Below are 60,948 nucleotides of genomic sequence, written 5' to 3' on the forward strand. Positions count from 1 at the left end.
TTGTAATTCTGTCAAAAAACGAGATCAGGTTAGTCTGACATGACTTATTTTTCAGAAATCCATGCTGACTATTGGTGATCACAGCATTCCTTTCTAGGTGCTCACAGACTGTTTGCTTAATGATCTGCTCCAGAATCTTCCCTGGTATTGATGTCAGACTGACTGGGCGGTAATTATTTGGGTCCTCTCTTTTCCCCTTTTTGAAAATAGGGACAACATTTGCCCTCCTCCAGTCTGCCGGGACTTCGCCTGTTCTCCAGGAATTCTCAAAGATGACTGCCAGTGGTTCTGAGATCACATCTGCCAGTTCTTTTAATACTCTTGGATGCAGTTCATCTGGCCCTGGAGACTTGAATACATCTAAACTAGCCAAATATTCTTGTACTATCTCCTTAGTTATTCTGGGCTGTGTTTCCTTTGCTGAATCATTTGCTCCAAATTCTTCAGGTCGGGCATTGTTTTCTTTATCGGAGAAGACTGAGGCAAAGAAGGCATTGAGGAGTTCAGCCCTTTCTGTGTCCCCTGTTTGCATTTCACCATCTTCTCCTCTGAGTGACCCCATTGTTTCTTTGTTCTTCCTTTTGCTACGAACATACCCATAAAAGCCTTTTTTGTTGCTTTTAACCTCTCTAGCAAGCCTGAGTTCATTCTGTGCTTTAGCTTTTCTGACTTTGTGTCTACACGTGCTGGCTATTTGTTTGAATTCCTCTTTGGTGGTTTCCCCCCTTTTCCATTTTTTGTACACATCCTTTTTTAATCTTAATTCAGTTAAAAGTTCTTTAGATAGCCACCCTGGCTTCTTTAGGCACCTTCCATGTTTCCGTCTCATTGGTATTGCCTGACGTTGTGCTTTTAGTATCTCCCTCTTAACAAACTCCCAGCCATCATGAACTCCCTTTCCTTTTAGTATTGTTGTCCATGGGATCTCACCCAGCACTTCCCTAAGTTTTATGAAGTCGGCTTTCTTAAAGTCAAGAAATTGAGTCCTAGTATGCTTGGCTACTCCTTTCTGCTGTATAGTAAACTTCAGAAGAGCATGATCACTCGCGCCTAATGATCCTTCCACTTCTACCCCACTAACCAGGTCATCAACATTGGTTAGGACCAGATCTAAAATGGCTGTTCCTCTTGTTGCTTCTCCCACTTTCTGGACAATGAAGTTGTCTGCAAGGCCAGTGAGGAATCTGTTTGACCTTATGCTCTTGGCTGAGTTTGACGTCCAACAAATATCTGGGTAATTGAAGTCCCCCATTACTACTATCTCCCTTCCTTTTGCATGCTTGGCCATCTGTTCCAGGAAGGCATCATCTATGTCCTCCGTTTGGCTTGGGGGTCTATAGTAAACTCCCACAATGAGGTCTCTGTTATTCTTCTCTCCCTTAATTTTGACCCAAATGCTCTCACTTTGGCTTTGAGGATCTAAATCTTGGATCTCTTCACAGGTATACACATCCCTGACATATAACGCCACTCCTCCTCCTTTCTTGTCTGGTCTGTTTCTCTGAAATAGATTGTATCCCCCCATTATTACATTCCAATCGTGGGACTTATCCCACCAGGTTTCAGTGATGCCTATTATGTCATATTTAGTTTGCTGTACCAAGAGCTCAAGCTCATCTTGTTTATTTCCCATGCTTTGCGCATTAGTGTACAGACATTGAAGTCCATTAATCATTCCCCCGTGTCTCTTATTTAAGGATTTTTTCCTCCCACCACTAGGTCCGCATGCTGTTTGCTCCATTTGGTCTATGACATTTGGATGATCATCTTCATTAATTGAGAGACTCCTACCTTCAGGAGCACTGTCTCCCTCCCCCACATTAGTCAGTTTAAAGCCCTCCTGATGAGGTTTCTGAGATTTTTTGCAAAAACATTTCTCCCAACCGTTGTGAGATGCAGCCCATCACTTGCCAGAAGTCCATCTTCAAAAAACTGCAGTCCATGATCTAAGAATCCAAACCGTTCCTGTTTACACCATTTGCGAAGCCAGCTGTTCACTTCCACTATTTTCCCCTCTCTCCCTGGGCCACGTCGTTCAACTGGGAGGACAGATGAGATGACAATTTGTGCATTTAGTTGCTTCAATTTCCTGCCGAGAGCCTCGTAGTCTCTTTTGATCTTCTGGAGGCTATTGCTTGCAGTGTCGTTGGTTCCCACATGAACCAAGAGGAAGGGGTATTTGTCAGTGGGTTTTATGATTCCTTGCAGTCGTTCAGTTACATCTTGGATCTTAGCCCCGGGGAGACAGCACACTTCCCGAGACGTCTTGTCAGGCCCACAGATCACTGCTTCTGTTCCCCTCAGTAGGGAATCCCCTATCACCACTACACGCCTCCTCTTGGGTTTGGTCGGGGTTCTTCCGTGAGCTGTCCGTTCCAAGGTCGTCTGCACATTCCCTGAGGACTGACTTTGCTGCTCGTCTTCATATACCTGATCGACTGTAATGAGGGAGAGATCCTCAAATGGAGTCTGCTCTTCGTCTTCCATGCTAGGGGAGAGGACCTCAAAGCGATTGTGTATTTCTAAGCAATCAGAGTGAACGCTGGGCCTCCTACTTCTTTGAGTCACGTTTCTCCATATATCTGGCTCCTGTGTTGGTGAACTAGACTCCTTCTCAGGGGAGTCCCCTGTCTCCTCCTTGGTGGAGACGGTGTGCTCTGTTGCTTCCAAGAAGAGCTCCAGCTCTCTAATTCTTCGGAGCGTAGCTACACGTTCCTCCAGTTGCTGGACTTTGTCTTTTAAGAGGGCAATCAACATGCAATTGCTGCAGGTAAAGCTGCCTGCAACCTTTGGCAAGATGGCAAACATTGCGCAGGAATCGCAGGCGACTGCAGCTGTTCCCTCCCCTTCCATCTTGAGATCGTGTCGTTGGGGTTGGCTACAGAGGTCCTCCATCATAAAAAGCTTGAAGACAGGACAAATCAAATCCAAACTCTTCTTCTTCTTCTGTATACAGGTTTGTCACTGTATAAATTGCTTAACAAGGCTTGATAGAGGACTAAAATGATGAAGTAGGATAATTTTGGACGTTACCTGCATTTTAATGTGGAAAAAATCCTGGGAGTAATCAGTAACCATGTCCCAAAGCTGCTGTACTATTCCAGCCAAAGATGAACGTATGAACCAAACTATGCCTCTTCCAAACTATACTGACTATAATTGGTCATTCTGGGTGCTCTTTCTGTTTCAAATGCATTTTTAAAGCTCGTTAATGTTGCCAACTTTCTCCAACTCTAACAGAAGTCCTTTGCAGATTCTTCTGAGCATCTGTCCTAGAACAATATGCCAGATTCATATATATCTGAATTTTGAAAAACCTCTTTACTCTGATCACATAAGAATGTTTTTAACACATTTACTACTACTTGAAACAGCTCAACAGGCAGATTGTGGAGCTGCATGAAGCTAGAAGGTGATGCCAAGGAGCTACTTATGCAAATATTTAAAAATAACTTGTATTTTGTCCAACATTCAGTGATGGGGCACTTGTGGCCTTGCAGATGTTGTTGATACAATGTCCATCATCCCTGACGATTGGGATGGGACTGATGTTGTTGAGTCCAACAACATCTGCCCCATCTTTGATGCATGGCATAAGCAGTGTACCACTAGAGGTTCAATGACACATCCAAAAGCTATAGTACTAGACACACTAATCTGGGAGTAAGTCCCATTGAATGTAATGGAATGCACATCCAAGTAGAAATACGTGAGAGTGCACTGTATGTCTCAGGTGTGAAAATGCCTTGCGAAACAAATGCTTGCAGGTTGCATTTAAATCCAGGTCTTACAGTGTACACATTATCAACTACATTAGTGGCTTTTCTCCAGCGTCTATAAGATGCAGGAACCACATTTAACAAATATATTTAAAATATTAGGAATTTAGATTTCTTGAGTGAATATGATCTGCAAAAATCCAAATCATATAAACAGGATGAGGTAGGGCTATATATAAATTGCTTAGGTTAAGAAGCTCGCTGAAGAATTAATGCTTTGTCATTTGAGCTACATAAACTATAACCAGTTGCAATTTATACCCTCACCTATTCTGTGTTAGTGACCTAAAATGGTAGAGAATGTGAAATGCATGATTTCATCATGTCAGCATACACATTTTACCATGGTGGGAGAATCCTCAACATATAAGAATGCCATTTTTGCTTTCAGCCCCATGTTTCTTGCAATGTAGTATTTGCTCATATAAACCAATACAGTATATAGCTATGCTACATCCCTGTAGCTTGATCCTATGCATGTAAGGATTATAGACTCAGACTGGTGCCTGTTCAGGTGAAAAATTATTGAAATTAGGCCATAGGAGGGGGAAGCAGTTGGCAATTACTAAACCTGTAAAAGAGTGAAGAAATACTCAGAGGAAATTAAAATCACCAGGGGGAAATCTGCAGATATTTCCAAGGCCTACATATATGACCTGCAAAACGAATGAGACAATTAATTGTGGAATAGATGCATCCCGAAGGATGCACGGTAATTCTCAAGAGTAATAGAAATTTCATGAAAACTAATTTTCCTGGCTCTAAGGGTAGTAAGCAAAAATAAGTCAGGATGAAATGCCACTAGCAATTACAGAAGCTGTTCATCCTGAAGAAGAAAGTGGAAGTGTGTGTCAGTAAACATTTTGGGATACAAATTGGCAACAGGAGAACATAATTAATACTTCCACATAAAGAGGAAGTCCTGACAGGGGGAGGTGCTTGAGGACACTTGATAGAATTGGTTTTCCTGGCTTCCTTTTAAAACCTATTTTAATCTACAGTATGGAAAAAATACTTTGTTTAAAATGCGTTGCATATAGCTTGAAGCCCTATTTGTCAGTTTTCATTTGCAGTGAAACGTAATAAAGGCATTTTACCTTTTGGTCATTGGTGAGACATTTAGTTGTGAAATTTGGAAGTTGAGAAGTGTGATTGCAGATGGGAGCAGAAACACAGAATGTCTGCCTCCTTTTGAGATTAGATGTCCCCGAGCTCTGGGGTACGCAGCAGCTCAGCAGCTCCCTCCACTGAATCCTCACTAGTTAGTCAAGCAAGCAATCTCCTTTCTGAGGTTCACTGCTGTACCCTCAATCCCTGGCTTTCCTAAGTAACTCACTCCAATGAGAGCAAAAGTGCTAGTGGGAAAGGGGGCGGGGAATGTTAAGTGGAAAAAATGCTTCCTGGTCCCAAAGAGCCAGGGCTTTTTTCAGCCAGAACTCACAGGAACTGAGTTCCAGCACCCCTTAGGTGGACACCACTGCCATTATAAGAGAACAAGGAAGGCATTCATGGTGAGTTCCGGCACCTCTTTTTCTGGAAGCATCCAATTCCAAATCACAGCATATTTATCATAAGTCTATCTGTTTCTAGGCCTTCTCGTGTAGTACATTATTAAAGCCTTTGCTCTCCTCTTTTTTCTCTCTTTAAGGTGCAAAGATATATAACAAACCAGTTATATATTTAGCTCCAAGAGGACTACACTAAAAGTCTACCACACTGACACCATGTTTCATTAAGAGAAAGCATCTGCAGCCTTTAGATTAGAGTTAAGGCCTTTACTGGGTTGTGAATGAGATCACCCACCATTTTGATCAAATCAAGCCACAGGGAGAAAATGGGTGGGGCCTTCTCCCTGACTTCCTGTCACAGAGCTTTCTGTTTCCTTTCTAAGCCCCAAGTCTATCCACCTTTGGGGAGAGAGGAAGTAAGGCTTATTTCCTGTTCCCCTCCCCTCCTCTTTGAACTATGTAACTAACCTAGACACATGAGGTTGGGGCTCCATGTCGAGACTCCATGTTTGAAGATACTTTTTTTGTACTCAATAATACCTTACCTGCTGCAGTACTGAACAATGCATGAGTGAGACCTCTGATTACTGTAAGTAAAGCATTTAAACTTACTTAAGGTTGTAGTCTATTCACTCTGAGAGGGGTGGAGCACATTGTGAGCACTTAATACTGGGCTACTTAAAGGTCTAACAACCTATATTTCCCATGCTTTGCAAATGCTGAATAGGTTTCCGTTGCTGGGGGCTCTTTTGGCTAGAGAGTGAGTCAAGCCACTTGTTTTTGAATTCAGGCAGCCAACCATTTTTCTTTTGTGGTTTCCCAAGCACATGGGACTTCAGGATTAATTGGTATTCACCAGTTATTTCCCAACATATCTGGAGCCACAGCCTAACAGGCACCACCACCTTTGCAGAGGTGCAGTAGTTTACAACTAAAGACACCCCACCCTTCACAGTATGCTAAAAGCACATTTTAACCTCTCTCACATGCTGCTTGTGACATATATAAATGTTCATGTGGGATGAATTTTAAAATTAAATATCCATTTCTAGCCGGTTTTAGCTTCTGCATTGCAGGCTGATTTAAGCTAATGTGTGAAAATGTTCTAATGCTCACTTCCCCTTCCTAGCCTCTCCAGATCTGGCTTGAAAGCAAAAACATCACTGTCTTTTCTATTTCCTATTCCAGTTTGATAGAGGACTCAAGTTTCCTCTTTGGTTTAACTACCAGGCAGCTGGCACCAGAACATCCGTACATAAATTACCTTCGTAATGGTTTTCAATTGACGTGAACTTGTACAAAAATGGAGCAAAGCACATGTTCTTCAGTTTCAAGGCTTTCTTAAGTGGGTGCCAAATAAAATGCAGCTTTTCATCTTGTCTGGATTGTCTTTGCTTTTACAATAGAAAAACGATAATTTATAACTATAGTTGTGCGCATTCTGCATTTTAAAAAGGCCCCCAACTCACAAGATCCATCTGACTTCTTGCAGCATGCATTTTTTGAGCCACCAGGAATGAAGCCACCAACTCACTGTCTTCAAATTGGTTCAGTTCATCTTCCTTTGAGGCGGAGGTCAGTTGGACAACCTTTTATGTCCTCCAGGTTTTTAATGCCATAGGATGCCTTCTTCAAGGGGCAGTAAAGGATGTTGTAGAACACACCCACAGGAGGAATAAGATTTCCCCAGAAACTAAGTACAGTCAAACCTTGGTTCCTGAATGGTTTAGTTGATGAACAAATCGGCTCCCGATTGCTGCAACCCCGGAAGTGTTCTGGTTTGCAAACATTTTCCGGAAGCTGAAGTCCAACACGGCTTCTGCTTGAGTGCAGGAATCTCCTGCGACCAATCAGAAATCGTGCCTTGGTTTTCGAACGGTTTCGGGAGTCGAACAAACTCCCAGGACAAATTAAGTTTGAGAACCAAGGTACCACTGTATTTACAGCGTATTTTGGTGTACTGGGAAAATGGTATATCTCAGCAATGAAAATGTTGTCTTGGATAAAGTAGCCTGGATCCCCTATTAAAATCAAGAGCAAGTGTGCATTTCATGTGCTAAAAGCCAAACAACAAAACTTAAAATCCATTGCCTTTGGAAATGTGTTCTGTTTAAAAAACAACCAAACGGAAAAGGGAAAATACTCAGGCCCAAACTAAATACTGTGGCATCAGATCTGTCCCAATGAAATACAAAGTGGAGGCGCAGTGGATGTCTCCCAAGTTTCATAGCTCAGTTTTACAGCCATGAAAGTGAGAAGTCACTTTTGGCCAATTCTAAGGACAGGCTGGCAAAGTGAATATAATTTTCAAGTGGGGGAATTAACCTTTCAAATACAACTTATTTCACTTTTTTGTTGTTGTTTAAATTTTTGCCAATGTGACAAGCAGTGGCAGTGTTCCTAGATGGCTCTGGGGCCATTTCTCTCCACAATGTTTCATTGCAAACAGCAATCTGCCGCCTTCCCCAACAATGCCAACTTGAAGGATATGACATTGTAGCATCCTTCTGTAAAGCTATTGTGGAAAGTGGGAGGTGTTGTCCTGGATTGGGCTGGGAGTGCTACTGGGGCTTGTTACGGTATCAAAAGGATAAGGAAAGAAACCAACTTTTTTTCTCTGAAAATAAAGTTGATTTCCACCAGCTAAATGAAGGCTGTTGCTATTTTATTTCCCCTGCTTTTCATTCCCCCATCCAATTCAGCAGAAATGTTTAAAAAGCTAATGGCAGTGGCAAGCCAAGGCACTTGGCTGCTAGAGACAAAGGACCAGTTCCTGGCTCTAACCTCTATACAGGCAAGATGACAGTGCCCTCTGACGCACTTGGAGAGCAGGCTATATGTCTGTCCACCTCTCCCTCCTCACACATTCTGCTGCCTGAGGCAGCTGTATCATTCTGCCAAATGGTGGGGCCAACCCTGACAAAATGTTTGCTCCAGTGCCACAGGCAGATGGGAGCTGACCCTCCTATAAATAGAGTGGTACCTCAGGTTACAGATGCTTCAGGTTACAGACTCTGCTAAGCCACAAATAGTACCTTGGTTTAAGAACTTTGCTTCAGGATGAGAACAGAAATCGCTGGGCAGCGGTGGGAGGCCCCATTACCTAAAGTGGTGCCTCAGGTTAAGAACAGTTTCAAGTTAAGAACGGACCTCCAGAACGAATTACCGTATTTTTCGCTCTATAAGACGCACCAGACCACAAGATGCACCTAGTTTTTGGAGGAGGAAAACAAGAAAAAAATATTCTGAATCTCAGAAGCCAGAACAGCAAGAGGGATCGCTGCGCAGTGAAAGCAACAATCCCTCTTGCTGTTCTGGCTTCTGGGATAGCTGCACAGCCTGCATTCGCTCCATAAGTCGCACACACATTTCCTCTTACTTTCCAGGAGGGAAAAAGTGAGTCTTATAGAGCAAAAAATACGGTAAGTTATTAACCAGAGGTACCACTGTAAACCTATAGAAGTGGTGGGACCTTGCCCAAAGCAGCATAGCTCCCCTCCCCTTTCAGTCTTTACTCAAGAGTTATTAAAGGAACAGAGGCCTTGTATCAGATGGAATATGACAATCTTAGTGGTCTCATTTTATTTATGGACAAGTTATTTGAACCTGTGCTGGCTTCTCCACAGTGATGAACTGCAGAGCCTTCTCCTCAACTAAGAACATCCATTTCTCGAAGGGCAAAACAGAAGTCCCTAATTTTAGTTTCTCTCCAGGGCAACTACATTTGTTACTCACAGCTGATGCTGTAATGGCTATGTTACTATATATAAGATTGCCTTGCTCCCATGTGAACAGAAATAATTAACTTACTGCAGTAAAAGCAATCTAAAGTTATGGAAATTAGATCATTCATGTAAACAAAGACTGAAAAATACTAGCAATGGGGTGACTCTGATATGCAAACGAAGGTGGGATATTATGGGATATGTAGCCCCCTAAGGGTTGGTCAGCAAATATGCCACTTACTGCCCCCCCTTAATAGCATTCCTAATTTGTTATGTGCTGTATTTTGGTCTATTTTGGTCTTTCTCAACTATGTAAGTCTGCCTTGGAAAGAATTAAAGATCTTTGTATGATACGTATGCCTTAAGAGGGCTTGCCCTTTTTACACTCTAGTTGCGCAATGCAGTTGTTGCTATTTTGATTTGTATCTAGCACTCCCTACATTCCTGAGCAATAAGAAATTCAGAAGGATTTCTAGTGATTAGTTTCCTTGAGAAAGCTGAGAACTGAATACTTATAGGATGGTGTTCAACTACTGTATCCCATCAGTGCAAGGATTTCCACTTGCACAATGAGACTGTACCCCCTACTCACCCCTGCATGGACCCCCATGTCTTCCCCAAATCAATTCTAGAGGGCTGGGGGAACCCCTAGAACAGATTGGGGGGGGCTGTCATTGCACAAGGAGAAATCCTTGCACTGATGAAAGGAGACACTTAGCCTTATGTTGGATTCCACCCATGGAACCTTTAGCATGCAACCAGAGGTTATTAGGAACAAATGAGCTCCTAAAAAGCAGGCAGATGAGATTTTAATTCTGCATCAAGTTCCCAAAAAGAGTACTTGCATCCCATAGATGCCTGTTTTAGCCTGCTCCAACTAAAAATTATCTGCCTCTTATCCCTGCTCTCAACTGAAGATGTAAACCGCCATCTTTTCTAGCAGAAGTAATTTCAGACTTAACCCTACAGGTAAGTTGCCCATTCCTAGAAAACAGCTTGACAAATTATCTCGTATTGAGGGAATGCTGACCAGTTTGCAAGCAACTGGCTTAACAAAGGATGGCTGCTTACCTTGTGCCTTTAACAAAAAGGAAGGCACTTCAATTCTTAGATTTGGATTAGCTGTTATTTGCATTTCCTTGCAGCTCTTATTTTGGGAAATGCTTTTACCTTAAGCTTTGCATTTAATGAATGTAATTTATCTTTGCATTTGGTTTGCTTGCAGTTTAAAATCATATCTGTGCAGCAAGCAGTCTTGCTTTGGTTTGGTGCTGTGATAACTGCAGTGATAACAAAAGACATTTAGTTGCAATGTTCAGTTTCTATCATCTTTCTAGGTTTCCTTCTTCCTGTAAATCACTAGGGGCCATATACTTACCATTTCTCAGATACTAGAGGTCAGCACCTTACCTCCTGTGCCATCAAGGCAGAATTTACAAGGTGAACCAAATTACTGTGTGGGTAACATAATATTGGGACGCGGGTGGCGCTGTGGGTAAAAGCCTCAGCGCCTAGGGCTTGCCGATGGAAAGGTCGGCGGTTCGAATCCCCGCGGCGGGGTGCGCTCCCGCTGCTCGGTCCCAGCGCCTGCCAACCTAGCAGTTCGAAAGCACCCCCGGGTGCAAGTAGATAAATAGGTACCGCTTACCAGCGGGAAGGTAAACGGCGTTCCGTGTGCTGCGCTGGCTCGCCAGATGCAGCTTTGTCACGCTGGCCACGTGACCCGGAAGTGTCTCCGGACAGCGCTGGCCCCCGGGCCTCTTGAGTGAGATGGGCGCACAAACCCCAGAGTCTGTCAAGACTGGCCCGTTCGGGCAGGGGTACCTTTACCTTTACCTTAACATAATATTGCAAGCCGAAACAGCTTACTCAGTATGTGATCAGATCTTCTGGGGAACCAGTGCAGCTTCACTAGGCTCTGCCAAGTCTCATCTTATTGCTATCTCGTCTTCCTTCATGATGTTGCCACTCTCATACCTAGAGAAACCTAGAGTTCTCTTGAAGCCTAGAAAACTCTAACATCTCTTGAATTATAATGAAAATAAAGCCAGTTGCAAGACAAACCAAAGCCTTTACTATACTGACACACACTCCTGAGACCTAAGATTTGTTAATGGCCTAAGCCCTATTGAACACAGTTGAGTTTACGTTTGAATAAACATGCCCAGGATTGCACAGCACATGTGACAATTATATGAGCCTGGATCGGGCTAGTTTATTAAAAGGCAGGGAGCTCTATAGTAATACAATATGATTTATTAACATAGCCAATAATATGGAATTCCAGCTGTCATTTACTTCTGGGGTGGACAAGATTTAATTTAATAAAAATTAAAAGGTGGCTCTCTAGATAATTTGCAGGTGACTGGCAAGGCTTTCTGACTCCCTTTTGTTTAAAAATGACAACAAAAGGCTTCATTCAACCCCTCTAAATTGGTCTGCTGAAATGAAAAAAGCAAGGGTTAGGATGGGACCAGGAGTAGATTTTGGAACAAAATAATTGTAAATCCAGTTTATGATACTGAAAACCAATTCCTGAGCATATGCTCAGAGACAATATATATCTTCAATTAATATACCACAGGATTCTATTAAAAAAAACCCAAAGGAGATCCCAGAATCCTAAAGTCTGCCTAGGCCTGTTTTACTTTCTACATATTGAAAATGCAACCGACCATTTTGAATGGACTTTTAAAAATAGCATGTCCTAATGGATTATCTCATTATATAAATTTCAATCTGCTGGAATATTAATAAGCAGTTCATTGTCAGAAGCATTTAGACTGCCTTAAGGCTTATGGGGTCCAGGAGCCTATACATTTTAGTCACTATTATTTGTTGTCGTGATTGAACCCTTGGCAATTGTGATAAAAACACTTTTCTTCTGTCATGGCAGGTTCAGGAAGGGACAGAAGAAGTCAAATTTAATGGTGCTTATGGATTACATCACAGTTTCCACCCAGAATCCTCTAATTTCAAAACTAATTCCATATCATTCAACTGTTCAGACACATTTCAACTACAAATCAGAACTGTTCAGAGGGGAAGTCCATTTTTATAAATGCATGCTCTGATATAGAGAAAAATCTAGTTCCATATGTATTTTTATGTATTTATTTTACAAAATAAGTAATACTGCTTACTTGATAGAAGATAGAAGATAGAGGAGGTTGCTGGCCAAAGATGGCGGATGGGGTGTTAAGCGCCGGGGTCAACCTGGAGGCTTTTGCCCAGGCTATCTCGGCTATCCAGGCGCTGCGCTCCAGCGTCACGCGCGTCTTCGATTGCCTCAAGGACGGCAGGCGCAACAAGGAGGCTTTGGAGGGCCGTGAGAAGAGCTTCGTCTCCAGCTTCCAAGAGAGCCTCCACTCCGTCAGCCGAGACTTGGGTGAACTGGAACGTCTAAGTAATCTTGTAGGCAAGCCATCGGAGAACCATCCTCTCCACAATAGTGGATTGTTGAGTTTAGATCCTGTTCAGGACAAAACACCCCTCTACAGCCAGCTGCTTCAGGCTTATAAATGGTCAAATAAGTTGCAGTACCATGCAGGGCTGGCGTCTGGTCTTCTGAATCAGCAGTCTTTGAAACGGTCAGCCAACCAAATGGGAGTGTCTGCCAAGCGGAGACCAAAAGCCCAGCCTACCACCCTAGTCCTTCCACCTCAGTACGCTGATGATGTGATCAGCCGCATTGATAGAATGTTTCCTGAAATGTCCATCCACTTATCAAGGCCAAATGGGACCTCTGCAATGTTACTGGTTACATTAGGAAAAGTGTTAAAAGTCATAGTGGTGATGCGGAGCCTCTTCATTGACCGAACAATTGTCAAGGGGTATCATGAAAATGTATACACAGACGATGGCAAGCTTGACATATGGTCCAAGTCCAACTATCAAGTGTTTCAAAAGGTAACTGACCATGCTACTACTGCCTTACTGCATTACCAGTTGCCTCAAATGCCGGATGTGGTGGTCAGGTCATTTATGACCTGGTTAAGAAGTTACATAAAGCTGTTCCAGGCTCCATGCCAGCGCTGCAGAAGGTTTCTGCAAGATGGTCTACCACCCACATGGCGGGACTTTCGGACACTGGAGGCGTTCCATGACACCTGTAGGCAGTAGCACAACCTGGAGGCTGACAGAAGTCTGTGGAGGAAACAGACTCAGAAGTGGGGTCCCAAGAAACACCTCTTTATTGTTTTTCCAAATATCTGTATGGACAACTCACAACTTAATTTGTATAAATTCAGCTTTATGCACTTGGCTGGGGGGCGGAGATGTAAAAATAAACACAGGGTAGGTGTTGGGGGCTGGAAGAGTCGGCAGTCTCACCCATCATTACACTCAGAGGAGCATTTGGAGGTGCAGAGAGAGAGAGAATAATGGCCTTTGTAGTGGCCTAAATTATTGGCAAATAATTTAGAATTTTGATTTCCTTTCTCATATTTATTTTTGTTTCAGATACAGCAGACTTTTTGTTATTTGTTGAATTTCTATAGTTTCCGATTTGTGACATGTAACTTTGATTTGTTTCCTAATTTTTATAGAACCAGTTGGTTTATGGTGCTGTTCTAATTTTTTCAATGCAATATGTAAAGATGTTGCTGTTTGTTTATATTGTTTACATATCTTATTCTTTCCTGCCATACTGCTGCTTTCATAGAACCACGCATCATTTATTCTGGTAAATCTATATCTGCAATAGGTTCAAAATGTTCTGAGATGGTTGTGGAGATGGCTTTGACAGCTAATTGGCTGGTTAGTAATGTAGTGTCAAAATGCCATGATTGTGCGGTTTCATGCATGTTTAAGATAGGAATAGTAGACTAGACTGGAGAAGGCTCAGGTCACCAGGAAGGTGCCGATTTTTGCTTCTTGAATTTAAGTGAAGTGGAGATAAGTATATAATCTGTTCCAACCTCCTGCCCCCCATGCCTTTGTGAGTAGGAACTAGAATCCTTTTCTTTATCCTTCCACTGTTCTTGTGAGAAGCGCAGGCTTTGAACAGAGCCTCCCCTCCTGCCTCAGTAGAGCCTCCGACCCCAGTCCCAGAAAGCTCTGCTTCTCCTTTGCTCTGGTCCAGCCAGCCGCTTTTAATGACTGATGTTTTAATGTATTTTTAATCTTTTATTGGAAGCCGCCCAGAGTGGCTGGGGAAACCCAGCCAGATGGGTGGGCTAGAAATAATTTATTATTATTATTATTATTATTATTATTATTATTATTATTATTAAGACCTCTAACCAGCTGATAAAAAACCCAAAAATAAATTAGTCGCAAGGCTTGGCTGAATTACACATTAATTATAAACTAGTTCTCTAAAAATTCAATTCTAATTCAAGCTAAGACATGATTAGCCATTTTTCAGTCTAATTTATTTCAGTGAGAGACTTAAATATGCACTCTCCCTTCAATCAATGGGACCTAAAATGGGTTAATTTTGGATGGATCAAAGTCTGCTATGGTTTGATAGCACATCTGCAATTCTGTCACCAAGTCTTTCAAAAAATATTCACAATGTTGCTATTTACAGTTTTTAAGCCAATATTTTAACAGCTGTAAGAATATGATTATAAAATGTAATCAGAGCAGGAAAAGGGATATTTATGTGGGGGGTGCTAATATATCTAATTTGACCCTGAATATCAGGGCTTACCCTGTGAATGCACATTCAGACAAAATGTGCACCACAGACACTGTTTAGAGTTGGTTCACACACTGGCTGGAATGAAGAAGCTAGACATGGTGAGGGACAGAAGCAGGACTCAGTCTTGTGTATGCCTCATGCAGTAAGGACATGTTGTGAGACTGGGCATAAAGGCGAATGATATAGCTAATATAGCTTTAATTTATTTATAAGATTTATATACCATCGTTTGTTTGAATGACCCTCAAAGTGGCTTACAATAAATTGTAATAACACAGACACACACACACACACGCAAAACTCAGCAGTGAAGTGATGAACCCAGTGTGTACCGTATTTTTCGCTCTATAAGACGCACCAGACCACAAGACGCACCTAGTTTTTGGAGGAGGAAAACAAGAAAAAAAAATATTCTGACTCTCAGAAGCCAGAACAGCAAGAGGGATCGCTGCGCAGTGAAAGCAGCAATCCCTCTTGCTGTTCTGGCTTCTGGGATAGCTGCGCAGCCTGCATTCGCTCCGTAAGACGCACACACATTTCCCCTTACTTTTTAGGAGGGAAAAAGGGAGTCTTATAGAGCAAAAAATACGGTACTTCCCTTCAGCTCTACAGTCCCGGGGCAACCAGCAGTTGGAGGTAAGTGTCCTTTATGGTTAGGGCAGGAGAAGAAAGCTCCCATCTGCCTTGCCCTGCCAGCATGGCCAAAGGTCAGGGTTGATGAGAGTCAGTCCAACAACAACTGGAGGGTGCAATTTTGGCTATCCCCAGGCCAGAGTATGTTTCACTTTTGCTCCGCATTTGTAGAGCAATAATCTATTATCTGTATACTCTTCCCATCCTAGAAGAAATGGATGGAAGGGTTGCCTGGACAGAGTTTAGGTTGACATGGATATACTCAAACATATGCCTGCTGGCTAGAATAACACTCTGTACTGCCATGTGGTAGCAAGGCGGGCACAGTCGTTAGGCAGGGTGAGGCCGCTGACTCAAGCAGTGCCCCTATGGGCACCCCAGCACCACTGTTGTTGGTGGAGAAGCAATGCCAGCATCAACACCTATTTCTGGTGAGATCGCACCAATTTCCAGCAAGATCTCACTGAAATTGATGTGATATTGGGGAGGGCATGAGAAATTGACATAATCTCACACCAAATCAGCACTTCTCCCGCGGTGGTGAAGGCACATGGCAGGGCAGGGCGAAGAAAGATGTGCAGCTACTGTGTGATAGGAAAGACAGACACAAGCCTAAGACTTGTTCCTGCACCGCATGGCATGTAGATTGTGTACAGTGTTAACAAAATCCCTGTGACTTTACCATATCAAAAATTAACTTGAGCACAAAGCCTCTAATTTCTGTAAAATTGTTCCCATCATCACACTCTTTCGTAAATTAATCTTTTAAATTGGTTAAATGGATTCACAGCAGATGATTTAAGTCAAAACTGCCTTGAGTTGAATGGAGGGCCTGAATTCATTTTGCACTGTTTGCTACCAGAGAGGTTCAAAATTTGTGTCATGTCTACACAATTATTCATGTTTGTGATTAATGCTTGTAATAATTCCTTTGATTTTTGTTTTAGAAGTTCAGCCACATCTTCTGCGACCAACATTGTCACCATTTCAAATAATATACACTTTTGTCTTCTATTAACATTCTAGACAGCAGGCAGTGTAGTGAATTATAATTATCCATCAAGTGGGAGGATTCATTTTATATCTCATGATACCAATAGGTGTGCCTAGTGTCCATAGATGTTGGGGAAAGCAGCAAAAGCACATTTGGTAAGCTGAAGGGGAGTGCTTCATCAGGTTTAAGTCCATACATCAAAGCCTCTATTCCCAAAGAGGGGCTGCTTTCATGCATTGCAATCACTTTTCACATACAAAAACAATGAAATCACATAAAATACCTTCCTATATTTTCCTGCTTCTTCTCCCCAAGTGTAAACTTTGCATAAGACATTATTCAGTGTCTTAAAAGTGTCACTATTATAATGTACTCACTTATTGCAATGGCAATAAACAATTTAATGAGGAATTCCGTACTCAATAATGTTCCTGTGGCCAGACACACAAGGAGTGGGGAGGGGAGAGGGATTGGGAGAAACAATTTAATTATTGTTTCTTTGTATACACAGTACTCTTGAAAATTAACCAACAAATACATTAAAATCAAGGGAATTCATAGTCCTGCTCTATTCTGCCTTGGTGAGACCACACCTGGAGTTACTGTGTCCAGCTCTGAGAACCTGGAAATGGAGCCTTATGATGAATGGTTGAGGGAGCTGGGTATGTTTTGCCTGGATGAGAGGAAACTGAGAGGAGATATGATAGCCGTCTTCACATATCTAAAGGGTTGTCACATGGAAGATGGAACAAGCTTATTTTCTCCTGCTCTGGAGGGTAGGACTCAAAGCAATAGATTCAATTTACAGGAAAGGAGATTCAGACTAAACATCAGAAAGTACTTTCTGACAGTAAAAGCTGTTTGACAGTGGAACAGACTCCCTAGGACTTCATTGGAGGTTTTTAAGCAGAGGTTGGATGGCCAACAGCTTTTGTTGAGATTCTTGCATCGCATGGGGTAGGACTAGATGACCCTCAGAGTCCCTTCCAAATCTACAATTCTATGATTCTAAGCATCCTCTGTTTGAAGAGCTGTTAGCTCCAAGTCCAGTTTAACCATAAAAATTTTTAAGAAGTGCGAACAGAGGCGTTAAAATTGCTCATCAGCTGTTGGAAACACAACAACAGACTGAGCAGGCACAAAGATCACCTGGTCACAGTCTTCCTTACTGTGATGAGAGCTATTGTTTTTCTATTTACATTACAGTAATTATTTCTGAATCTGCACCTATAGATATACCTTTAGCACATACACAGTTCATGCAAATCTGTGTCCTCTTTATTGCATTTCCTTTCTTTTTCTACAGTGTTTAAATGGCCACCTTACCACTCCGGAAAGCCACCAGTGCCTCTGCTAAACCTGATACGGACTCTTCTATGAAGCTAGAGTGAGGTGCAAAGGACTGCATAATTTGTGCCTACTCTTAAGGTTGGAAAAGATGCGTTTTCAACAATCTGTGAAGAGCTCTCTCTTTTTGTAACAGGGAGCCAAAGGTTACAGTTGCATGGAAAGAGCTCTGTGTGTACAGTGGTACCTTGGGTTACATATGCTTCAGGTTAAAGATGCTTCAGGTTACAGACTCCGCTAACCCAGAAATAGTACCTCAGGTTAAGAACTTTGCCCCAGGATGAGAACAGAAATCATGCTCCAGCAGCGCAGCAGCAGCAGCAGCAGGAGGCTCCATTAGCTAAAGTGGTGCTTCAGGTTAAGAACAGTTTCAGGTTAAGAACGGACCTCCGGAAAGAATTAAGTACTTAACCCGAGGTACCACTGTATACAGTTGCATGCATGCAAGCTCTGCTTCAGACCAACACCTTAAAATTGAGGTCTGAGGCTGTCAAGTTTAGACTCTTTATTGTTTTAAGATACAGTGGTACCTCGGGTTAAGAACTTAATTTGTTCTGGAGGTCTGTTCTTAACCTGAAACTGTTCTTAACCTGAGGTACCACTTTAGCTAATGGGGCCTCCTGCTGCTGCTGCTGCTGTGCGATTTCTGTTCTCATCCTGAAGCAAAGTTCTTAACCCGAGGTATTATTTCTGGGTTAGCGGAGTCTGTAACCTGTGATGGCAACAAACATTATCCTATGTTGCTATATGGAACACAACATTGCTCTGTGACTGAAAAGCTGCCTACAACACTATAATGACAAAGACACCTCTAAGGTGCTTGCATATCCAGGCTCAAATTCTTTCTCTCCACCCTAGTAACCTGAAGCATATGTAACCCAAGGTACCACTGTATTAGCAAAAACTTGGTTTTAAAAGACCTTTGGCTGAACATTTCCTGCATTATAAAATCGTAGAACTGTAGAGTTGGAAGGGACCCCAAAGATCGTCTAGTAGTCCAACCCCCTGCAATGCAGGGATATGCAGCTGTCCCCATACGAGGATCAAACCTGCAAACCTCAGTGTTATCAGCACCATGCTCTAACCAGCTGTTAATTTCAAAGCTTTTGGTGTGTGTTTTTACACTGCTGTCTCCCGGGATCCCCTCTTTGAAAGCAAGGTGAAGTATATATTTTAAAAAGATGAACATATGAAGGTTTGGCGTGTGTACAGTGCATGTGATCCCATTCCACCCACATGCACATATACAATATCTGAAAATGGCTCATACTGCTTAGCTAGCCCCTGCTCTGAGTATGGGCGCAAGGATGTGCTTTCCAAACAGCCCTTTCCCCAAAAAGCATGTTCTGTTGAGCCTAAATAGAGGAATCAAATTTTGTTTACACATGCCTCCATGTCAGAAAACATCTTGCATTACAGCATTGGTGCCTCGGGACCAGTGGAAAGCCAGTTTTGCAGCGGGTTCCTGTAGGAAGCATGTGCTCACAGTGAATTAGACATATGTGCACTCATCACACATGGCTGCACACATATGAGGTAGGAATGATTTTTATGCAAATATGAGATTTATATAGGGAACTCACCTTGTGTGAAACAGCCTTGAGAGAGCCTTTGTGGGTGTATATGTGCATTGAGATGAATGGCTGTGTGGGAGAAAACCAAGAAAATTCATGTGCAAAAGTGTAGGTGGGCCACGCTTGTGTTCTAATATGTGCCAGGGAAAAAAGCATGTGCGCGACACCAGAGCAAATAGTTATATTCTGGGACATCTTAGCTAACATATTAAATCCTTTTATGAACTTCAGTTCCTCTTTACTCAACCCATGCAATGTGATGGCAACAAACATTATCCTATGTTGCTATAAGGAACACAACATTGCTCTGTGACTAAAAAGCTGCCTACAACACTATAATGACAAAGACACCTCTAAGGTGCTTGCATATCCAGGCTCAAATTCTTTCTCTCCACCCTAGTCCAGAATACATGCACATGCTGACCCATTACCACCTTCCAAAGGACCGCTACTTTCAGTAATTTGCAGCACAATCAAAAGCTTGTTTACTCAGATGTCAATCCTATCCCTAGGATATCTGTTTTACTATGGCAATTTTGATAGCTGTCCACACTTTGCTGCACCTTAAGGTGTGTTCCCATTTGTTGCTTCAGACTGCAGCTTTTGTTTACCTTGTGGCATGGCCATACCCTACTTTTTATTTTGCACATTGCCATACTAGCAATGGGACGGTGTCTTCCAGCACACCCAAGGGAAGCAGTCTAGCTTAGGAGGTACAGAAAAGGCTGTGTGGCACACATAGCTCTGTCCTCCAACAGTGAGTGGCGGGTGGCAGTTTGAATCCGCATGGTGGGGTGAGCTCCCATTGCTCTGTCCCAGCTTCTGCCAACCTAGCAGTTTGAAAGCACACCAGTGCGAGTAGATAAATAGGTACAGCTGTGGCAGGAAGGTAAACGACATTTCCATGCACTCTTGCTTCCGTCATGCTGTGCCAGAAGCAGTTTAGTCCTGTTGGCCACATGACATGGAAGGCCAGCTCCCTCAGCATGAAGCAAGATGAGTGTCACACCCCATTGTCACCTTTGACTGGATTTAACCGTCCAGGGGTCCTTTACCTCTGCTTGAGGCAGTCACCTTACTCTGGTCAATGGTTGAGCCAGCCCTGTTACTACTGTCCTGCTTTGCTCCAACAAACCCATGCAAAGAAGTAGAAGCTGCTTAAAATACCTGCTGCCACATGGAGACTGCCATGCAGCAAGCTCTATGTTTCCTCTATGGCACTACTGCAAAGTTCGTCACTTTATCTACATGTGCATTTAGCTATAAATACCTATACAAATTTTGTGTATATCTGAGTCGTCCTCCTGGTGATGGATTGCCTCTCTCTTTCGGCAATGCTTAGGTGGCTATGGCGGGAAATGTATTAAAGCTGCCTTTATGAAATCCATAAACCCTCCCCTGACTTTTTATAAACAACTCATGGCTCCCCTGTGGCTTTTTAAAAAAAGGTAGCGGGTGGGTATCTCAAGATATTTTCTATCATTTGAGCGCTGGATTGAAGGAAGGGGGGGAGAGCGCGCGCGCGCTGGAGAGTTTCTGTGAGGTGAGGCGCCTGAGGACTTGGCGGGAGGGAACGGACGGGCGAGGCCGGCACCGCGCGCTTTTCGCCGGGAAGGCCGAGCGCGTGCGCGGTGGCGCCGGCCAGACCCCCCCGGCGTGCTCGAGGCGGCGTGTGTGAGAAGCGGGAGCGCAAAGTGCGTGAGCGAGGGAGACGGGGAGCGCGCTCGCTCGCGCTGTCTCTTTAAGCCGCTCACTCGGGAGCCTGGGCGCGTGTTGAGCGCGGCGCCTCGCCTGGCGCGCCGCTCCGCTCTCCCTTCACTCGCGCAGGGGAGCTTCCTCAGGCAGCTCCGGCTCCTTGCTCCCGGGCAGAGACCCTTCGCGGGGCGCGGCCCGCCAGCCTCTCCCTGCCCCCTCCCTCCCTCCCTCGCTTCAACAGGCGTCATGGACCACGGCCCCAAAGAAGGGGACTCGGCCGGGGCAGCTGCCGGCGACGCCGCTCGAGGGGCTGCCGCCGCCTCCTCCGGCGGCGTGGTGGTGCAAGTGCGGGAGAAGAAAGGACCCCTTCGCGCCGCCATCCCTTACATGCCCTTCCCGGTGGCCGTCATCTGCTTGTTCCTCAACACCTTCGTGCCAGGGCTAGGTAAGCAGCCCCGGCTCGTGGCGCCTCAGCCTGGGGGGGGGGCGCCCTGGGCGGGAAATGGGACGCGCCCAGGCGTGGGAGGGTTCCTGTGGCTCGGGGGAGATCCCTCTCCGGGCGGGCGGGCATCTGGGCGAGCGCCATGTGCCAAGGGGCTGCCCTTGAAGGCCGTCGGGGCGGCTGCTTGCCTCACAGCGCCTGGGGAGAGCGGAGCCTGGGAGCAGACACCCGCCTTCGCGCCCTCGCGGCTACTTTTATTGACGAGCAGCGGCAAATTAATTCCCTGCAACCTGCTGCTCTCGGTTACTTGGGAGATGTGAAAGTGGGTCGCGGATGTGAGATGGCAAACAAGTTGTTCGAGCGGCGGGCAGAGGGAGATGCAAGTAAGCTGGCGGGAAGAAAAGTACTTAATATGGGCAAATGAACCCCCATAGGTTCCTTGGACAACGTTGCTTTTTCGCAGCTTGGGATGGGGGACAGGGTGGGCTTCTTTCCCCCCTCTTCAACCTAAGATGAACCCTGCTGGATCAAACCCAAAATCCATCTAAGTCTAGCATCCTGTTTTCCCAAAGTGACCCACCGGGTGCCTTCTGGAAACCCACAAGCAGGCTCTGAGTGCAATCTCATTTTGTTGCTCTTTGCCACCTTTTACACGCACGCACACTCACTCGGAGGTACATTGTCTCTGGACATGGAAGCTTTCCTATAGCCGTCCTGACTACTAGCCACGGATAGCGCTTGCCCTCCATATTAGGAACAGGTCTTAAAATTCTGTCCAAGGCATCGAAACTGGTGGCCGTCGCTACAACCTGTGGCGCTGAATTCCACAAGTTAATGATGCCAGCGCGTGTGAAGTGCTTTCTTTTGTCTAGCCTGAAGCTGCCGCCGATCGGTTTTGTTCTTATGCCTGCAGCCATGGTAATGATCATCAATACAGTATTGGTGTTTTGAGTGTGAAGCTCAGGGCTGCAGTCTGCATTCCAGGACGTAATCCAGAAACCGCAAGGATAACATTGCTGATTCTGCACCCCCCCCCCCCATGTCTGCCAATCTTGTTGGGACATTTACAGATAAAGGGAGGCGGAAGCAACTTTGGGTTAGCATATCCCGTACCTGCAGGACAGACTGCTCACTGTCGGCTTCCCCGCTTGTTTTGTTCGCTGAATTCTCATGCAGGAAGGGGCCGCTCTTCCAGTGATAGCCTGCAAGGTTTTATGTATGCAAGGAGGAAGAGGTAGAACTTTTTCAAGGGGTGAAACATACCGGTATTCCTCTTGAGTGGGAAAAGGAGCCGTATAGCTTCTTTGATCAGCTCTGAACAGAAAAAGGAGGGCTGAGGGAAGAGCTAAACTGAAGAATCTTCAGTATGTCTCATGGGTGAGGCTATTGAAAGGAGCTACAAGCTTTTATAGCTGCGCAGGAGCAAATATTCGGTGAAAACTAGCTTTCCTGATATGGAGCTGCAGAAAGGGGATTTCTATCCATGCAGGAAACTGCATTTCTACCTGTGGTTGGAACAAAAGTGACCATCTGACAACAGGATGAACTGTTTTCTTCCCCCAAACACCTGTAGGCATACAGGTGAAACTCGGAAAATTAGAATATCGTGAAAAAGTTCATTTATTTCAGTAATTCAACTTAAAAGGTGAAACTAATATATGAGATAGACTCATGACATGCAAAGCGAGATATGTCAAGCCTTTATTTGTAATAATTGTGATGATCATGGCGTAAATGAACGTTTTGATGATATTCTAATTTTCCAAGTTTCACCTATATGTACTTTCTCTCAGCTGGGATGCCTTGAATTGTAAACCCACTTGTATATACTTTTGGGGAGAATATATGGTGGGGATTAAACAGTACACTGAAAAGGATGCTGCGTAGTGGGGCAGGGGCATGGTGGCTCAGCGGCAGAGCACATGCTTGGCATGTAGAAGATTCTAGGTTCAAGCCCCAGCATCTCCAGGTAGAGCTGGGGGAGACCCTGGTCTGAAACCCTGGAGAGCTGCTTCCAGTCAGTGTAGACAATGCTGATCTAGATTGACTCCAAATAAGTGAGAAATAAATTATAGTGATAGTCAAAAAGATGACTGAATGCATAAATGATAAATAACCCCTTCTAAACTGAGAGCTGGCAGAGCCACTTCTGATTGCGAGGTGACCAGCTGTCATTCAGTTGTACAGTGTTGAGCGAAACGAGGTGTTAACAGATGTTGGTGTTGTTAAAATTACTATATATATATATATATATATATATATATATATATATATATATATGCAGGTTTTGGTGTCTTCGGGTGTCTTCCTGTGTAAGAGTCGGGGTGTCTGTGCGACGTTTCGACGAGGTCTCACTCGTCATCTTCAGGCTGGTGCTTTCGGCTTCTTGTTACAAGAAGCCGAAAGCACCAGCCTGAAGATGACGAGTGAGACCTCGTCGAAACGTCGCACAGACACCCCGACTCTTACACGGGAAGACACCCGAAGACACCAAAACCTGCATTCCTGTACCCGTGAAAATCTACGAAAGCATATATATATATATATATATATATATATATATATATATATTGTGTGTGTGTGTGGTGTGTTGCCACCTTGTAAATTGCTTTGTAGCCGGAGGACGTTGCTGCAGAATAGCTCTGTGGGTTCTCTTGAGCTGTGGGTGGATTTCGGAGGACTCTGGACCTACTGAGATATCAAATACGTTCTCCTGGCTAACTTTACTGGACTCTGAATGGTGAACTGAGAGGAAAAAAGAAACTCTCACTTATCCAATTTGTATTCTACAGAAGCAATACATGTAGCAGTAATTGGTTCTCCACAGCACACTATCAGCAATAATATTAGCAGCCCTTTATCGGGAAGCTTTGAATGTGCGATGTTGTGTAGTGTTTTGTATATTCTGTTGGATGTCATCTGTCATCCAGAGTGGCTGGGGCAACACAGACAGATGGGTGGGGTACTTATTATTATTATTATTATTATTATTATTATTATTATTATTATATTATTATTATTATTATTATTATTATTATTATTATTATTATTATTATTTTATTATTAATTGCTGGTAGTAGCAGTATTAAAGGATTTCTACCACTAGGTCTTTAGCTTGGGATGCACCTATCAATGCAAGTGGCTAAGACCCTATATGGGTCTTAGTTTGTTTCTCTTTAATCCATTGTGCACTAGCACCCATTATCCTTTTTATCCCACACCACCCCCTTTATTCTCACAATGACCCTGTGATGTAGACTAAGCTTGAGACAAAGTCCATTATCACGAACTGGAGATAAGCCGTAGAGAGCCAGTGTGGTGTAGTGGTTAAGAGCGGTGTACACTTCTTTGAAGTCTCTCAGCCCCACTCACCTCACAGAGTGTTTGTTGTGGGGGAGGAAGGGAAAGGGGAATGTTAGCCGCTTTGAGACTCCTTCCTGTAATGATAAAGTGGGATATCAAATCCAAACTCTTCTTCTATTTATTTGTTTGTCCTACTTGAAGGGTCAAAACAGTTTCATTCTTCCATCATAGTCTAAAATCTGTTTCTGTATGCTTTTTTTAAAGGTTAATTTTCAGGGATATATAAAGGTTTATATTCTTGTGAGGGGGCATGCAGCCCCATCCTGTGCATGGTGGTTTAGAAGTAATCTCCATTGTGTTCATTGAAAACTCACTCCTAAGATTGCCACCTTAAAGTAGTGTTAGATACTCAGATATATAAGCTAAGCACAAAATGGTTCCTGAAAGCAAGGTTACAGTCGCCAAAACGGAATGTCTAGTTGCCGTTTGGGGGTAAGACAGCTCTAAAATCTTATTTTTTAAATGATGGACTGACTGTGACTGATTATCGATTAAACATCTGGCTAGTTCCAAGGACAGTCCATATATATACTGTGAGCAAGGGAGTGGGTTGGGGTAAGCGAAGACAAGCTGTAACAATTACCGTATTTTTCGCTCTATAACACGCACCCGACCATAACACGCACGTAGTTTTTAGAAGAGGAAAATCCATAGGCATGCCACCCGTAGGCATTTCCTCCATAACACGCACAGACATTTGCCCTTACTTTCTAGGAGGAAAAAAGTGAGTATTATGGTGCAAAAAATACGGGTAACTATAACATTGTTCACTGCTCCTACTCAGGCTGCACAGAAAAAGCATTTAGGTTCCTGAAATTCATTCCAATTGTGCAGATAAAATCTAACTGATAGAATTCTCCAGGATGTGGTATTAGAGTGTGAAAACCGCCAAGATCCAGTGACCCCCAGGCGTGCACCTCCAGATGGTGGAGATATCAGGCACAATCCTGGCACCGAGGCATCTTCACTTGGTCGCAAATGGTTGATAGCCTGGTGCAAAATGCACCTGACACCTGGCTGATTTCAAGCACTGCCTTAAAGCCTTACCATCTTCAACATGACTCACCTTTTGTTTGATCTGGCTTTTTTCTTAATTCTGTTACAAAATGAATTTTGTATGTTTACAAAGGTGTCCTTAAAACACACACACACACACACACTGCACCATACAGACTGAATCAGCAATACTTGTTTGCTTTTCTGTCATTTTTCACCTCTGAGCACAGTCACAGGGAAGGAAGCAACAGAATGTCACTTTAGTTGCATCAAAATTTTCCGCCTCTTCGAGTAAAAGCACATTTATTCTCCATACGCTGAAACAGGAATTAATAGCTTGTACTTTACTCAATGTCTTTCACTTGTTTTTAAAAGTAATGATGGAAATGCCACAATGTGAATATTTAAAGCGTCTGGGAAATGAAGCCAAAGCTCTTGTCATATCTAGCTACTTCTCTTGTGCATTTTTACCAATACAAGAACCCAGTTATGGAAGCTGTAGTCATTTAAAACAACCTTTGTGTACTAGCAATATGTTTTTGTACTATTTTAGCTGCTTTTATCATATATTTGTAAATCACCTCCAGATGCATGTTAGAGGTGATTCAATAATAATAATAATAATGTTGTTGTTTAGTCGTGTCCGACTCTTCGTGACCCCATGGACCAGAGCACGCCAGGCACTCCTGTCTTCCACTGCCTCCCACAGTTTGGTCAAACTCATGTTGGTAGCTTCGAGAACACTGTCCAACCATCTCTTCCTCTGTTGACAATAATAATAATAATAATAATAATAATAATAATAATAATAATAATAATACCAGTAATAATAATTTAGAAAGTATATAGGAATTCTCAAATTTTCTTTTCAGTGCACCCTAGCATCAAACCTGTACTAGAGGTTTGGCTAGAACAGAATCATAGAACTGTAAAGTTGGTAGGGATCTCAAGGGTCATCTAGTCCAACCCACTACAATACAGGAATCATTTGCCCAATGTGGGACTTGAACTCACAACCCTGACATTAAGAGTCTCATGCTGCACCAACTGAACTATCCCGAGGAATGGAATGTTCGTTTCAATTATTCATTTGTGGTATCTCTGCTAAGCCACTGAAGCCAACCTTTTACAAAATGGTAATCTGTTAAAGTATGGTGCGTTTTTTAAAATATGCAATAAACTGAACCCATTGTGTTCTCTGCATCTTGAAACAGGAAATCTATGAGAATCTGATCACACATACTTTGGATATTAAAATTGAGGCGACAAGTCATTTCTGAGAAAGTTAGCTATTGGGAGGGTTTGCACATTCGCAAAGAATGGCTGATAGAGGAAGTGACTTTTCTTCTTGTGCTTCTTGTATAATGGACAAAATAGGGACATGTGACTCCCCAATCTAAGAGCAAATCTCCTCTGCAGTGCAGGAGGGAGGGAGGAGGCAGATGAAGAAATCATCAGGTGTTTGTTTGAAGTGTGCGGCTTCTAATGTATTCAGCTCCATTTTATTAATGTTGTGAGCTGCTTTGAGGATTTCAGATGAAAAGTGAAAATAGAATCTAATGAATAAACCCACTTCATCCCCAAGGGCAGAAGTACATAGCTCCCAGTTGGGAGGTGGTGATTTACGAACTTGCTGCCCAGGGCTAATAATGTTAAGTTGCTATTTCTTTGGAACTAGGAAGGCTAGTGGCTGTCTGAACACTTGACTAATAATCCCTTTCAGGGGCGGCAACATGAATAAAATAGTGGCAGTGGGGGGGGGGAGGTAAGCCCCGCCCTGCACAATCGATCACATGATGCGGCCCATGCACACCATTTGAATGGCAATGCTCATCAACTCTGAGGGCCCTGGCCCCCTAGAATATTTTATTGTGGGGGCAGAAGGGACCTTGGCCCCTGGGAGTTGGCTCCTATGATCCCTTTTAAAGAGGTGTGTGTCCCAGTCTTAATATATACCTCCAGGGTGTAATCTTTTATATGCTTACTTGGTTGTGGTAGGGCAGCTGCATGTATTCTTGGATGACACGGATTAGTTAGATCAATTCTTCGCAAAGAGTGGAATGTTGACATGTGTTTTAATCTGGTTTTTAGCTTACTGTTGATTTTAATTTTTTTTTAAAAAAAAGACCATTGTAAATAGTTGATGTTTTTATTACACTCAAGTAGTGAATAAATCTTGTGAAATAAAGAGATAAATACACACTCACATCTTAATTTGTTCTGGCAATGATTTTAACGCCAAAGCTCTTGTCTTTATGAAAGTGAAAGCAGCCACCCATGAATTTACATAAAATTATGTATGTACATATAATATGACTTGAGTGTCTTGTGATGAAAGATGCTCAGCAGTGTGTAGTTATGACAGAATGTAACGTTAATTAAAATTATTTCAATAAAAAATGTCAACTCCAGGGATGAGAGCTTTATTTTATTCTGCCTCTAATGGCATAGTGGTGTGAATTTAAATGACTCAGTGGTGTTACCTTCTCCTCAGTTAGTTTAATTACTTCTGTTTTAAACAGAGCCCTTCTTAAAGTTTTTTCTGTCCCCTGGCTAAATTTGAAATCTCTTCCATTATGTTGAACACATCATTCTACGTTTGGGGCGGGGGAAAGAATCCTGACCTAGGAGAAAATGTAGGACACGCAACATACCCTATATATGTTCTTACTATGCTATATACTATGTAGAATTGTGCTAGTCATATAATTGGCATATTTTATCATCACTGCACATTGAGCTGACATTTTCACTGTCCACCATGGATTGAAGATCTCTTGCCTGATTGAGGTTGCAATCTTACACCTACCTACGGTACTCGGAAATAAAGCCCAGAACTGAGAGGATTTTGCTTCTGAGTAGTCATGTAGGGATTGCACTGTAAGCCACTGCCAGCCCTGGACCCCATCCATTCATATGTGAAATGAGTTTTAGTTTGTACCCAGCTAGGAACTGAGAAGAACACTTGGCTGTGCCCAATCGAGCTGCTTTGTGCCAGTCATTGTGGGAAGCAGATTTGGCTCCCTAGTATGCTTCTGAGCCAATACATTGCATTTTTGCCTCCTATCCCACCCTCCTGTTCCATGAAGTATGTTCACCCATGGACACATTGCAAACAATGCCTTTCATAAATATTGTAACTAAGAGACATTATTTTGCAGCATAAAAGTTCTATTTGGCTAGTGGTGGCAATTGGTGTACCCCTCCTCAGTTTTTAAACATAGAATTAGGCCATCGTCATGAGGTAATAAGCCCTCCTTCCCTATGGTGTTAAGTCTCCTTCAGCAGGAATAGCTTTCATCCATTTGACTCTAATCAAGTATATAAGGGTTTAACTGCACTTATTGACCTACATGTATAAAAGGGCTTTCTCGTTGTCTTCAGTGAAGAATATCCTGTTCAGCTATGAGTCTTTCTAGGTAGGCATGAGGGAATCATAATAACTCAGGCTAATCTTCCTTGGGCAATGTTATGAGAATAAAATTACAACAACAACAATAACAATTTCATTATTTATACCCTGCCCATATGGCTGGGTTTCCCCAGCTACTCTGGGCGGCTCCCAACAGAATACTAAAAACAGAATAAAACTTCAAACATTAAAAACTTCCCCTAAACAGGACTGCCTTCAGATGTCTTCTAAATGTCAGATAGTTGTTTGTTTCCTTGACATCTGATGGGAGGGCGTTCCACAGGGTGGGCACCACTACCAAGAAGGCCCTGTAACTTTGCTACTTGCAGTGAGGGAACTGCCAGAAGGCCCTCAGCGCTGGACCTCAGTGTCCAAATATTGCACCCTTTACTGTAGATAGGCAAGAACCAAACTGTGAGTTTCAGATAACCAAGTTCCTATTTTATGATGCTGTAAAACTTATGATATTTACTTGCTTGTTACTTTCCAGGCTGAGTTTGTATAATGACTTTTAAAATGATTTGTTCCATGCCATGTTTTTGCATAACCTGAGTATTGTAGTTGTTTTGCTGCACACTGTGCAGAGATTGTAACTATAACAACTTTAAATATCTGGAAATAAAATATTAAATCGTGAATTTTAATGAATGGAGTGCTATTGATGTGGATTAGAGAATGAACACACGTGGGAAAAGACACTGCTGGCTATCTGTTAATCTAATTCATCCTTTAATTTAATTGAGCCAGATGCATTACAAAGATTAACGTGAAGGTGAAAGAGGATGAATAGTAGGGAAAGGGAGGGTTGTTTTATTAAAGTTTGGTTTTGAAAAATGTTCACACATCTGCCATGGCCCAGTGGTGCTCATATACTCTAAACTAAGAAATGGGGTTCACTTCAAACACAGCTAGCCTGGAAGCTGAGCAGACTTGTGAAGGAGGAATGGAGAATTCTGTCCTTTTGCTAGCCGCCTTCTTGCCTTCATGGACTTCCTGGTTGCCTGTGGCTACCAGGCAAGCTGTTAAAAATAAAACTACTATAGCAATCTAGGGATCCAGTTACTAGATTCTAGTACCAGGGATGTTCTGCAATGAGAGTCACATTATGCGCATGGTGCCTGTTCTGTTTTGCAAATCTGTTTATATAAATTTGCTGGCTATTTTCATAAGTATGGCAGATTGCAACTACACGTCCTCGATATGTTGCAATTATTACTAGAACTAGGAATAGTATCTTGACAAGTTCTTGAGGATGGTAAAAGTCAGCATGCATTTGTAAGAGTCATGAACTCTTCGCTGCAGGATTATAAAGCCACTGGCTAACTTTAGGATGAGCCAGTCTTCCAGTTTGAATTATCTCATGAATGTAAGTATATTTTAAAAATAAAGAATTATAAGAACATTCTAGCCTAACCTATGTATGTTGACTCAAAAATAATATGTATTTGGAAGGTCTTATTGCAACATAAGCATGGATAGGATAGGATTTTTGGACCTTCTCCAAGAACTGGACTGGGTTTGTTAACTGTTTTCAATAATAAAAAGGGCTGCTAAGCAGAAAAGTGTATCCCACTGCAGATTTATAGGACTGTTGAAAGACACAAAAACTTGGGTTTTAATGGAAATTCCCACATAAAATTTCAGGACTAATCAATGTGAATCACTATTCTAGACTAGGCTAAAAGTTAGAATGGTTGTAGTTTTGCAAACTATTTTACATAATGGTGTGAAGATATTTTGTAAACAAAATAGGTCTAATGCAATGTGTTTTCTAAAATTTACTAACAGTTTAAAATGATCTCAGCCAGAGATTTGATAAACTGTCAATCCAACCCAGTTTTGTGTTTTTCTGCATGCAGGGGGGCAGGCAAGTGTTTAAGTGTATTCATAAAAGAATGGATTTCGGATTTCATAAATGGGTCTTGTTAATTTGCTATTTTTAAAATACTTGTGAGACCTTTCCTGTTGCCATGACAATTTCCTCTCCATAAACATGATTCTGTGTATCTCTTTGTGCACCTATCTTACATTCCTTGATAAGAATACAGGCACCCTACTGAATCAGACCAAAGGCCCACCTAGAACAGCATCTTCTTTTCACAGTGGCAACCAGATGCCTATAGGAAGCCCACAGACGGGACCTGAGTGCAACAGCACTCTCTTTATCACGCTCCCCAGCAACTGGTATTCAGAGGCATGCCATCTGCAGTACTGGAGGTAGTAGGCTGACATCATAACTAGTGGCCATTTGATAGGCTTATTCATGAATTTGTCCAATCTCCCTTTAAAGGTGGCCTTCATTATATCTTCTGGGAATGAGTTCCATAGTTCATGTATGCACCATTTGAAGAGATCATTTCCCTTTGTCTGCCCTGAATCTTCCACTGGATGTTTCCAAGTCCTAGTATTTCTTCATAAAGTTGTACATTCAATTTACCTCCACCACCATCCCACCCAAAAAACCCAGGTCTGGAGGAACTTTTTGGTCCAGTGGACCAGATCTTTATGTCCCCATCCTGTGGGCCAACTTTGACAGCATGTGTCAGCGAGTTCCTAGTGGGGAACTTGTTCCGGCATCCAAACGAAGCAGGATTTAACTCCTCTCTCATTAGTTCCAGCTACAGGAACCTGCCGTGTCTCCATTTCTCCCACAGCTGACATCACATATTATGTCAAGGGTGGGGCAGGTATGTGGGGTTTGGGGGAAAGGCCTTATGGGCTAAATTTGGCACACGGGGCCAGAGGTTCCCCACCTGTTCTAAACAAAAAAGGCCCAGATGTTACAACTATTTCTCATAGGGGAGTTGCTCCGGCTCCTTAGAGAGCAGCAGTCACAGCTGTGCCCAGTATTCCATGTGTGGTTGCACCATAGATTTGTATGATGGCGTTGTGGCATAAGCAGTTTTATTTTCATTCTCTTTCCTAATGGTCGCTCGCATGAAATCCACCATTTTCACAGCATTTTTGTCAAGCTACCAACTATGACTACAGGACCTGCCATCTGTCCAGTCACTGCCAGTTGAGTATATGTGAAGTTAGGATTTTTTTTGCCCCAGTATGTGTCACTTGGTGTATATTAAACTGCTCTTGCTATTTAACTGCCCATTTACCCTTTGCAATTCTGTTTTTATTCTTGCCACAAGTCAATAAAATTGGCTGCCTCATTTCTCTCCTATACCTTTCAAGTGATATATAGGAAAGAAGTATTACATAGTTCAGTGGGTGTCTTTCAGAGATTAGTAAGAGTACCTTATATGCCTATGCTTGGTAGTAGTTCTTTGCATCTGGATTGTAATATTGTTTAGTATGAGTAGTTAATGTATGAGTGGTTGATAGAGACAATGTTTGAGGTAGTGAATGTTTGTAGTGGCCATGTGAAGTAGATCGTGATGAGTTAGGGATTGTATATGTTCATTGATTGTCAATTTCTGCTTTATTTTATGCAATTATTTAGAAAGATTTGCAAAGCTGTGAATAAACACAGCTAAAATCCACAAAACTGTTGATTTTATCTTTTATGTGGATAGTTATCTGCAACACAGAGAGACTATGAAGTGAATCTCAGAGAATTGATTATTGATTGGTTTTTTAATTTCTATATTGCTTAATATATTTTAAAAAATCTAAGCAGTGTACAGAAAACTGAAGCAACAACAGATAAACAAAATGTTGCAAAAATACGCAGTTACATATAAAATGTTGCAAAAATACACAGTTACATATAAAAATGTTGCATTAATAACAAAGTTACTAATATCTATAAATCAGTATCAATTCATTTTCCTTCTGGCACACCCTCCCTCTCAGCCTCTAGGTTCTCACCCAGTAACTCCAAACAAGCTCTCAGCTCACCCACAAAAGTCTCACAGCAAGGAGAGTTCCCAGAAACAGCAGACATCACCCTAGTCTCCCTAGACATCACCCTAGACTTGCTTTTTGTGGACAGGCCCAAAGTGGATGGCACTTCCTTAGGCTGTGTCCCATTCAGCTGCACTCTCCACACCCAGGGTCTGCAGGGAATTAGGCTGCTGTAGGTCCCCTACCACTGTTCTAATTGTTCACAATTCTAGATGTTCTGATGAGAACATTTTAGGCGAAGTATTCAGAAATGGCCTATAATAAGCAGTGATGTGAACAAAGTTGCATATGAGTAATATTAATATCTCAAAACTGTTTCATAAGGATACCCCAGGCAACAATCCATCAAATTCCATCATTGCTACCACCTCCTCATATACTTAATACCTGTCTTGGATTTGATTTACTGTGTCACTCATGTAAGCATTGAGGCAGCTGGAAAAGTCCACCCTTCTATTTTCATAGCAGAACAGTTTAAGTGTATAGACTCAGGGCAGGGAACCACAGGTCTGGGGGGGGGCACTGCCTCTCTGTTAGGTCCCTCTCCACAGGCCTTAACTCTCACCAGCTCTGCCCTGCACCCTGCTCAAGTACTTTTACTGATTTGGAATGTGATAATGGAGATATGTGTAGCTGTAGAAACCCCATGGCTGGAATGCAGCCTGTGCAAAGAGTTGCATTTGTTTTGTCTGCCTATCCAAACCCATTTTTGCCACTGTCCCTGCCCCTCACTTGCATGCCCCCCAATGTGTAGTTCATGAGGGAATGTTGCCCTTGGTTTCCCCATTGCTGCTGTAAAGAGAAAGCTAAGCCCTGTTAAATGTGACAAGGTGCAGTGCTCAAAAACCAGAGACACTCCCGTCTCCATGAATTAGCAGAGCACTGGAAGCTTAGCCGACGCATGGAGAGCTTTTACCATGCAAAGACCACACAGAAACAAAAGGCTTTCTTCAGCACAGTTTACTGAGGTTTAAAACGTACAGTTCATGCTGAGATGCAGCAAGGTCCAAAACATATCTCTTTAAAGCCCCTTGCCCACACACAACTACGTTTGAAATAATAGCCCTTTTAAATATGGTGGGACATCTTTACCAAGGGTGCCAACTTGAATAAAATGTTGGAGGAACCCAGGTAAGCCCTGCCCCACATAATTGATCACAAAACGGGTCACACACACACCATTTGAATGGCTATGCCCATGAACTGAAGGGGAGGGCTGGCCCCCTCAAATATTTTATTGAGGGGCAAAGAGACCTTGGCCCCTAGGTGTTGGTTCCTATGATTCTTAGCATATTCTGTTTACCATGGTGATTTTCCCCTCAGGTCCCCCTCTGGAGTGTAAGTACTAAGCAAGGGATGGGAAAAATTCCCTTGCAGACAGACACCGTCTTTTTTTCATTTGTAAGTTTTTAACAGCTGCCTTATCTTAATAACAGTGAAAGCCAGAAACTTGTGGTTAGCATAAACCAGACTTCCTTGTGTATGCATTTGTAAAGAAAACAAAACTGTACCAAGATTGGAGGAATGGAATCTAAAATATTGCAAAAATGGAAAACGACTGAGCAAACTCCATCTGGAGCTGAGGCAAATTTACCACTTCATGAATTGATGATGACCATAAAAGGGGGACGGGAAAACCCTATTATAGAGAGCCATCTGTTCTGGACATGAATATGACCCCAACACAGGAGGAAATAGTACTTGGGTCTTGAGAAATATGGAATGGAATGAAAGAGAGGGGGAAAGCTCTGATACAATAGTTTGTTAAGCGGTCAGTCCCCCAGAGCCACCGTTTGCTAAATAATGAAGATGCCTCTCTTAAGACAAACATAATGTGAAACTGTAGTTTCTCACAATAGAATAGTTAAGTGATAGAGCACATACTCAAGTCCCAGTTTCAGTCCCTGAATCTCCCAAGCTATAAGAATCATGTAACTGGTGATGGAGAAAGTGTATTTCCGGCAGAAATCCTGGAGAGCCCCTGCCAATTAGGATAGACATAACGGGAGTGAGGTGGTCGGTTTTGGTAACACCTTTGTACCAGTTGCAATAGTTTCCTGTGGATTTCTGAGCACAATTTCAGCCTTAACACCTTAAACAGTTTGGGCTCAAGCTATTTGTTGAATCACTTGCACATGTATCAGGTTTCTTGCACATAGAGGCCTAAAATGGAGGCCCTTTTTGTGTATCTGTGAGGTTGGTAGCTACAAGGAAGCAGAATTTCTTTGCCCCCACACCTTTGGCATTCCCTGCCAGTGCATCTACCATAGGCTGCCATGCTTCAAGGATTTTGGACTAGCTGGCTTATTCTTTTTGTTAGCTGAACTATGGTCACTATTGCTGTGGGGGAGTGTTGGTTGACTGTATTGGCTTTTACTTTGAGAGGTTTTGGTGCTTTTCGTATTTTTATGGTTGTGAGCCATCTTGGATTTGCATTGTCCCGAAAGGCAGCCTAGAAATATTTTAAAATAAATTAAACTGAATTAAAATTAAATTAACATTATTTACTTACCGGGCTTCAAATTGAGCTGAAGGAATTAAAAAAGAATATACTGTATGCTGCTACTTCTTAACAGAGAACCTGATTGTGAGTTGTGTTTTCCAAGCAAGCAAGTAACCAAGCTTGGAAATCCAAAAATAATGTACTGCAAAATTTACTCTATTCTTCACCTAACAAGAAGAGCTTAATTTTTATTATTTTAGGTACCTTGCATTGAAGTGTTCTGTAGAATAATTTGTGTAAAGGAGGTTGGGTGGGGGAACAAAATCCTAGCAACATTAGGCTTCTACCAGTGATTGACAGGAGGTTTGCTAGGTAGTGGGTAGAAACTGCCAGTTGCAAGTTGTGAGTTACAAAGAAGGTGGATTAGTAGGCTTCTACTATTGATAATTAATCTATATAGTAGCATATGACGGTCCCAGGTAAGTGCAGATACCCACAGCGCTTAAAATTAAAATAGATGGGGGCTGCAATCTTAGACATATTTATCAGGGAGTAAGCCCCACTGTTCTGCCAACCTAGCAGTTTGAAAGCACGTCAAAGTGCAAGTAGATAAATAGGTACCACTCCAGCAGGAAGGTAAATGGCATTTCCGTGCGCTGCTCTGGTTTGCCAGAAGCGGCTTAGTCATGCTGGCCACATGATGGCTGTACGCCGGCTCCCTCGGCCAATAAAGCGAGATGAGCGCTGCAACCCCAGAGTCGTCCGCGACTGGACCTAATGGTCAGGGGTTCCTTTACCTTTTTTTAAAGCCCCACTGAGCATTCTGAAATTTACTCTGAGTAAATTTTGTACTATGGGGATTGGTGATGGAGAGACAAATGAGCTAGATATTCTGCATAGAACGCAGTGTCCAGAGAAGCTTAGGTGTTGGAACCCTTAGGGCTGCAAATAAAGGCTTGGGAAATGGTGGTATCTAGTTAGAAACTCAAAATCTAGATAAATCATTTATTTGCTGGCTACATCTACTCCTAACATCCATGCTTACTAGAAACTGCCATTTTGTGGTAGCTGTTTCTGATAAACACCTACATCTAATTTTGTTCCTTTAGGGAAAATCCGAGGCATTGCTTTTCGTACTCAGGAAACGAAACCAAGATTCTTCTACGCCTGTATTTGCATTGTGAAAATCATATTCCACATGTTAGGTATTTCTAATACATATAAATAAATGGGTTGGGGGGGGAGTTAGCATGAGATGCTAGGCTGATTAGTGTGAGTAGTCATTATTCGGGGCTGAGTTCTCTCCTCAAGGTCCCTAGAACTTAAAAATTTATGCAGTGAAAAAGTGGTGTCCATCTTGTTTTTAGGTCATGAGCATATAAATGCATCCAGATGAACTTGTATGTCACCATGCAGTACACAACATGCCATTTCATACTCTCTAGCTGCTGGGACATAATCTTCACTTTTAAATTGGTGGCGGACAGGCTTTTGCAGAATAAATGAATAAACTACGGAGGGTAGAGCCTTCAGCCGTGTGTAATAATGAGTCTTGGGAAGCTATATTTACAAAAACGGAGTTTCAAACTTGTACCTATTTTTATCTAAGAAATGCAGGAGAGTAGTGGTCAGGATGTTAGAGTTCAGTGCTATGCCTTAGGCCTTTGCCCATCTCTTGTATAGCAAAAGCAAAATAAATTCTTCAAAATAAGCAATTATTTTCTCAGTTTCTTGCCTCGGGTTTTTTTGTTTTAATGCAGAAGGTACCTACTCCAGAGTTTTGACTCTGTGGGTAGCAGCTACACCAACTACTTTTGTTTTGTACTTGATCAGGTAGAATGGAGCATAGACACCAGAGCCAATAGATGCAAAGCACACATGCTTTGCTCGAAATCCCCAAGGGTTTAATCTGCAGACTATTGCAGACCTTATCCCGGTGCGTAGAATGGCAGTGTGCCCAAGCTCCAGTTTGTTCATGACGTCTATTCATCAGAGGTAAGATGGCAGAAGTGGGTGTCCTAAGGTGGGCAGTGCTGAACCGCAGTTGCTCTTTTGAAGTGGTTCTGGTTTAAGGAGTTGCTTATCCCTACTCCTTAGGGACGTGGGTGGCACTGTGGGTTAAACCACAGAGCCTAGGACTTGCTGATCAAAAGGTTGGCAGTTCGAATCCCCGAAACGGGGTGAGCTCCCATTGCTCGGTCCCTGCTCCTGCCAACATAGCAGTTCAAAAGCACGTCAAAGTGCAAGTAGATAAATAGGTATCGCTCCAGCGGGAAGGTAAACGGCGTTTCCGTGTGCTGCTCTGGTTCACCAGAAGCGGCTTAGTCATGCTGGCCACATGACCCGTAAGCTGTATGCCGGCTCCCTCAGCCAATAAAGCGAGATGAGCGCCGCAACCCCAGAGTCGGTCATGACTGGACCCAATGGTCAGGGGTCCCTTTATCCCTACTCCACTTACCAGAGGCCTCATGTTCTTCTTGCCTTTCCCCACTACACTTCTGAAATACTGGGAGCAGCCTAGGATGGGCAACCACTAGGACCAATGTGCTACATTCCACACTGGCTGTCCATTCTCTCCTGCACTGTCTCCTTTCAAGGCTCTGACAGAGCCCATTGACAGTGTTATGTACTGAAGTTCTCACCCTGGGCCAGCAGGGGGATACTGTAGATAGTTTTCACTCAGGTCCACATATGCAAATAAGGGATTGAAAGTGATGTTCAGTGATTGGATAGTTACAGCAAGTTGTTACAGTTGCGTTGTAGTGGAGCTCTATATAAGCAGGCTGGCTGAACCCTTCAGTTCTGTTCTGGCCTGTGAATAAACAAGAGCTGTTTGAAGAATCGCTGTGTCATCTGATATGTTCACCCACAACTTAACAGACAGCATTGGTAATGTGTCCATATTTGTAATGGCTTTAAGTGAAAACAGCCTGTTTTGGGCTTTAATTGACAGCAACCCATAAGCAAGTAAGGAAAGGGGAGCCTTGCTTGACTCCTTCCATCCCTGCCCTGCTTGTTTATGAGCGTGGACCCAGTTTCTAGGCTGTCCGGTCAAAAACCCTGGTAGATTTATTTTTTATTTAATGCCTTTGAATCCCAGCTTTCCTCTAGGGAGCTCAAAGTGTGCACAAGTTTTCTCTTTCTCCCCATTTTATCTTCACAACAACTCTGCAAGGAGGGTAGGTTAGGCTGGGAGTGAGAGACTGGCCCAAGGTCATCCCGTGAGCTTCATGGCCGAGTGGAGATTTGAATCCTGGTCTACCAGGTCTTCGTCCAACACTCCAACCCCACTGGCTCTCTAGATCTGCTTCCTATTGTCATAACAGTTTAGCCCTGGAAGAGGATCAAAGAACATCATGCTTTTGCAAAAAGAAAGGGGAAGATTGGGATAAAGAAGAAGAAAAAGGCTCTCAAGATAATCTTTATTCTCCTTAACCCAGTGGCGTAGCGTGGGTTGTCAGCACCCGGGGCAAGGCAAGTAATTTGCGCCCCCTAACCCGTGGATTTGCGCCCCCTAACCCTAACCCCCAGATGTTGCGCCCGGTGTGGCCGGCCCCCCCTGCACCCCCCGCGCTATGCCACTGCCTTAACCTGTACAAGAATCCTACTGAATAGGCAAATGGAGCATTATGGGGTTGGGGTAATAGTCCCCCCTCCCTAATTATAATTCTGGTGGCTGTTCCTGTGCCGTGTGTGACATTGGTGTGCACAGCAACACGCAGATAGCCCAAGTAATAGCAGGCCCTTCACTAGAAGGCTGCAAAGTCAATGCAACCTTCAGCCTGTCTAGTGAGAATAAAAATGAAGCTTAGATAAATGTGCACACACAAAGCATTTTACTGGAAGGGAAAAAAGTAATAATTTTAAATGCAATGTTTAAAATTTGAGTTTTAAAGGCACAGTTTGGACTCGTTCCCTAGCAACGGTTCGCATCTAATCCTTGTGAATGATGCCAGCGTTGTAAAAAAGCTGCCCTGAAGAATAAAGCGAAGGGAAAGAGGCTAGGAAAAAAGCTGGTTGGGTACAAGGAATTGTGAGAATCTTTCAGAGTTTGATAGGCTCTGCCAATGCAGAAGACAGGAGTATTACTTGTTAATAGGCAGCTGAAAGCCAGTTCACACAACCATTATGGCTACTAGCCATGAAGGCTGTATTATATACCTCCGTTGCCAAAGGCCATATGCCTCTGAACATCAGTTTCTGGGGAGCCCATATGGGAAGAGTTCTGCTTATGGGCTTCCCATAGGCATCTGATTGGCCACTGTAAAAACTGGAAGCTGTGCTAGATGCATATTTGGCCCGATCACACAGGGCTTTTCTTACGTTCTGCATTGAACCGCCCCAGTTGGTACCTGCTTCTTATTTATTGACTGCAAGCCGTTCAACTCCTTCTCCATGAACAGCAGCTTCCGTGCTGCTGCCCACCTCAAACCGAAGTTGGCTTGCAGTGGTGCAAAGAGCCTACAGCTTCTGTTTGTGGTGTACCTTTGTGCCTCAAGACTGGAACTGCCACTGGCGAATATTCTTTTTGATGCATACATTTATCTGGGGGAGAACCAAGTGCACCACTTTGAGCTCCTTGAAGGAAAGGCGGGATATAAATTGGGAAAAAATAAACATATATAGCACTGTTCTGCCAATGTGTTCAAGGCAGTTTATAAGCTAAAATAACAGCATGCAAACTGACAGACACAACACAAAATGGGAAGCAAACACACAGAAGGCTGTGCGTTTATTTCAGTTAATACATATATAATCACAATTACAGGGTGTAGGTATTAGGGGTTTGCGTTATGGCTTCATGGAAGGCATAAGCTTTGAGGAGGGAGTTAAAAGAAGCAAGAGGAGGCATCACATAATTTTTCCAAATGAAAGTGTGGAGTCATTTGAGAACAAGGAGAGCTTCAGACAGCTGAGGGTGGTGGGGCTTGAAGAGAGAAGGCCATGAGAAGAGATAGATCTTGATACAAAAGTAGAGAACAGTGCTGTGAAGATCTTACAGCTCAGGTGTTGCACAACTATTATATTATCACCTGTGTTAATGGTTATAGTTGCATAACAGTGATTGAAGAAGGCCAGCTATCAAAGGGCAAGGGTTAGGATTGATTTGTGAAAACCAAGTAGAGAGCTCCTCGTTTGCAGCGCTGTTCACGTTTCACTGCAGCTATTGCAGCTATTGCAAGGTGAAGGGGTGTACAAAATGTGAATTGAGATGCAAACTCCATGGGAGGTAGGGCTCTGGGAGAAATTCAATTCAGCTCATATTTAAAGGCGAATTTCTCAAATCGAACTTTCCAAAGCAATGTGAGAGCTGAAATGCAACCATTCTTCCAAATTGACACTTACTCGAATTTTGCAGTGCAGTTCTCCGACCGACCATTGTTCAGAAAAATGCATATATCCAGTTAACATGATCAAAAAATGAACCTATTAGTGGAAAATAGCATAGAAATGCATTATATTAGGGGAAATTGCTTGCAAAAATGTACACATTTGTCAAAACTGCATGCAAAAATATACCTATTTGTGGGCTGTGAGTGGAGGAAACTGACAGAAGGGCCCCCAACTTAGCTGATATAAAAGGTTTACAATCCACTTGCCTTGTAGACACTGATATGAGTTTCTAGCCAGGTTACAGTTGTTTTAGGCTGCAAAGGGGGTCACAAACTACCTTCATCTGGCTGTAGGAGATCAGGGGAAAATACATTGCTACAGAGGTTTCTGAATTTAGATACAGAAAAGTCCAAACATTATAAATAGCTGTGTACACTGGTTGCTAATAATCCACAGCATTTGGCAAGCAAAACTTTATCTTTTTTTTCGAAGGGAATTAAGGACTTTGAAGGGTGGGGTACAAATCTTTAAAATGTTACAATAGTATTTGGGTCATAATTATCATTCAAACTGCTCCTACCTGAGACCGTTGAAGCAATAGATAATGGACACAACCTTTACTATTTAAAACTGTAGATTTTCATGTAACACTAAACCCTAGTTCAGTGCTATGTGTTCAAGCTGCAACAATTTTGAGTGAAGCACTGGGTTTCTGCACTCCTATCTCATCTTCAGTCTGAGTATACCTGAAGGAGCGTCTCCACCCACACCGTTCTGCCTGGACACTGAGGTCCAGTGCTGAGGGCCTTCTGGCGGTTCCCTCACTGCGAGAAGCCAAGTTACAGGGAACCAGGCAGAGGGCCTTCTCAGTAGTGGCACCCGCCCTGTGGAACACCCTCCCACCAGATGTCAAAGAGAACAACAGCTACCAGGCTTTTAGAAGACATCTGAAGGCAGCCCTGTTTAGGGAAGCTTTTAATGTTTAATAGACTATTGTACTTTAATTCTGTTGGATGCCGCCCAGAGTGGCTGGGGAAACCCAGCCCGATGGGCGGGGTATAAATAATAAATTATTATTATATTTTTATTATTCCTGTGTGGCCAGGAGAAGCACTTTGCTAGCATTTAGATTTATTCCTGGCTTGTAATAAACCACCGTTTTTAAACAAGACAACTTCAAAACTTGGCTTCTAAATCTGGCTTATTTAACTCTGATAAAGCATGATCTCTGGTGACAACTATTTGGGATTCTTTGAAAGTGAAACCAAACACTAGCAAAGTCCTTGAGGCCGAGGCATTGTTCCAGCTTGTGCCTGAAGCACTAAACCAGAGATACCCAGGTTGGTGCCCTCCGGATGTTGTGAACTACAGCTCCCATCAGCTCCAGCTAGAATGACATGGTCAGGTATGACAGAAGTTGTGCATTAGTTTAGTGATGTATAATTTCATGGTTCTTCCTAATTGGTTGCTCTGCACACCAGCTGTTCTCTGGTGTATGCTATGAATTCAGAAGGAAAGGTCCAGGAATTAAGAAGTGGGTGTTGAGCTATTGGTAAGCGCTTCCTTGAGTGGACTAGCCCTTGAGTGCTGTTCTTTGTCCTCTTTGTCTCTGAAGCCCCACTGACATCAACTAAAATTTAGTGTCTTCAGTCCCATGTTGTCAAACATTCTTCCAGCAGAGGTTAGGCAGGCATCTTTGATGCTAATCCGAACTGACATTTGATCCAATTAAGCTTTAAAAATTGGGTTTGTAGGGAAAGATTGGGGCGGGGGACCACATGCTCGGACATGGAGCGTTAAGATGCAGACCTCTGCATGCAAAGAGCAGAGGACAGGTAAGTGTGAATAAACCCCAAGGAAAGTTCCAGGGGCGTTTGTAGGGGGTGGCTCATGATTAATTCTTAGTTCTTTTGTGGTACACTTTGAGTGTCTGGCCCTTCCCCCTGTGTTTGGAAATGTTTATTTTTTAAAGCTTTGTTTAAAAGGCTGGGTGTACTGGAAAACACAAAACTGCTCAGACCATGGCAGCCCGCAATCTTGATTTCCTAGAGGTCTATACATATAAATTAGCACATACAAATTCTATGAAACTTTGTGTTGTTGGCCTATGACCCTGACTCCTTAAGTACCCAGCAACACCCTAGGCAAGCTGTAACACAATTTTCCATTTTAGCCCTTGAAAGTATGAAATCTGAGTGTGTTCTAGTCTGTACCAAAGCCAAGACACTTTTATTGGTGAAATTGTCCTAGTAGCACTGGTGTATCTATGAACTTTACTTGGAACAGGCAGATTTTTCTGTAGAACATAATGTGCATTAAAATTAAGGTAACATTTCAGAGCTACATTTAGGGATTTATTTTTTTTAAAAAAAATCTTTTGAATGACAGCTTTTGCTATCAGATCAATCTCTGTAGCAGATACGGCTAAAAATATTCGTCAGCATGCGTGTAGAATTTTACAATGCAGGGATACAATGCAATGCATCTAATATAACAAGTAGAAGTCTACTTGGTGTGTTTGTGTGTGTGTGGTTGTGGTGGTCAGATGGGAAGAAAATATCCCATTCTGTTCACAGAACACTAAAAAAAATGCAGTTGAATTAACTTCAGCGCCATGGTTATTTGATATTTACATTCAGCCCTAGAGCAACTGCAGAACAATTCCAACCCCCTCACCCACCCTGGAACCTTAGAGTGAAGGGCAGGTAATAAATTAATAATAATCATCAGTGCTTTTTTTCTAAATATATATATATATATGTTTAGGGATACTCTCATTTTTCTACTCACATTTAAATACCGCCCCTCATTGAGGCCAAACTTAGATTCACAAAATGTTTAGGGGTAGGCGTACCCCCAGAAAAAAGCACTAATAATAATAATAATAATAATAATAATAATAATATTCAAGTTGCAAAGTATTTAGGAAAATAGCCAGATTCACATGTTACCCTTGGTATTTGTAGCCACATCCTTTCTGATGCTGCCTAACCTTTCACATCTATGTGTGCAGATCTGAGCCAAAATGGGAGTGCATGCCACGCCTTTTTCTCAGTCTCCCTGTGAAATGTGTCCCTTTTTATGGTGACTTCACACATTCTTTTTGGAAAGGGTGCAAAACAAATTGTGGAGTGGCAGGTGTCTAAGGGTAGAGAAGGTGGAATGTGTCCCCATCGTTGATGCAGCTAAGCGGATTCTCCTTCACCTTATTTAGTTGTACTTAGTCGACTAACTGAATCAAAATGAAAGTTGGTCATCTGCACTGTGTTTCTTTCAATGGGATGTGCATCCTCATTTCATCCAACTTGTCACTGGTTGATATCTATGTGTGACTAGAGTAGGCGGTGAAACTGCCTCTATAATCTAGCATGGCAGGGAGCACCAGCCCAGTTGCTTGGGCTTTGGGAATGCATTCCTTCTGTTCTTCCTCCCATACTTGGACATGAGGGACTGTGGGAGGGTTATTAGTCTACATAACTTTTAGAAGACATCTGAAGGCAGCCCTGTACTGGGAAGTTTTTAAAATGTTTGATATTACCATGTAAAAAAGTAAAAGCCATGGTTTTCCCAGTAGTGATGTATGGAAGTGAGAGCTGGACCATAAAGAAGGCTGATCGCCGAAGAATTGATGCTTTTGAATTATGGTACTGGAGGAGACTCTTGAGAGTCCCATGGACTGCAAGAAGATCAAACTTCTCCATTCTGAAGGAAATCAGCCCTGAGCGCTCACTGGAAGGACAGATCGTGAAGCTGAGGCTCCAATACTTTGGCCACCTCATGAGAAGAGAAGACTCCCTGGAAAAGACCCTGATGTTGGGAAAGATGGAGGGCACAAGGAGAAGGGGACGACAGAGAATGAGATGGTTGGATGGTGTTCTTGAAGCTACTAGCATGAGTTTGATCAAACTGCGGGAGGCAGTGGAGGACAGAAGTGCCTGGCGTGCTCTGGTCCATGGGGTCACGAAGAGTCGGACACGACTAAACGACTAAACAACAACAGATATGCTGCAAGCCACCCAGCCAGATGGGCGGGGTATAATAATAATAAGAATAATACTACAGTGGTACCTCGGGTTGCATACGCTTCAGGTTACAGACTCCGCTAACCCAGAAATATTACCTCAGGCTAAGAACTTTGCTTCAAGATGAGAACAGAAATTATGCTTCGGTGGCGCGGTGGCAGCAGGAGGCCCCATTAGCTAAAGTGGTACCTCAGGTTAAGAACAGTTTCAGGTTAAGAACGGACCTCCAGAACGAATTAAGTACTTAACCCGAGGTACCACTGTAATAATTTGTCCTCAGTGACATCATAGTATAGCTGCACTATGGGCAGTCTGGCCAATTGGATTTACTTTTGGTATCATATTTTAGATAATGAAGAGGTTAATGAATGAGAAGTGATATCAAATATTAAAACACATTTGCTCTGGATTATGCAAAAAAAACAACAACCCAGGCATATACCATTCAAATGAAAGGAAGGTAAACCAGGTACATGAAAGTTGTATATCTGTATTTCAGTCTGCATCCTGCAAGATGAATTTCTATTCCAGACATTTTGTTTTGACCGCTAAACAGTTGTATACTGTTAAATGTTCATACAAATGGAACATTCCTACAGCTGCGATTCTATCCTTCTTTTTAGCATGCCCAACAATGGATCCCGAAGCATATCTTAATTTTTTCATTAATCAGTTTCCATTCAGTGTTGAAATTCTTCCAGGAAGTCAAGCCAGATATATTTATGAATATGTACAGTTTGTCTGGTGCTGCTCATAACGGTCAGGCTTATAATGACCTCTGGCTTTAAATAAAGAAAACAACTGATAAATATCTGCCCCCTCTATTTTGCTTGAGTTTCCTTAACCCTAATAGGAAATATTCATTACATGACAATCCCCTAGAATGGGTTGTCCTTTTTTTGTTTGTTTATATTGGAATATGTTGCCTGGATTAGTTCTAGACTGGGCTGCCTAACAAGCAAACATATACTTTCCCCATGTGTGTATGTATGTGTCGGTGCATTTTTGTACATTAATATTTTTTCTTAGTCTCATGTTTTACTAAATGACTTGCCTTTCAAGTGGCCTGGGCAGGATCCTAAAGTTGTAAAGCTTCTAGTACGTTTTAGGCACAATATAAAAAACAATGCATAGATGGGTTTTTCTAAGATAATGTTTGTGTAGGTTCCATAATTTCTGAGCTTCCAGTGTAGTGTGTCCTCAGGGGGAATGGGGTACATACTGGAATAGCCAGGAGAAAAATGGTTCTCAGTGCATAGGATAGATCTCCTATAAAGATTGCATATATAGGTTTTTGGTTTGGGGGTGGAGGGGAAGCTTTGTAGGCAAGATGGAATCTTTGAGTGTCCTATAGGGTATTTCACAGTCAGTAATTAATTCAGGCAACCTTAAAGCAGATCCTTCATAGGAAGAAACAAAGGAATTACAACCTTATTTTTTGTGTTGCTGATTCTTGAGGCTGGGGGTTATTTGCAGGAAAGACTTCCTGGTGTAGAAACGATTAAGCATCTTCTCTTGCAAGCCCCCATCCCCAGTTCACATGACATTTCTGCAAACACACCATGTGTTTGCCAAGATATAAAGTTCTGCCCTTGAGCAATTTCTTAAATCTACACTTTAATGTTGATCCTGTATCCTTTTCTAAGAATGCCCTTTTCCAATGCCCTTTTACCTTAGAAATTAACTCTCACTTTTTAAAAAGTACTTGCATAAAATAAAAGCCTTTATAAGATCAGTGGAACTCCAGTACTGATAACATAAATGAATGCTTTACAGTTTTGAACGACTGGGACTACAGTTCCTAGTATCTTGCAGAATCAAAGTGATGTGGCCCAGATAATGCACTGAGATTTTCATCTCTAAAAGTTGATCTCCTAGGCTTAGTCACTAAGTCTGAGGCTGTTCACTTCCAAGTCTTTCTGATCTTACGGGCCATCAGGGTTGCCATACATCCAGAATTTTCCGGACATACCCAGAATACTGCAGTCGGAAGCATTGTCTGGACAGAAAGCAACAAAAATGTCCAGGGGAAATCCAGACATATGGCAACCCATGTCAGCAGTGCCGTTTTTGCAGATTTTAATTTAAAATAGCTCTAAAAGTCAGTTTTGTTTGCGATTTTGCAAAAAAAAATCAACAACTTTTGCATTCAGATTTTCACTTTGTCAAATATAGCAACCTTAAAATAATGCATCTACTCATACTTCTTAGGAATCAAAAGTCCAGAGGTGAGTTGTTCAAGAGCAGAATGCACCTGCCCACCTTTTTTTCCTGACTCTTCCCTGTAAAAGGTGAAAACCAATATTGGGGACAGAGAATCTAAGATATAAAAATATTGAGAAGTTTCATGGGGGATGTAGAAGGTCCACACAAAAGTAGATTGCTGCACAAATTAAAAGTAAATGTAAGCTAGCACCGTGGAAGCATAGGTCACACCCTGTGTGTATGAAACTAAAGTGTGTATTAATATTCTTTATATTAGTGAGTTGACTTTTTCCCAGCCAGGGTGGGTTGGGGCATTGCGCTGGTTGTCCAGTGCATTGAAAAAGCCTCATTTAAAGTGCTTACCGTATTTTTCGCTCTATAACACGCACCTGACCATAACACGCACATCGTTTTTAGAGGAGGAAAACAAGGGAAAAAATATTCTGAATGAAACAGTGGACGTATCATTTTTGTGCTTCATGCTGTGGCCACAGACAATTGATCTGATGGTGAATTTGGGGTGACCCAATGCAAAAATCCTGAGAATCCCTGTGGATCCATGCTTTGTAACCACGTTTTTGCACCATTGCAGCCCCAGGCAACAGTGGGTGCGTGATTTTTTGGGGGGGGGCAGGCTGTAGCCATGGACATGCTATGTGCTCTGATGGTGAATTTTGGCTGACCCAATGCAAAGATCCTGAGGATCCATGTGGACCCATACTTTTTAACCACGTTTTTGCACCATTGCAGCCCCAGGCAACAGTGGGTGCGTGATTTTTTTTGGGGGGGACAGGCTGTAGTCATGGACATGCTATGTGCTCTGATGGGGAATTTTGGCTGACCCAATGCAAAGATCCTGAGGATCCATGTGGATCCATGCTTTGTAACCACATTTTAAGTGGGGAGGGAAGGAAAAACACAGAAGGCTAAGAATGCAGGAGAGGGCTATAACGTGAGGAAAGGAAGGCAAAAGTTTCCCCCCACCCACCCACACAAGCCAGCCAGCGTGTGCTCTCTCTCTCTCTCTCTCCCTCTCTCTTTAAATGGAAGAAAGCATATTTGAATGCTGTGTGTCTCCAAAAACAAAAAGCAGGAAGTCAAATCAGAATTTTAAGCCGAACCTGTAATCTCTCTTCCCTTCACAAACATTGTTCCCTCCGGAGCAGGGAGAGGATAGAAGGACGGACGCTCTGCTTTCCTCTCTTCTTGCCTGGAGGGGAGGGGCTTCCCCTGCTCTTTGTTCCGTTTGAGCAAACACAGTAACGAAACAGAGAGGGCGGGCAGTAAGACCCTGAGGCAGAATGCAGGAAAGCAACAGCTTCCTGTCTCACGGAGCTCCCTTCTCCCTGAAGCGCGGTTTGATTTTTGCCTCATTTTTCGGCTCCAGGGATCACACATTCGCTCCATAACACGCACAGACATTTCCCCTTCCTTTTTAGGAGAAAAAATCTGCGTGTTATAGAGCGAAAAATACGGTATCTATAAAGTATTTCTAGGACTGCCTTTACCCGCATGAACCTAGATGCAAAGATCTTCATTGGAAGCCTCTGAGTCTTCCCATCTTCTGACATTAGACAGGGCAGCACTGAGGAGACGGCCTTTTCAATTGCGGTGCTCTGAATGCAGAATGCCTCCCTAGGGAGGCTTGACTGGTGCCAAACTTGATGTTCCTACAGTGCCAGGTGAATGCTTTTTGATTTCCCCAGCCCTTCCAGCATGCCATCCAGTTATACCTTGAGACAGTTCAGTTCTGAAAGGCGGCCTGTAAATATTTCAAATAATAAATTAAATATTAATGTTGCTGGCAATTTTTTTTTTACTGGCTCTGCTATTTATTTATTTTTTGTTAACATTTTTGGAAGGGTTTTTAAAAATGGCTCCTACTTTATTTTTGGAAGCAGCTTTGAGCATTATTAAATGGAAGGGGGCATGTAAGTGTGGTTGTTTTTAAAGCAAGTAGGCTATTAGAGCAAAACTGTAAAACAGTGTGCTCATAATCAGAGCAGTGGGATGTCTGTCAGTAGAAAACGATTGAGGTCTGTGGGCTGTAAAAAGGGAGAAAATAGAAACAAGCTCCTTTATCAGCAGTGAATTGTAATAGGACAGACATTTTGGGATCTGATGGCTGTGATGGGCTATAAGCCATAGAATGTCATCTGGGCTGTTAGTTTCATGAAACAGAGACATTTAGATGGCTGATAATAACCACAAAGGGGCTGCAGGGAAGGCATTGCTATCATGCAGAAAAGCAGATACAGGAACTATCCTTTAGATTACATGCTCTGGAAATGGATCTCCTATCATTAATTCGTCTGTGTTTCATTGTTGCTGCCAGCTGGGCTATTGACTTTTGGGAGAAGAAGCTTTGCTTTAACAACAAACTGATGCAGGTTCTCTAAAAGTCCATGGCTGTGCCTAATACCCACATCTTTGTTGTTTTCCTTTTAACCCATGTTTTCCCTTGCTAACGTAGAAAAAAGGAAGAGTCACCAGGTGGCATATTTTGGCCAGAAGTTCTTGGTTGTACTTGTTTTTGGACTTGGAATTCTCCCACCACATGGATTTGGGATTTATCTCAAGTGAGGAAACTCAGAGCATAGTAAGGTTTTAAGATCAAGAATTGCATCTAGATATCACTGCCATGGGGGGGGGGGTGAGGTACCTCAAGGCTGGGGGCTGAATGTGGCCCTCCAGACTTTTCTATCTGGCCCTTGGGACTCTGTCCCAGCAGCAGCCCTCCTCTAGGGCAGCCCACATTGGCCCTGCCCCACACCTTGCTCAAGTGCTTTTTCCTGTCATCATGTGCCCTTGCACTGTCATAATGTATTTTACTTACCCAGCTGCGTATATAAACCTCTGGTTTGTATTTGGGGTTTTTTGCATGGCTGGACTGTAGCCTCCTGAACAAAAGTACAGTGGTACCTTGGAAGTCGAATGGAATCTGTTCTGGAAGTCCATTAGACTTCCAAAACATTTGGAAACCAAGGCACAGCTTCCGATTGGCTGCAGGAAGCTCCCGCAGCCAATCGGAAGCAGCGGAAGCCGCGTCAGACGTTGGGGTTCCAAAGAACGTTTGCAAACTGGAACACTCACTTCTGGGTTTGCGGCGGGGTGTTGTTGTCTGGGCTGCCCAGGACCTTCATATACACTGCCTAGGCTTGTGCTCCGGGGAGTTCACTTCAGTGCTGTTAGTCCAGCAGTTTGACTTCACCCCCGGAGGTGCAGTCCATTGTCCCTCGACACAGATGGATCGCCACCACAGCAACAACAAAGAACTATCTCTCTTCATGCCATTTTCTTTCAGGAATGGATAATTTGCTGACTCCAGGACTATTTAGATGCTCATTCTTTTCCTGCTCTCCTACTCTCTCTCGCTCCTTACAACTCTCTCTTCAACTAGAGTTGAAGCTCTGGGGCAGGCTGGAAGCCGGAGGTCATGCTGAAAAGCAGTGGCTGCTGCTGCTGCGCTATCCTGTGTGTCAGCTGCTGGGCAGGGAGGCTGAGCAGCCTAAACAAAGGCCCGCTGTGCCTTTAGTGTCTTTGAGGCTTCCTTCGCTCTCACCAAAATCCTCTTTGGGCTCTGTGGAGGGTCTCTTCATGAGCCACAAGGGCTCTCCAGCACTCTCCTGCTATTTCCTGGTTTGGATTTATTTATTCATTCATTCATTCCGCAGTGCCACACATATACATGATCATTGCGCAAGTCAATTACACATAAGTGGGGGTGTGTGTGTGTGCCTGTATTCAGTATGTTCAGTTCTGACATTTAGTGTAAAGGCTTCTGCTATACAACTTATATTAACAGGGAATTCAAAATAACTCAATATCAATATTTGCTTTATGAAGGGACATAGGGATGAAGCCAGCAGAAGCATAAATTCTGAAATCTTCATTCAAACTTTGGATTATTTATTTTAATTCTTTCTAGCATTTCTCTTTCACCTTTACATTACATATTTATTTTTAAAAGTGCTCAAGGCTGCTTGTGTGTGAGGAGACAATGAGGCACAGGGTACGGCTCCATTCCAAAAAACCCCCACTGTTCTCTGTTTACTTTTGACTGATTTTGTTTTAAGAAAGACACCTAGATTTATATCAAACAAACCCCCGGAAAGAGGTTTTAGTATCAACACCTGGAATCCATCACATCTTTTCGGGTACTTTTTTCTTCTTGGGTCCCTCCTCACTTTCCACTTCACTTAATAATTTCTTTTTATCTGCATTTCTTATGGCACTGACTCTTAGAGATAATAGTATCATAGAATTGTAGAGTTGGAGTTGTAGAATTGTAGAATAATGACGATGGTCATTATTCCAACCCCCTGCAGTGCAGGAAACTTTTGCCCAACATGCGGCTTGAACCCATGGCCCTGCTTGGCTCTGGATCAGCTAACGTTAGTATACTGCTAAGAATAACATATGAAGTGCTGGTGTCTGAAAAGTTCATTAGAGCTGGAGCCAGCATACCCAAGAAAATAACTCCTCTTGGGAGGGAGTCTACTTACATGAGCTGTGTAAGGGCGACACTCGTGGAAGATCACTTTTCCTTCTCTGTGATTTGTGGAGGTGAGGGGAACGAACATTTATTTATATGAGTGAAGCCTTTCAGAAGAGTCTGCACCAGCTCTTGTCATTCTAGCCTGCCGTGACCGTGTGGGGAAGTAAGAACACGAACATTTAGAACAGCAATATAACCAAACATGGTATCAAGTAGAAACTGCAGCACTGGGTCAAAGAACCAGAGAGTTGGCTCACTGCCAGTGGCTGAGTCATTCAGTAACACCTTCCTCTATGTTAGCAATTAGGTGTTGCATTTTGCATCTCATTTACCTCTTTTTCCAAAGGTATAACCTCTCAATTTGTGAAGTAGTATGTTGCCTAACTGGAACCAAACAAGAACATTAATCTTTTTAAACTTCCCCATGACTTTTTTTTCCTTCCCCCACTCCAAGGTATAAACAGATGTTTGTTTATGAGGTTGGTAATAATGGGACACATTTTTTAAGACTGAATTTCTATACAATTTCTATACAATATTTTTGGGCCAGTAGGTACAGTATATCTCAAATTTTGATTGAGTGCTGTGGGCATCAGTCACAAAATGACTGCTGTGGGGGGCATGAGAAAAACGATGAACCATGCCTTCTGCAATATAACACTTATTCAGCAACTCTTCTGGTTTATCCACAGCATGAGACACATGGCTAAGCCTCCTTGCAAAGTTTTCACATTTGCCTTTTGGTGGTGGGGGTGGTGGGGTTCCTTAACCCACCCATACTTACTGTGTAGTATTGTGCAAAAAAATAACTTCCAGGAACTACCTGGTCACAGATGAGCCCACCACAGGAAAGATGAGTCCTTGTTGATAGAGGAAAAGGAGCAAGCTATGGAGATTTCAAGGACTTGAAAATAAAATGAAAGCAGGGAAAGTGCACTAAAGCGCAAAGGGTGGTGGTGGGGGGTTTAGCTCCTTAGGACCCCAGTGTTTCCTATTGCCTGATGTCCATACAATTCACTTACCAAGCCCAACTCTGACTTCACTCACTGATCACTGAATTTTAAGTATTGTTGTTGTTGTTGTAAATAATTTATATGCTGCCCATCTGAGTGGGTTGCCCCAGCCACTTTGGGCGGCTCCCAGCAAAAAGTAGTAAAAACACAATATGACACCACACACTTATAAACTCCCAGGCTGCACACATGGTCATTTAGGGGCACAGTTTAAAGCAGCTTGGTCGTCTTGAAATCCTGATTCTGCCTTTAAAAATTCTGCTTTGTGTTGTTTTTCTCATGAAAATTCACCTGCATTTTAGTGCACATTTCCCCTTACATACATGTTTGTGTGCAAGTTTGCCTAATTTTGCAAAACGATTTTGACAATTAACACATTCATATGTATATTCTGGTAAAACACGCATTTTTTATGTACACTTTACCCTAGTTTTTTTGTACACATGTGTCTGGAGAACTGCACTGCAAAATTGGGAGATGGGTGGAATTCAAAGAATGGCTGTGTTTTGATTCGCTTATTGTTTCAGGAAGTGCGAATTAAGTAAATTCATATTTAAATATTAAGTGAATTGAATTTCTTCCTCCCCCCCACCCCCCGCCTACAAACAGGCCCTGCTTATAAAATGCATCATCTCACCCTTGGGCTTCTACAGCTGTTCGGTCTTGTGAAAATCAAGCCCTCAAGGATATTGTCTCATTAAAAGAAGAGTCTCCCCATCTTTTCTTCCCACTACCACCTTCCAGCTTCAATATAGAGTTGCTTTCTTCGACCTCAGCAGCTCCCACCCACTCTTTTTCTCTACAGTGCTTCTAAACTAGCTTGAGGAGAGTTTGGAAAAAGTGGGAGTTGGAAATAAAGGCAACAGCAGGAAAAGAGGGGGGGGGTGTCTTGAGATATTATACAATAGAAGAAAGCAACTTAATTTGAGTTTGCAAAAGGTTTGAGATTTTTTAAATGGGCACGGATGGCACAATTTCCCCCCTCTCACTGGTGGGAGTTCTTAGGTAGGTTGTCTTTCTCAAGAGGCCTGGGAGACGAGCATCCACCTCCCCCAAAATTAAAGTGCTTGAAGCTTCACATCCAACACTGCTTTCACCTCTGCCTGATCACCCACCTGCCTCTCTGCTATATTAGGAAATGAGCATAGAAGATTGGAGCCTCCTCTGATACTATTTTTCCAGGACAGTTGAATTAAAACAACAATAACCAAAAGTCATAGCAGCAATAAAGAACCTAAGGCGCTAGATTAGTCCATCTCTTCACCCTAATGTTGTGTATGTTCCTTGGATGTTTAGATATTCATGTTATCAGTAGACTGCGGATTTGATGGGTTTGCCATGGCTGAAATTTATGGAGGCAGGGGTGTCCCTTCCAGCCCATTGATTCTGCTTTTCCATTTTCTTTCTCCAGAAGTTTAAAGTGCTCCCAACAATTCTTTCAGGGTTGTTTTTTTTTAAAAAAAAACTATTGTATGTTTTGTACCACTTGTATCAAATGCACCCTATCAAAAACATGTTCCTATAAAATGTATCTTCTACGGGCAGAGTATTAACCTTTGTGAAGGAACAAAATAAAAAAATTCCTTCCAGTAGCACCTTAGAGACCAACTAAGTTTGTTATTGGTATGAGCTTTCGTGTGCTTGCACACTTCTTCAGATACTTCTTCAGATAAGTGCGCATGAACACAAAAGCTCATACCAATAACAAACTTACCCTTAGTTGGTCTCTAAGGTGCTACTGGAAGGAATTTTAAAATTTTATTTCGACTACGGCAGACCAACACAGCTACCTACCTGTAAGTAAACCTTTGTGAAGAGTTTACCATTAAAATTGATTGTGACCAAGTGACAAAGAATTCTTCATATAACCCAGCTACAGAGCTCTGTGTTTTATTAACGTGATCAAAGACATTTGGGGATTCAGTTTTACCTGCAAAAGAGTTTTCCATTCCCTGTACCCGCCAGCCTTCCCTGGTAGAGGAGGAGAGCCAAGCTGATCAGGGGTCTGGAAACCAAGTCTTATGGGGAACAGTTAAGGGAGTTAGATATGTTTGGCCTGGAAAAGAGGGGATAGGATAGCCATCTTCAAATGTCTAAAGGGTTGTCACATGGAAGATGGAGCAAGCTTGCTTTCTCCTGCTCTGGAGGGTAGGACCCAAAACAATGGCTTCGTTACAAGAAAGAGGATTCCAACTAAACATCAGGAATAACTTTCTGACAGTAAGAGCTGTCTGACAGTGGAACGAACTCCCTCAGGAGGTTGCAGAATCTCCCTCCTTGGAGGTTTATAAGCAGAGGCTAGATGGCCATCTGTCATGTAATGATCTGGTTAAGATTCCTGCATTTCAGAGGGTTGGACTAAATAACCCTTGGGGACCCCTTCCAACTCTACAATTCTATATAGTTTTTATGGTATGATTTTATTACACACACTTGATCTTAGCCAAAAGGCTGAGAAGCGATTTTATGTACCACTGTTGTAAACTGTGGTGGGTTTTTAAAAAATAAAATAAAATAAACTAGCAGTATGTAAATGAAATAATGAAATGAAATGAAGTTGGTTTGATATGTTCTCGCTTTATTTCTCCTGCTTTCTTCCACATCCTCACTGATGCCCTTTCTTTCCACAGGGACGTTTGTGTCTGCCTTCACGGTGTTGTGTGGAGCTCGGACCGACCTCCCCGACAGGCACATCTGCTGTGTGTTCTGGTTGAACATTGCAGCAGCTCTGATTCAGATCCTCACAGCGATTGTGATGGTTGGCTGGATCATGAGTATATTTTGGGGAATGGACATGGTCATTCTTGCCAGTAAGTACAGTTGCAATAGCCTCTTTTTTCATTCTTTTTATGGGCATCTGCTTGAGGAAGTTCACCGCTTTGCTATCTGGCAACAACAAGCTAAGGCTATTAGCTTGTGGTTTGTCCTGTTGGTGGGATCTGATTGCAAGGGCTAAATATAGTGTTTGCATCCTTGCCCCATCCACTCTTCTTTCTCCTTGATAAAAGGTGCATGGTTTTATCTACTCTGCTCTCCCAGTTGGGTGCAACATCAGGCTTCACAGAACTGTTTTTGAGAGGGACATACCCACCTCAAAGTGGGGCCAGAATTTTTGAGTGGGAAGAGTACATGCTTGGAGTTCCCCACTATTTAGAGCAGGATTTCCCAAACTTGGGTCTCCAGGTGTTTTTGGACTACAGCTCCCATCATCCCTAGCTGGCAAGACCAGCAGTCAGGGATGATGGGAATTGTAGTCCAGAAATAGCTGGGGATCCAGTTTTGGGAAACACTGATTTAGAGTGTCAGCTGGGTGCTAACGGGTGGCAGACTCCTGATTTAAAGGATGGTTAGAAACCGTGATGGCTACGCCTGCATTAGGGAGTGGTAATTAGAGGTTAATTCACAATCTTGCAGTCCACTTTTCAGCCCCAGAGTAATCATAGGTCTCTGAACTTGACAGCTATTACAGGGCTGCTATATCTTTATGACTGTACGGAGCTTCAAAAAGCCCATGCCCACGTTTGTTCTTCCAGAGAGCCACGGCAACACAGGTCTGCCACCCTTTCGTGTGTGAAGGTGGGTGGACAGCAACTTTTGATAAGAGACACAATGAATTAATAGAACCAATTATCTGTCTAAAACTGTGCCTGACTAAGCCTTCTGTATGCAAGCAGCTCGTGTATCTTTCTTTTTCTCTTTTTAAGAAAAATGTTCATTTTGTATCACTCGTATATGTCAGCTGGAAAGAAACAGATCAGAAAACAAATGTGGCCTATTAGTGAACCCAGTTTCTGCCTTCTTTCTAAGTATTTTGATCATTTCATTGGACAGGAGGTGGAAGGCCTCTAGAGGGCATGCAAATGAAGCATGCCTCTGTGCATTCAAGCATTCATTGTTTCTATTAACAATAATGAAAAAATAAGAATAAAGGACTTCTTACTTTATACAATAAGGTCTCCATGGTGGAGTACAGCAATATAAAAATACAATATTCAAATCTTGTTAAAGTAATTTACAATCAGAGAAAACAAAGTGTGTCCTAAAAATGTGTATTTCAGGTGTCAAGGGGCAGAATAAAGAGATACGATGAAAGCTATACAGTGAAGGCAGCAGATGCACCTTCAGGAAGGGAATTCCACAGTTTAGGAACTGCCACAGAAAATGCCTTCAATGGCATCCACTATGAGGGAGCATGCAATGTGGATCTACATGCTGATGTCCATGTGTGAAAGCACCACACAATGAAGTCTTCCTGTTACACTACCATTTCAGAAGGAGAATAACACGTTTCAATGACTTTTTAATTTTTCATCTGCCCCTGGAAAGCTAGCAAGAAAGATGACCTTACTTTTTTTTGCACATTCTAGCTTTCTACTGGCAGGAAGTTTCTGAAATGAAGGAGCATTGAAGCTTGCTACCTACCTCACACCAACTTTCTGAAGAAGCACAGACCCAGAAATGATGCATTGTGGGAATTTCCAGCCACATGCATTTGTTCTCACTTTCTGTCTAAGAGGCAGACCTAATGTTAAGAGAATGTGCAAGAGCTGGGAAAAGGCAGCTCTGCATTGGGGCTTAAAGTTCAGCTTGATGAAACACCTGCCATTTAAGGCACCCTCTCTTCCCAAGGCTTTCTGTGATTTCAACTCAAACCATGTTGGATACTGTGACATACAACCCTCCACTTCTCAGTTATTTGCCCTTTTCACCAAGTGGTGTTGCTGTCATTGTTCTCTGTCTACAAATGGGAAGAAAAATCAAACTGAAGTTTGCAGTTTCTGTACTAGCAGAGAGGGCAAGTCAACACGACCATACCTCCAATATTTCTTGAAAAAATTCTGGGGCGCCCCATAGCCACCCCAGATGGTGCCCCTGCTGCCAGCTCAGATACCATCACTGTACATGTGAAGTTGTGTTTTTTTGCCCTAATGTGTATCACTTTGCTCTTGCTTCCAATCAGGTGTACATAGGCTCAAGGTCTTAAAAGTGAACTTTGTGTAGTGCTCTTCTGTACCTTCTGTTTTATGTCCACTTTTCTTAACTAAAATGCATGCATGACATAGTTGTGCTGCTAAGTAAAGTTGTGCTCCATGCACCAAGTCTTATTGTCTTAGCTTGAAGTAGGCACAAGCTTTTAAATTTATAATTTTGTCATAGATTACTTCATTCATAAAAACCAAATGTAAGTTCTTGCAGTTTATGGAGCTGGGGGAAAATCTTCCAATAGTTTTGCAAGCCCATTCCTAATTGTAGTAAATTTCTGTTTAATTGCTTATCACTTTACTTGCTTGTGTTTTTCCGTTATTGATGTGCTTTGAATATTCCTGATAGTTACGTCTTTCCTTTTCTCTCTTTTTATGTTTCTTTCACGTTCTCTAAATGAACAACAAAAGTTTCACAAGGTATGTTTCTCCCACACACCTCTTTTTCTTATTTTTACTGTACACTAATAACTTAGCATTGCGTTTTCTAAGGTAAAATCCACCAGAAATCTAGAGTATAAGATGGGGTCCTCTTCCCAGTTTATAATGGGGATGTGCATGTTCTACACGCTCAAATTTCTGACCCTGTGAAGTAATTTTGTTTTCCTTCACTTGGTTATATTTTACTCCCTGGTAGTAATACTTACATTTTTGTAGCTATTCTAATATGTTCAAATGTTATATGACCAAAGATTTTCTCAGATTTCAAATGTTCTTGTTGCAGACTAGTTTTTGTTTTGTTAGGAAGTGCACTGAAAGACTCTTATCATGTAACATTTGGCTCACTTGGAATGTGATCCAGTAACTACTTGCGCATGGATGAATTATGCTGGAAATAGTTAGTAGTAGTAGTAGTAGTAGTAGTAGTAGTAGTAGTCATGTTTTGCTCATTTAGCCTTATGTGAATTTTATCTGTTTAGTCTTAATACAAAACTTCGTAAAGAAACAAAACCATGCGGATAAAAGCAAAACATTTGTGCACTCATTGCAGTCACATAACTACGCAATGTACACCGTCTTGCACAATGATCCTTCTGAAGATGCCTTCCACTTCCTCTGTTTGATTTATACCTTCACACCAGCTCTATGCAATCCCACAAGGGGCTGGTCCCTTGGAGTCTCATGGCTCAAAGGGACCACAAGAGTATTACTGGTATTATTTTGCATGATGGCTTTCACTTGAGTTTCAACTACAAAATAACCTGTGGGAACCTTCTTCTTCTGCCTCTCACAGGGTACAACGAACATAGGATCCCTCAGCACTTGTGATGCGGTTTGGCACCAACGAAGCACAAAGATAACTTCGTTTTTGTCCTTCTTTTTCCTCTGTCCAGCGGAGCGGAGGTGCAGAGCGGCAGAGAGTGACCTTCACTGATCACTTTGACAGCCAACTCCACTGTGAAGGCGCTGCCCTGTGGATTTTCGGACTAGCACAGCCAATGCTCCGGCGTGACAGGCAAGCCATTCCAAAAGCGGGAGGGGAGCCATTGGCTAGGCTGAGATGTCACCGAGGAGGATGGCAATGGAGCAAAGCATCAAAGGAAAGGGGCCTGCTAGCTAGAGATGTTACCATTCTCTCCATCTGCAGGTGGGGAACACTTGGAAGCATTTCGCCTCCTTTGTGACTTGCTGAGGAAACGGCTCTGGTGTGAATATCAAAGAAGCAAATGAAATATTTATAGATACATTTATAGATGTAAAAGCAAAAGTTGGATGGGACAATCTGTTTCCCAAGAGACACCCCTTGACTATTTCGTGGGTGCAGGAGGGTTCAAGCTGAGGCCTTTCTTGCTCTCTTGAGTGTGTGTGTGTATGTAGTTTTTAATGGTGCTCGTTGACAATCAGTTTTCCTCAGCCCTCCTGAGATTTTGCTTGCTGCTTTTGTACGTTCTATGTCATTGTTAAGGTGATTCAGGCTCAGCTGTTTATGCATCCTGCCATCTTCTGCCTGCTGAATGCTGAAAACATGATCTGTTGTCAGCCAGGATGGGAGAAGCTGGCTCTTGCCAAGATCCATCATCACTCCTTGGTTTTATGAGGGTGCTTTGTTCTGGGGTGGGAGTGGGAGGCACAGTTTCTCAGATATTCTAATAACGAGCCTTTCAGTCTTGTTGTATAGTAAGTGGAGAAAGAGCGAGTCTCCCCCTACCAGCTCCCTGAGAAGACACTGCCACTAAATGTTACTGTACTCTGGAAACATGTATATACGACAGATTGCATTCTGTATCCCGTGTGCAGTAGAGCTGTGGCTTCTGTCTGTTTCCTAGCTTATGTGCCCAACACTCCCAGGGTGCACACAGATAGTCTTACATATATTCTAAGCATTAATTGGGAGAAAGGAATCAACCCTGCACCTCAACATTCCAAGATGAGAAAAGGAAGAAGAGTTTGGATTTGATATCCCGCTTTATCACTACCTGAAGGAGTCTCAAAACGGCTAACATTCTCCTTTCCCTTCCTCCCCCACAACAAACACTCTGTGAGATGAGTGGGGCTGAGAAACTTCAGAGAAGTGTGACTGGCTCAAGGTCGCCCAGCAGCTGCATGTGGAGGAGCGGAGACGCGAACCCGGTTCCCCAGATTACGAGACTACCGCTCTTAACCACTACACCACACTGGCTCTCAAAAGGAAGTTAAATTTACTGTCCTTAAATCTGTGAACCAATGCCATCACTGTTTAGAGCTTCTTGGGCATTGTTTGCCCTCAGTCACATCTAGCCAGGGCTGATCAAAACCCCTGATCTCAGGTTCAGGCTCATAAGGCGTAGATCGATTGCACTGGGGAGACCTGGGTTCAAATCCTTGCTTAGCCATGAAGGCCATTGGGTGAATTTGGGCCAGTTAAACTTTCTGCAGGTCCAGTCTTTGTCACAGGGTTGTTGTGAGCACAAGATAGAGGCAAGGACAGTGTATGTGTGTGCAAACCATGAGTGCCACCTGAGATGTTGGAGGAAGGACAAGATAAACATGTGATTTGTTAAATGGCTCCATGTTTTTTCCTACGTGTTTTTCCATTATGAAAATGATTAAATGAAAGGATGTTCATTTATATGGTGTTAACTTTCCTGCTGGTGGGGAAACATACTTTTTGCTTTCAGCAACTGGAAATCACTAATGGCTCTAAGGGAAAATGTAGCCAGAAATCTGTGGGGGTTCTTTGACCGCTCAGCAATGGCACTTCTGGTTCACCCACAAGCCAGCCAACAAGACCTACTGTGGTGCAGTGGGTCAGTGCATCTGGCTGTTAACCAGAAGGTTGGTGGTTCAAGCCCACCCAGGGATGGCTGTGGCCACGATTCCTGAATTGCGGGAGGTTGGACTAGGCAGCACTCAGGTTCTTTTCCAACTCTACAATTCTATGATTCTATACTTCTAATTGTAGTTCAGCAACATCTGGAGGACCAAAGCTTCCCCACAATCTAAATTCTAGTCAGCCACCATTATTATTATTATTATTATTATTATTATTATTATTATT

The 60,948-nt window shown here is 42.7% G+C and overlaps 1 protein-coding gene and 1 pseudogene across 5 annotated transcripts; both read left to right on the forward strand.

The window, feature by feature from the left end:
- Positions 1-12,182: 12,182 nt before the first annotated feature.
- LOC309528913 (mediator of RNA polymerase II transcription subunit 27 pseudogene) lies at positions 12,183-14,203 on the forward strand (annotated as a pseudogene). The gene has a single exon. The product of its transcript is annotated as a mediator of RNA polymerase II transcription subunit 27 pseudogene (transcript).
- Positions 14,204-20,801: 6,598 nt separating this feature from the next.
- Positions 20,802-60,515, forward strand: STUM (stum, mechanosensory transduction mediator homolog). 4 transcript variants are annotated; one of them, XM_082214906.1, is made up of 3 exons: positions 20,802-21,347; positions 55,119-55,298; positions 57,882-57,961. In XM_082214906.1, the coding sequence occupies exons 1-3, from the start codon at positions 21,149-21,151 to the stop codon at positions 57,944-57,946; spliced, it is 444 nt and encodes a 147-aa protein (XP_082071032.1). In that variant the 5' UTR covers positions 20,802-21,148; the 3' UTR covers positions 57,947-57,961. The 4 variants fall into 4 exon arrangements, with proteins under 4 accessions (XP_082071032.1, XP_082071035.1, XP_082071034.1 ...); XM_082214909.1 differs by lacking the exon at positions 57,882-57,961 and adding an exon at positions 56,856-56,911 and having other exon boundaries at positions 20,803-21,347; XM_082214908.1 differs by lacking the exon at positions 57,882-57,961 and adding an exon at positions 58,705-60,515 and having other exon boundaries at positions 20,944-21,347; positions 55,119-55,307.
- The last annotated feature ends 433 nt before the right edge of the window (positions 60,516-60,948 follow it).

This window comes from Podarcis vaucheri (genome assembly GCF_965113315.1).
Source record: "Podarcis vaucheri genome assembly, chromosome: 3".
Classification (NCBI taxonomy): Eukaryota; Metazoa; Chordata; class Lepidosauria; order Squamata; family Lacertidae; genus Podarcis; species Podarcis vaucheri.

Excerpts from the sequence above, each read along its gene's own strand:
- STUM (XM_082214906.1), top strand. The coding sequence starts at position 21,149 with ATGGACCACGGCCCCAAAGAAGGGGACTCGGCCGGGGCAGCTGCCGGC. Across the intron at positions 21,348-55,118 it reads CACCTTCGTGCCAGGGCTAG|GGACGTTTGTGTCTGCCTTC; the intron begins GTAAGCAGCCCC and ends TTCTTTCCACAG. Across the intron at positions 55,299-57,881 it reads GGACATGGTCATTCTTGCCA|TTTCACAAGGTATGTTTCTC; the intron begins GTAAGTACAGTT and ends GAACAACAAAAG.